General features: G+C 38.9%; 1 protein-coding gene and 1 pseudogene across 1 annotated transcript; both read right to left on the reverse strand.

Annotated features, from left to right (window-relative positions):
• Nucleotides 1-34,415: 34,415 nt before the first annotated feature.
• PABPC5 (poly(A) binding protein cytoplasmic 5) lies at nt 34,416-36,793 on the reverse strand. The gene has a single exon (XM_036305225.1). The coding sequence runs from the start codon at nt 36,401-36,403 to the stop codon at nt 35,255-35,257; it is 1,149 nt and encodes a 382-aa protein (XP_036161118.1). The 5' UTR covers nt 36,404-36,793; the 3' UTR covers nt 34,416-35,254.
• Nucleotides 36,794-71,393: 34,600 nt separating this feature from the next.
• The window catches only part of LOC118653910, a 1,300-nt pseudogene continuing 604 nt past the window's right edge, over nt 71,394-72,089 (reverse strand).

The raw sequence follows: 72,089 nt of genomic DNA on the forward strand, positions 1-72,089 counted from the left end.
GCAGTTCATATTTCTTTTATTACCTGTATTATTGCTGGCTTGTCCTATAGCCTGTACATATTGAGGGTATGTCTCCCCTTTGAGAGCTGCAGCTATAGCTACACCCTGTATAAATGCTGGACTTACATCAGCACACTGTTTTATAAAATCATTTATAGTTCCTGTTCTGAGAATCGGCCTTAATAAAGCCTGACAGGTATTATTAGCATTTTCAAAAGCCAGTTGTTTGATTAGGATATCGGCTGCCTCTTTGTTATTGATTACTCTCTTGACTGCCTGCATGAGGCGAGAAAGGAAATCCTGATATGGTTCCTCGACCTTCTGTTGAACCTCTGTAAGGGTGGTTGTTTTTCCTGCTGTATAAGGTAGGGATTTCCAGGCACTTACTGCACAACTGGTTACTTTGGTAAGTGCCTCTGTGGGCATATTCATTTGCCCCTGAGCCGTGTTAAAATCACCTTCTCCTAATATCATGTCTAGGGTTATTCCTTTTCTGGTTTTTTCGCTCGTGGCTACAGCTTTCTTAGCAAGATCTTCATATTCAGTTTTCCATAATAAGTAATCGCCTCCTGAGAGACAGGATTTACAAACCTGTGACCAATCATAAGGAGTCATCCATTTACTGGCTAGGGTTTCTACCAAGGTTTGTGTGTAAGGAGCTAGAGGTCCATATTCAGAGCAGGCCAATTTTAATTCTTTAAGTGCTTTGTAAGGTATAGGCTCCAAGGTGGGGTTTCTATTCCCACCAGACTCATTCTCATATGTAACTGGGAAGCAGAGTGAGAATTCAAGATCTCCATTAGCTTCAGCTTCTCTTATCGCCCTTTGAAATTTAGACATGGAGCTCATAGGAGCCACAGGACCTGGTTTAGGCTTCCTTTCTAATTTGGGGAGCCTGTTTTGAATGGGAGGGCCATTCTCCTCTCTACTGACTGGAAAGGACCAATGGTCATGTTTATGATATTTATTCTCCTCCCGATCAGTAGGCATAGCTAAATTGCTTTTAGATTGAGCTGAAGACAATGATGATGTATCCTCTCTGGGTGGGGCCGAGGGACTATTTAAATTTTGAGAAAGTTCAACCGTTTTTGCCTCTGGTTCCAAGGTGTCACAGATTGAATCCCAGAGGGAAAAGAAACATGGCAGGACCTTCTCAGATCCATGGTGTTTCTTTAATTGCTTTCTTACTTCAACCCAAGTTTTTAAATTAACAGTTCCATCCTCTGGAAGCCATTGACATACTTCTTCTATAAAACTTTCTATCTGACTGGGAGTAACCTTAACTCCAATTCTGCTAGTAAGCATATGCGTTAAAAGATTAATACAGAGTCTTTTTTCTTTAGACTCAGTATGACCCATCTTGTCAATCTAAGTTCTGTACTAACTACCCGCTTACCCTACTTATCCTCTATAGGGGGGGTCTGAAGCACCCTACGGTGCAGTCCTATCCGTCTCAAGTACGGGGGGACTTACCTAAGGGAACCCTGTTCGGGCACCAGATGCCGGGGTCCAACCCCAGCAGGTCCAGGGGTCCCCAAAGGTGTGGACGGAGTCGGCGAAGAAGGAATGACACGGAGACAGCGTTCAGTTGATCAGCAGCCTAGCCAGGATCTCCAGCCAGGATCTCCAGCCAGGATCTCCAGCCAAGTTCTGGTCTGGATCTCCAGCGAAGTTCTGCTGTTTATTGTCTTGTTACATCCGTATTTATACCAATTGATTTTAATCCTGACAATTTCTATTACAAAGGTTAGGGCGTTTCTTATCTCCATTCCAGGGAGTAAAGATTATGTAGCTTAAGCATGATTGTTTGTAGTTAAAGTGATTAACTACCCACCTGGCATTTAGTTAAGGAGTTTCATACCCTCCCTAACTTCAGGGAAAAATCCCTACCTGGGGAAACAACCTTTCTCTGAGAGGTGACCTTGGTTAAAACACACAGCGCTAAGGGGAGCAAACATATTAAGAACAGTATGCTATATATGCCAGGTACCTTGAAACATATGCTGTGCAGATGTTTCTATCCTGCAGCGACTGTGTCAAGCAGCAAGGATGGACCGGCTTCCGGCAAAAACCTATCCTCCTCAGACTACTAGAAAAAATTCAAGACGAAGGAACACTTCCAAGCTCATTCTATGAAACCAGCATCACTCTAATACCAAAACCAGATAAAGACAACACAGTGAAAGAGAATTACAAGCCAATATCCCTCATGAACATAGATGCCAAAATCCTCAACAAAATCTTAGCAAATTGGATCCAGCAGTACATCAGAAAGATCATACACCATGACCAAGTAGGATTTATTCCAGGGATGCAAGGATGGCGCAATATCTGCAAATCAATAAATGTGATACATCACATAAACAAATTGAGAGCTAAAAATCACATAATTATATCAATTGATGCAGAAAAAGCATTTGACAAAATCCAACACCCATTTTTGAGAAAAACTCTCAGCAAGGTGGGAGTAGAAGGATCATACCTCAACATAATAAAAGCCATATATGACAGGCCCACAGCCCACATCATACTCAATGGACAAAAACTAACACCATTTGGAGAACCAAGATGGCGGCATAGGTTAACACCGGAGTTTGCTGCTTTGAACAACTACTTCAAAAGTGAAACCAAAAAACGGAAGGGACATCACCCAGAACCACAGGAACGCTGGCTGAGTGGAAGTCCTACAACTAGGAGGAAAGAGAAACGCATACGGACACTCAGAGGAGGCGCAGTGCTGAAGTCAAATTCTGAGGTGCGGAGTGCGCGGGCTGGCGGCGGAGGGCGCGGTTGGCGTTTTCAATCGGGAGGGAGTCGCAGACTCTGAGCTCCAGATCCGGGCGAGTCTTTAGGGACCCAGACTCAAACGGGACTGTCTGGCTTCGGTCAGAGCGAGTGCAGCTTTCTCTCTGAGCCTTGCAGCGGGTGCTGGGACTCAGAGAGGCAGAGCCCCTGGGGACAGGACTGAGAGCTGCCATAACTGCTCTCTCCGGCCCACCCTGTTGATCCTGTGCGACCCGCACCGCCCAAGCCCTGCACACAGGCATTTGCCGGATAGCCTCAGGCAAAGGCTAGATTAGCACCTCCCTAGAGGACAGAAGTTCTCTCACTGCTGACACAGCTGATTCTCATAGCCACTTGGCCTGGAGGTCAAACCCTCCCTGGAATTAGCTACAACAATCAAGATTTAACTATAAGACTGCGAACAAAGACCACTAGGGGGTGCACCAAGGAAGCATAACAAAATGCGGAGACAAAGAAACAGGACAAAATTGTCAATGGAAGATATAGAGTTCAGAACCACACTTTTACGGTCTCTCAAGAACTGTTTAGAAGCCGCCGATAAACTTAATGAGATCTACAAGAAAACTAATAAGACCCTCGATCTTATATTGGGGAACCAACTAGAAATTAAGCTTACACGGACTGAAATAACGAATATTATACAGACTCCCGACAGCAGACCAGAGGAGCGCAAGAATCAAGTCAATGATTTGAAATGCGAGGAAGCAAAAAACACCCAACTGGAAAAGCAAAATGAAAAAAGAATCCAAAAATGCGAGGATAGTGTAAGGAGCCTCTGGGACAGCTTCAAGCGTACCAACATCAGAATTATAGGGGTGCCAGAAGATGAGAGAGAGCAAGATATTGAAAACCTATTTGAAGAAATAATGACAGAAAACTTCCCCCACCTGGTGAAAGAAATGGACTTACAGGTCCAAGAAGCACGGAGAACCCCAAACAAAAGGAATCCAAAGAGGACCACACCAAGACACATCATAATTAAAATGCCAAGAGCAAAAGATAAAGAGAGACTCTTAAAAACAGCAAGAGAAAGAAACTCAGTTACCTACAAGGGAATACCCATACGACTGTCAGCTGATTTCTCAACAGAAACTTTGCAGGCCAGAAGGGAGTGGCAAGAAATATTCAAAGTGATGAATACCAAGAACCTACAACCAAGATTACTTAATCCAGCAAAGCTATCATTCAGAATTGAAGGTCAGATAAAGAGCTTCACAGATAAGGAAAAGCTAAAGGAGTTCATCACCACCAAACCAGGATTATATGAAATGCTGAAAGGTATCCTTTAAGAAGAGGAAGAGGAAGAAAAAGGTAAAGATACAAATTATGAACAACAAATATGCATCTATCAACAAGTGAATCTAAGAATCAAGTGAATAAATAATCTGATGAACAGAATGAACTGTTGATTATAATAGAATCAGGGACATAGAAAGGGAATGGACTGACTATTCCTGGGGGGAAAAGGGGTGTGGGAGATGCGGGAAGAGACTGGACAAAAATCGTGCACCTATGGATGAGGACAGTGGGTGGGGAGTGAGGGCGGAGGGTGGGGCGGGAACTGGGAGGAGGGGAGTTATGGGGGGAAAAAAAAGAGGAACAAATGTAATAATCTGAACAATAAAGATTTAATTAAAAAAAAAAAAAAAAAAAAAAAAAAACTAACACCATTTCCCCTATGAACAGAAACAAGACAAGGATGCCCACTCTCACCACTCCTGTTCAACATAGTACTGGAAGTATAAGCCATTGCAATAAGACAGAAGAAGAAATCAAAGGCATCCAAATTGGAAAAAAGGAAGTAAAACTGTCCTTATTTACAGACGACATGATATTATACACACACAATCCTAGAGACTCCATCAAAAAGCTACTAGACTTAATACATGAATTTGGCAATGTAGCAGGATACAAAATTAACCCCAAGAAATCTGAGGCATTTCTATACCCCAATAGTGAACTTTCAGAAAGAGAGATTATAAAAACAATCCCATTTACCATCATGCCAAAAAAATTAAGCTACTTAGGAATAAACTTAACTAAAGAGGTAAAAGACCTCTACTCAGAATACTACAGGACATTGAAAAAAGAGATAGAGGAAGACATAAACAGATGGAAGAACATACTGTGTTCGTGGATTGGTAGAATCAACATCATTAAAATGTCCATACTACCCAAAGCAAGCTATAAATTCAACGCACTTCCCATTAAAATATCAACGGCATCCTTCACAGATCTAGACGAACTCTCCAATAATTCATCTGGAATAAAAAAAGAACCCAAATAGCTGCAGCAATCCTGAGAAAGAAAAAAGTAGGTGGGATCTCAATACCAGATATCAAGCTGTATTACAAAGCCACTGTTCTCAAAACTGCCTGGTACTGGCACAAGAACAGACATATAGATCAGTGGAATAGAATAGAGAGCCCAGAAATCAGCCCCAACCAATACGCTCAAGTAATATTTGACAAAGGAGGCAAGAACATACAATGGAGTCAAGGTAGTCTCTTCAATAAATGGTGTTGGGAAAATTGGACAGATATATGCAAGAAAATGAAACTAGACCACCAACTTACACCATACACAAAAATAAACTCAAAATGGATAAAGGACTTAAATATACGACAGGAAACCATAAAAATTGCAGAAGAATCCAAAGGCAACAAAATCTCAGACATATGCCGAAGCAATTTCTTCACTGATACAGCTCCTAGGGCACTTGAAACTAATGTGAAAATGAACAAATGGGACTACATCAAAATAAAAAGCATCTGCACAGCAAAAGAAACCATCAACAGAACAACAAGAAAACCCACTGTGTGGGAAAACATATTTGCCAATGTCATATCTGATAAGGGCCTAATCTCCAAAATTTATAGGGAACTCATACAACTGAACAAAAGGAAGATAAACAATCCAATCAAAAAATGGGCAAAGGACCTAAATAGACACCTTTCAAAAGAGGACATTCATAAAGCCATTGCTTTGGCATATGTCTGAGATTTTGTTGCCTTTGGATTCTTCTAGTATTTTTATGGTTTCCCGTCATACATTTAAGTCCTTTATCCATTTTGAGTTTATTTTTGTGTATGGTGTAAGTTGGTGGTCTAGTTTCATTTTTTTGCATTATGCTAAATGAAATAAGCCAGTCAATGAAGGAAAAACACCACATGATCTCACTCACTCATGGATAATAAAGACCGTTATAAACTTATGAACAAAAATAGATACAGAAGCAGAGCTGCCTCGAACAGACTGTCAAACTACAGTGGGAAAGCCGGGGAGGGTTGAGGGTCAAGGGGGGGGGGTAAGAGATCAACCAAAGGACTTGTATGCATGCATATAAGCATAACCAATGGACATAAGACACTGGGGGGTAGGGGAGGCAGGGGGATGTTAAGGGCGGGAAAAAAAGGAGACATATGTAATACTCTTTGTAATACTTCAAGCAATAAAACAATTTAAAAAAAAGAGCTTGAATGTGTTCCTCTGGAAAGTATTCCTTCCTCTTTAATTTTTTGGAATAGTTTGAGAAGGATTGCTGTTACTTCTTTAAATGTTTGTTAAAATTTTCCTGTAAATCCATCCAGTCCAGGACTTCTGTTGGCTGGAAGTTTTTAAATTTCATTAATTGTTATTGGCCTACTCTGGTTTTCTGATTCTTCCTGACTGAGTTTTGGAATATTGTATGTTTCTATGAATTTGTCCCTTTCACCCAAGTTTTCCAATTTGTCTGCAAATAGTTATTCTCAGGATTTGCTTACAATCCTTTGTACTTCTTGGTGTCCATTGTTATATTGCACTTTCATTTCTGATTTTATTTATTTGGGTCCTGTCTCTTTGTTTCTTGATGAATCTACCTAGGGGTTAATTAATCTTGTTTAGCTTTTAAAAGGACCAGTTCTTGGATTTATTAATGTCTTGTACTGTTTTGTTTTGTTTTGTTTTGTTTTTTTGTTTTAGTCTCTACATCATTTATTTCCTCTCTGAACTTTATTATTTCCTTCCTCCTACTTCCTCTGGGTTTTTCTTGCTGTTCTCTTTCTAATTCATTTAATTGTATGATTAGATAGTTTATTAATGTTTTTTTCTTGTTTCTTGAGGTAGGCCTGTATTGCTATGAACATCCCTCTGAGGACTGCTTTCATCATGTCCCATAGATTGTGTGTTCATTTTCATTTGTTCCCAGGAAGTTTTTCATTTCTTGCTTGATCTCTAGGTAACCCATTCATTTTTTTTTAAATAACATGTATAATACTTAATGCCCATGTATAATACTCCATGTATTTGAGTGTTTTTGATGTTTTTTATTGTAATTGATTTCTAACCTAATGCCATTTTGATCTGAGAAGATGCTTGGTATTATATCAATGTTCTTAAATTTATATAGACTTTTTTGTGCCTTAACATGTAGCCTAATCTTTGAGAATGTTGATGTGCACTTGAAAAGAATGTAAAGTCTGTTTATTTGGGGTGAAACATTCTGTAAATATCAGTTAGATCCATCCAATCAAGAATGTTATTTAAGGCCACTGTTTCCTTTTTTAATTATTTTATCTGGAAAATTTATCCAGTGATACCAGTAGGTTATTGAATTCTCCCATTATGAATGTATTGCTGTCAATCTTTTCTTTAAAGTCCATCAAGATTTTTTTTTATATAATTAGGTGCTTCTACATTGGGTGCATATGTGTTTATAAGGATTATATTTTTGAATTATTCCTTTTAGTATTATGAAGTGATTTTCTTTGTCTCTTATTATGGCCTTTGTTCTGAAGTCTATTTTTTCTGATGTAAGTGCTACTACCCCAGCTTTTTTTTTCCCCTTTCCATTTTCATGGAATATATTTTTCCATCCCTTCATTCTCAGTCTGTGTGTATCTTTTGTACTCAGGTGGGTCTTTTGTAGACAGCATTTATAAACAGTCATCTTGTCTTATCCATTCAGTCACCCTATGTCTTTTGACTGGAGCATTTAATCCATTTACACTTAAGGTTACTATTTATAGATATTTATTTATTGCCATTTTATTTTCTTTATGGATATGATTCTCCCTCTCTCTTTTTCTTGTTCTTAAAGCAGTCCCTTTAACATTTCTTGCATTGCTGGTTTGATGGTAATGCAATCCTTTAACCATATTTTGTTTGGAAAGTTTTTTTTTATTTCATCTTCAATTTTAAATGATAGCCTCCCTGGATGTGCATTGCAGGAATACCAGAAGGGGAAGAGGATGAGCTGTTGTAATTTGATTTAAGTCCTTGTTTTTCATTACTTTGAGTACTTCATGTCACTACCTTCTGGCCTGAAGTGTTTCTATTGCAATATCAGGTAACATTCTAATGGAAGCTACTTTGTGATTTTCTGTCTCTCTTGCTGTCTTTAACATTCTCTCTTTCCTTCAACATTTGCCATTTTAATTATGATCTGTCTAGGTGTGGGTCTCTTTGGGTTAATCTTCTTTGGGACTCTCTGTGCCTCCTGAATTTGTGTGACATTTTCCTTCACCAGGTTGGGGAAGTTTTCCGTCATTATTTCTTTAAATAGTTTCTCTGTTCCTTGCTCACACTTTTCGCCATTCTGGTATTCCTATAATGCCCATGTTATTATGCTTCATGTTGTCCGACAGCTCCCTTATGCTATCTTCCTGCTTTTTAATTTTTTTTTCTATTTGCTCCTCTAGTTGGGTATTTTTTTTTTCTACCTTGTCTTCCAAATTGCTGATTCGTCCTATGCTTCATCCAATATAGTTTTAATACCTTCCAGCGTGTTTTTCATGTCAGATATATCATTCTTCATTTCTGTCTGGTTCTTATTAGTGGCCTCTATTTTCCTTTTCATGCTGTTGTTATTTGCGCTAAGTTCCTTAAGCATCTTTATAACCATTGCTTTGAACTATATATCTGATAGGTTGCTTGCCTCCAACTCATTTAGTTATTTTTCGGGAGATTCCTTCGTTTCTCTCATTTTATTTTCTTTATCTACCAATTTTAGCTGTGTTTTTGTATTTGCTTCTATGTGTTAGATAGAGCTATGCCTCCTAGTTATTGTGGGCTGGCCTTATGTAGAAAGTGTCTTGAAGGATACAGTGGTGCAGTTTTGTTGTCCACCTGCACTAGATGCTCTAGGTATGCCCTTTGTGTGTGTTATTTGGGCTCTCCTGTTGTAATTGGGATTTGATTTTTGATGTGCCATTTGTGGAAAGGATCTCCCTTCAAATTTGTTGCCAATGAGGTTTAACCCCAATGTTGTCATGCCAGCTGTTGTACAGGTGTTTGGGGTCTGCTACTTGTGGGGCTCACTGGATTTTGCCCTGATTTTGTTGAATCTTGTCCCTTGGTGTGTCTCTCCTGGGCCTCCTCAGAGCTTCATTAGTATAGGTGAATGTGAGTCACTGTCCCTTTATGGCCCTGGACAACCTGATTGAGGTCTAATAGGTTGAATCCCCTTGTAGTCCTGTGGTCAGGGACTCTTCATCCCAGAGGCTGGGTCTACCTTCAGTTTCATGCCTTGATTGTCCCTGTTCTGAGCTGTACTCCCTTCCTCCAGGGAGCTGGTCCCACAGGTGTCAGCTGCAGGTGCTTGGGGTCCTTGCTTTTGCCTCATTGAGCAGTCTGGATGGTGTCTGCAGCAGAGACCCAAACTGCTCTTTTTGACTAGACCCAAATTTTTCTTTTTGACTAGATCAGGCAAAGAATTAAAGCCTCCAGAGACCTGCCTTTGCCTGCAGACTCATTGGATTCAGTTTGGAGTAGCCTTGAGCAATCATCCACAGGTGGGATGAGAGGTTTTCCAACAGAGTGGGACAATTGCTTCTGCCTGGAGGCTAATTGTTATTCTCAGTCTCTTAATGGGACTCAGAAACTCTACAGCAGTGGTTCTCAACCTTGGCTTCACATTAGAATCACCTGGGAATCTTTTTAAAATCCTTATTTCTGGGCCTCATCCTCTGGAAATTCTGTTTCTTTGTCATTAATGTTGTGGCCCCACCCCATAACAAAGAAACAGAATTTCCGGAGGATGAGGCCCAGAAATAAGGATTTTAAAAAGATTCCCAGGTGATTCTAATGTGCAGCCAAGGTTGAGAACCACTGCTCTACAGGGTGGGGCAAGGGATTTTCCAATAGAGTGTGTCAACTGTCTCCCCCAAGGCAAAAATGGCAGGATAGTAAAAGTTTGCCTGAGAAAGATGACCTCTGCAATGTGAGGGAATAACTCAGCACAGGAAACCGGGGTGTCTGCCTTCTGAGCCCTATCCCCATATCCTCCAACCCTGGCTTCTGCTCACATAGCTCCAGTCCACTCTTCCCTTCCTCTGCTGGAGCCCAATGTCAGTGACTGCACTTGAAATATTGTGTTAGCCCTTTAAGAGGGTGCCTGCATTTCCAGCCATCTCTCCCTGGCAGTCAGCAACCCTGCTGCTTTTCACAGCCAGATGTTATGTGGGCACCTTTCTCAGTTCTGGTGCTCTCTGCTGGGGGGTCCACCTTGGGTATTAGACCTCAGAATTCTCAGTGGAAACACCCCCCAGAGCAGAGATATCTCTCCAGAACTTCAGTTGCTGTCTGTGGGAGCCTGGCCAGCCTTTTCACGCCTCCACCCTTCCCACCAGTCCCTATGTGGTCTCCACTTTCTATCCTTGGTTATCTGGGTTCTCTCCAGCTAACACAGCATAGATATCAGTTTGCTTTCTACTGTGTAATTTTATGTCCAAGTAAGTAAATATAAAATAGTGGTTTCATTTAAATAGATTGATCGAATTGTGATGAAATTGTTTTCAATCAAGTCCTAAACATGGAATATATTGTAACACATTGGAATGAGTACAGATTATGGAACCAGAATTTCCCAGGTCCAAATCTTAGATTCTGCCATTTTCTAGCTGTGCAACCACAGGCAGTTATTTGAGCTTTCTCTTCCTCAGTTTATTCATCAAAGTATTAGGCTTATTTCTGTCTTTGGTTGGGATCCCACCAAAGCCATCCATGAGAAAATGTCTAGGGTACAGGTATTTATTTAGACAATGATTCCAGGAAACACAAAAGAGAGTAGAGAAAGTGAGAGAGGGAAGGAAGAAAAGTGAAGTAATGGTGTCCATCTTCTGAGATATCCTATATAATATGCAAATAGTCATCATGCCCTCATGCCCTCGCACCCTCATGCCGGGGCCGGGGGACCTGAGGCTGCACTCCCCACCCTGCGGGGCTTGACTGGGGTGGGGCTGGCCGGGGTCTCACGTGATTTTGAGGCACACACGGGTGGGCGGGGACTTAACTCTGGGTCCTGTGGTGCACACCAGTCTCTGACAGGAGGGAGATTTTCATATACATTTTACTAAGTTTCTTTCATATCTGACACTTCTATTATAGAGAAAGGGCAAATAGCAATATTAAAATATTTCCTCTAATTAATTTCTTTTTAATTTGCACAAATTTCATGCACCAGGCCACTAGTTGTTCATAATATGCCTGTGAAATGTCGTGCTGATGGACAGAAAGGCTGTCATTTATAGTTGTTCATGTAGTCCTATCTCTCATTGCTAAGGATTATTTTTGAGTGTGTGAGAATTAAACATCCTGCCCTGGGTCCTGCCCTGCTGGCATGCTGAGCAAGTTCCTGACCAGCAAGAGAAAGCTCTCAGGAAGAGAAAGGAAATGTACCATGTGTTTTAGGAAGGAAGTTGCCACCATCACTGCAGGTGAGCTTAGAGATGAACACAGTGGCTATGGTAAGGGGTTACACTTTTTATATCTAATGTAGAGAAACAAAGATAATAAGTCATTACATAAATGTAGCTATTACTTGTTTTGTTGTTTATTAAATCAGAATATAACTGAGAGGGTATAATATCTATATCAAAGGTCATTATAAAATTGAATGTTATGGAATCTTTCAAATACTGCTTTCCTTCCAATCTGCTTATATTTTGGGTGGGGGATATAAAGAAGGTGGCAACTATGTATCTAGGGTTAAAAAAATAAAGGGAATCTTTACCCCATTCTCATGTAATGAGATTAGACTGTGCCGACTGCAAATATTGCTCCCCCCTTTACTATATTGTGAGCAATACTCATTGTACATTTTAAGTAGTTTAAGAGTTTAAAATTATATTCAAAACATATCCTGTTTTAATTTTATTTTACTCAGATCCAATAGTGAAGAAGAAATCTAAGCCTAATGTTCCTGATTCAGGTTTGGAAGATTGTATGTTTCTAGGAATTTGTCCAAAATTTATAAAGAACTTATAAAGCTCAACAACATTAAAACAAACAATCCAATTTAAAAAAATGGGCAAAGGACCTGTATAGACACTTTTCCAAAGAGGACATACAGATGGCCAATAGACATTTGAAAAAATGCTCAACATCACGAATCATCAGAAAGATGCAAATTAAAACCACAATGAGATATCACCTAATACCTATCAGAATGGCTAACAGCAATAAATTATTAAACAAATAGTAAGTGCTGGCGAGGGTGTGGAGAAAAGGGAACCCTAATGCTCTGTTGGTGGGAATTTAGTTTGGTGCAGCCACTGGGGAAAATATTAGGGAGTTTCCTCAAACAATTAAAACAGGAACTCCCATTTGACCCAGCCATTCCACTTCTGGGAATACACTGAGTGGCCAGAATATTATGGTCGGCCAGATTATTATGACCACTCCATCAGTACTTTGTTGGGCCACCTTTTGCCTTCAATACTGAGGCGATTCTTCTTGGCACTGACTCCACGAGATGTTGAAAGGTTATGCGAGGAATCTGACACCATGCCTGATGAATAGCACTGTCCAGTTCTGTGAGAGTTGATGGTTGTGGAACCAGCTGCCTGATGGCTCTTTTAAGTTCGTCCCACAAATGCTCAATTAGATTGAGATCTGGTGATTGTGGGGGCCACCTAAGCAAGTTAAAGTCTCCCTCATGTTCTTGAAACCACTCCTGCACAATACGAGCACCGTGGCATGGCGCATTGTCTTGTTGGAAGAAGCCATCTCCATTGGGATACACCATCAACATGATAGGATGAACTTGATCAGCAATGATATTTAGGTATGTTGTGCTATTCAGACGTTTATAATGGTCTGGCCCTCTAGCAACTTCAGCACAAAATTATAGCTAATTTGCCTACAAACGTCAGGAGGTCATAATAATCTCGCCACTCAGTGTATATCTTAAGAAACCCAAAATACCAACCAGAAAGAATATATGCACCCTTATGTTTATAGCAGCATTATTTACAATAGCCAAGATTTGGAAGCAGCCTAAGTGTCCATCAATAGATGAGTAGATAAAAAAGCTGTGTTAAAAAATAAATAAATAATAAATAAAAATTGTGTTACATTTACACAATGGAGTACTACTCGGCTGTAAAAAAGAAATCCTACTATTTGCAACAGCATGGATCCAACTGGAGAGCATTATGCTAAGTGAAATAAGTGAGTCAAAAAAAGACAAGCACCATATTTCAGTTATATGTGGAATGTAATGAACAAAGTAAACTAACAAAATATGAATAGACTCATAGATAGAGAATATATTGGTAACTCTCTGAGGTGCGAGGGGTTGCAAGACTGGGTGATGAAGGTGAAGGGATTAAGCAAAACTAAACAAACAATAACAAAAAACCCTCATAGACACAGGCAACATCATGTTGATTACTAGAGGGAAAGCAGGGTGGGGAAAGGTAGAAGAGGGTAAAGGGGGGATAAATGGTGATGGAAGGAGACTTGAACACACAATACAATATACAAATGATGCATTATAAAATTGTATACCTGAAACCTATATAACTGTATTAACCAATACCCCCCAATAAATTCAATAAAAAATAAAACAAATATATTATTTATTGGATTAAATAAATTCTCTTCTATTAATAATATCCTGTGTTTTAATCCAGAATTGATGAGAGCATCCAAAGCAACAGTAAATTTAAATATTTAAAATTTTAGCACTAGCAGATGTACAGTGATTTCTCAGTGTCATGCTAATTTTTATTTTATTCATTAATATAGTTGAACATCTTTTCAAATAGCTATTGTTCATTATGATTTTCTTCTTATGAAAGTCCATTAAAATCTGTCTACTATTTTTTAATTGTTATTTTATTCATTTTTTTTTGTCTGTAGTTGTTTATTATGTATTCTGAGTCTTTGTTCATTGTTGATTACATACACTGTGAGTATCTACTACCACTCTACCACCCTGTGGCTTGTATGTGTGTTTTTTTAATGTCCTTTAATGAATATATTTTAAATTTCAATGTATGTTAATTTATCGAAATTTCCTTTGTTATAAAGATATTCCCTATCATTGTCTTTTAAAAGACTTTTCTGCTTTGCCCTGGCTGGTATAGCTCCTTTGGTTGGGCTTCTTCCTGTGCACCGAAAGGTTATGCTTTCTATTACTGGTCAGGGCACATGCCTGGGTTGCAGGTTTGATCCCCAATAGGGGGTGTGCAGGAGGCAGCTGATAGATGTTGATATTTCTTTCTCTCTCCTTTTCTCTTTCTCTAAAAATTGATTTAAAAAATATTTAAATAATAAAAGAAGCCCGGCCAGTGTTGCTCAGTGGTTGAGTATCAATCTATGAACCAGAAGATCATGGGTTCAATTCCCAGTCAAGGCACATGCCCAGGCTGCGATCTCAATCCCCGGTGTAAGGCATGCAGGAGGCAGCCGATAAAAGATTCTCTCTCATCATTGATGTATCTCTCTCTCTCTCTCTCTTCCTTTCTGAAATCAACAAAAAATATGTTAAAAAATAAAATAAAATAAAAGGTTTTGCTTTATAAAACATTTGTCTTTAAAAGGTTTTGCCTTATCAATGTAGGTACTTAATATATCTGGAAGTCATATTTGGGTATCATGTATGGTGCCCAATTATTTTTCCACATAAACATTTTTTCAGCACCATTTGTTTAATTAAAAAGTATAAGTAAATAGATAAATATGTCATATATTTTCATCAGTGCAACTCTTGCTTGTTAATCAAGTGTCATTCCATAAGTGTGTGAGAGTAATTATGACTTTCTATTCTGTTCTACTAATCTATGGGGCTCAATAATTAACTCGCCATCTCAATTATTATAACTTTGCAATAATCTTGATTACAATTTTATATAGTCTTGATATCTAACAGAGCTTGTCTCTCAGCATGTTTTGTGTGTGTGTGTGTGTGTGTGTGTGTGTGTGTGTGTGTGTGTGTGTGTTTTCTCAACATAATCCTGACTATTCTTGGACCTTTGAATTTTCATACAAATTTTAAAATGAGTTTATCAAGTTCCACACAAGAAAAACTGTTGGACATTTGTGAGTTCATTTAATCTATAAATCAATTCTGTTTATTTAATCTTCTTAAAATATTATACTTTCTAATTTATGAACATTGTATATCTCATTTATTTGGTTCTCCTTTAATAACTCACAATGAATTTTTCTAATTTTATGTTGGCTATTTTCTAGTTATTTGACATTTTATACCATATAAAGTGGTATCTTTATAAATTTCTAATTTTTGCTTTTATATAGAAAGACTATACTTTTATAATGACCTTGTATCCAGTACACATCAGAAATCTAGTTTGCATCCTTATAGTTTATTTGCATATTTATTTGGATTTCCAACCTATAAAATCATATTCTGTAAATAATAATAGTTTTATTATTTCCAGTCATTTTGTTACTTGACAGGGACAGGCCAGGAGCAGGTCTGCATCAGGCCCACTTGTAGTGTGTGGGTTCTTGACTTCCTGTAGGAAAGATTTCACAGCAGGAGTCCAGATGGGTTTGAGAGTATGTTTATTAAAGTTTGAGACAGGGAAACAAAGGAGGGAATTAGGGTAGAGGAAACAACAAAGGAGAGCCTAGGCTGCGCTCTGCTCTGGCTCTCTAGCAATGTTATAGGAAAGAAGTGAGCCAATGTTATAGGAAAGAAGGCTGCTGTTAGCTCACTAGGAAGTGAAGGTCACAGTGATAGAAGTGAGCCAAGGTAGGACTGCTTTAGCTCACTGGGAAGTCAGAGAAAAGGGGGGCCTTGGAGACAGGATCAGGGGGTGAGCCCAGGTTGAGTTACCGCTGCCCACTGCTCCCCTGGCTACAAGTTTCCTGGGGATACTTAGAAATAAAAAGTTCTTGCCAAGGAAGGGACAAGAGCATTCTGAGCAGCATTGAGTCTTTTTCCTGAGGGCTTTTTTTCCCCCCTGAGGCTTTTTATCCTTTTCTTTTTCCTGCAGACAAGAATTTTAGGGGAGGGTTTCAGTAGAATATTCATCAGCTTTCCAGGTGCATTTTTAATATGCTGATGCATTAAAATGAGTGTATAGGGGAGTTTGGGATTATTTTTAAGTCTGTTTTACTGTTTTACTTTTATCTTAGATCTGTCTGGATTTAATGGTTTTCTTGTTATTTGTTCCCTAACTTCATCTGTCCTTGGGTTTAGCTGGCACAATGGCATTAATTGGGTCTTTGTTCTCTGTTTTTCCAGGCCAGGGTGATTTAAACTATGTATTCTCTGGTAACGGAGGGGGGTAAAAACCGTTTGCTCTCAAGTGTCCTTGGTTAGGGAAGGGAAGGCCTTGCAATTCATAAACTGGCTGTAAGCTGACCAAACTGGCCTTGTTTAATTTTCTTGTCTCAGTTTCCCCATTCCACTTGCCCAGGCATTTTCTTTTCTTTTTTAAAAAAATATATTTTTATTGATTTCAGAGAGAAAGGGAGAGGGAGAGGGAGATAGAAACATCAATGATGAGAGAGACTCATTGATTGGCTGCCTTCTGCCCCACACTGGGTATCAAGCCTGAAACCTGGGCATGTGCCCTTGACCGGAATCGAACCTGGGACCCTTCAGTCCACAGGCTGACACTCTTTCCACTGAGCCAAACTGGCTAGGGCTCAGGCATTTTCCTAACTTCTTACTCTTCTACTACAACTTTACCTTTGATTTATTTATATATATAATCATTTATCGTTTTATTTATGCCTTATTGAACTTCCTAAAACATATAGTACATTGTTAAATATAAATGATTACAACATCATTTGTTTTTCTTTTTAATTAAATTTATTGGGGTGACACTGGTTAATAAAATTACATAGGTTTCAAGAGTACAATTCTGTGATATATCACCTACATATAGCATTGTGTGCCTATTGCCAAAAATCAAATCTTTCATCACCATATTTGACCCACATAAGAATATTCGTTACTTGTTTTTCTGCTGAGAAAGTTGACTCCAGATTTAAAAAAACAATGAGGGCACCTGTAAAAACATTCATGTTTACTTGGAATGAAGTGAATTCCAAATAATGAAGCTAAAGAAACAGTCTGAAATCAGTAAGTATATGTCTTATTTCATTTTTATGGCTTCTTTACTAGCTCAGAAGTGTTTTTTACTATTAACTTTAATTTTACTGTTTTGAATTAACCTTTTCTCAGTTATACTTGTAAATACTAAATGTCCTTTTCATAAAGAATTGGGCCTCTTCATATTTGTGCATTTCTATAGAATACTCTTATGTGATCTATATAGATAGCCTCTGAGATAAACAGGTATACAACTACACAGTAATTATAGCCTGCTCTGGGCTTCTTTAGCCATACAAAATGATGCAGTGTTATGGAGGAAGCTGGACTACGTAATTAGTAAGAAGAACCAGGCTTGGAAATACCTTCAGGGTGAAATGCTGGTAGTCACAAATGCTTTGCTGGTCTGGACACCAATTCAACATTAATACCATAAGATGGGGGCCAGGAAAAAAACCTTACTGTATGAGGATTTAATTTTAGGGAGGATGACACTATCTTTAGAAGGGCATATAAATTTAATTGATTTGATTACATATGCAAATTATTTGGATAGTTGCTCACTTCTCCCTATCAGAGCAATTTTAAAGTAGAACTTTCTAGCCATACTTAATGTTGAAAAACTGAAAATTATGTGATATGTGCCAAAGAAAAACATCTATAGACTCATGTTTACAAATGTAGACTTAATATTGGGGGGAAAATATATTATTGGTCATCCCAGCACTTTTGTGAATACTATTCCTCAGTGGCTAAAGGATTGTAATTATTTTCCTAAATAACCCAAGTCTTTTATCCATAGATAAGAGAAAATGTATTATAGCTTAAAATGGTTTAAGGAATTAAAAGCACTGTGACTGACTTATCCCAGGTTACAATTTAACACAAAATCTGACTTTAATTATACATTGTGTCTGTTGTCAAACATACTTGCTGATAAGAAAGAATGCCTGATCTAGAGGGCAAGATTGCATATGTTATCATGGTTACAAGTAAAAGCAACATCTAATATATTTACAACTTTGTTAATACAAAGGGAAACTTGAGGAAATGCTTTTCAAAATTGAATGAAAAAGTAGCCAATACCTTACATTCAATAAATTGATTTTCCTTATCACTAATGAAAATCTGGGAAGATAGTATAGTTTAAAAATAGACATATAGTTTAAAATAGACATAGATAAAGAAAAACTAATAAAAATAAAAACTAAATAAAAACTAAACTTTCCTTTAAATAGATGAAAAAAATTGCCAAAGTAATCTGCTCTATTTGCTAAAAATCTAACCATTTGTCTCAGTTCTTGTCATTCCTGCAATTAGATTGACATGCTTGTTTTGCTTATCTATCAAAGTTGCTTTGTTGTGTCTGACATCTACATCATCCTCATTACCAAGTATCTCTATGTTATTTGCTTTACTGGTGGAATGCCGGAAGCTGGTCCATCCTTGCTGCTTGACACAGTCGCTGCAGGGAAGAAACATCTGCACAGCATATGTTTCAAGGGACCTGGGGTATATGGCATACTGTTCTTAATATGTTTGCTCCCCTTCTTAGCGCTATGTGTTTTAACCAAGGTCACCTCTCTGAGAAATGTTGTTTCCCTAGGTGGGGATTTTTCCCTGGAGTTAGGGATTAACAGGACTAAGGATGGGAATAAATCAGTAAAACCCCTTAACTAAGTGTCAGGAGGGTAGTTAATCACTTTAACAATCATGCTTAAGCTATATAATCTTTACTTAGGATAATCTCCTTCAGTTACTTCCTTGTAGCTTAAACAGAACAATAGCGTAGTGACCTTGGAATGGAAATAACAAACGCCCTAACCTTTGGAATAGAATGGGTAGGATTAAAATCAAATGGTATAAATACAGATGTAACAGGAGAATAAAGAGAGAACCTGGCTAGAACCTGGCTAGAGAACCTGGTTATGCTGATCAACTGAATGCTGTCTCCGTGTCATTCCTTCTTCGCTGACTCCGTCCACAATTTTGGGAATCCCTGGACCTGCTGGGGCTGGACCCCAACAGTGGAATTATACAGAATATTATGTTTCCTTCTGTAATGGAGGAAAACATACAATTTCTTTTAAAAATTGTCTTTCCTGCCCTAACCGGTTTGGCTCAGTGGATAGAGAATTGGCCTGCGGACTCAAGGGTCCCAGGTTCAATTCTGGTCAAGGGCATGTACCTTGGTTGCGGGCACATCCCCAGTAGGGAGTGTGCAGGAGGCAGCTGATCGATGTTTCTCTCTCATTGATGTTTCTAACTCTCTATCCCTCTCCCTTCGTCTCTGTAAAAAATCAATAAAATATATTTTTTAAAAAAATTGGATATGAGGGCGATCTGGCTGCAACATCTGTCACCCCATTGATCGCCAGGGTTGATTCGGCTGATCTGGCTGGCTAGGCGGGTGTCCCCCTCCTCCCTCACCGATCCATGTGCATCCCTCCCGAAGCTGCGCGCTCGGTCGAAGAGGACGACCTCCCCCCCCCCCCCCCCCCACCGAGGAGAGGACCGGTCTTCTGTCAAGGGTATACGAGTAGCTGCGCTCCCCTGCTAGAACCTCCAAACAAGCTCTCAAGGTCCATTTGTAGGAGAACGTAGGGTAGTCAAGCTTCAAAGACTCCAGACACATCCAAATGAGGTGCTGCACATGGCAGTCTGCCTTCCTAAAAAAAAAAAATAATAATAAAATAAAAAAAAATAAAATAAAAAAAAATAAAAATTGTCTTTCCTTAACACTTTTATTCCATTCTAAGTATACTTTATTTGGTAAAGCATTGAAATTTTTATTTCTATTCTCTTAAGTTCTGAATTAATAAATTCTGAAGTCAGAATATACAGGGGTGGGCAAAAGTATGTTTACAGTTGTGAATGTGGGAAACAGAGTTTATTCTTGTATTGTTATTTATATGCTAGAGGCCTGGTGCATGGAATTTGTGCACGGGAGTGGGGGGTCCCTTCAGCCCAGCCTGAACACACTCCAATCCGGGACCCCTCAGGGGATGTCTGACTGCCGGTTTAGGCTGGATCCCAGGGATCGGGCCTAAATCAGCAGTCAGACATCCCTCTCACAATCCAGGAACACTGGCTCCTAACTACTCACCTGCCTGCCTGCCTGATCACCCCTAACTACCCCCCCTGCCAGCCTGGTCACTCCCAACTGCCCCCCCCCCCGGCTGGCCTGGTCACCACTAACCGCCCCCCCCAGCCCGGTTGCCCCTTACTGAACTCCCCCCCGCTGGCCTGGTCACCCCCTACTGCCCTTCCTGCTGACCTGGTTGCCCACAAATGCCCCCCTCTGCTGACCTGGTCACCCCCAACTGCCCCCCCTGCCAGCCTGGTCACTGCTTACTGCTCCCCCTTGCTAGCCTGGTCACCCCCCAACTGCAGCCCCACCAGCCTGGTTGCCCCTAACTGCCCCCCCCTGCCAACCCAGTCACCCCCAACTGCCCTCCCTGCCAGCCTGGTCACCCCACACAGCCTGCTGTTCAGTTGTTTGGTCATCCCTCACTAACCCCCTGCCAGCCTGGTCACCCCACGCAGCCTGCTGTTCGGACATCCATCCGGTTGTTTTGGTTGTCCATCAGGTTGTTTTGGTTGTGATGGCCCTGGATGTTTATATATTAAGGTTAGTTATTATATTTATTATTATTATTACTAGAGGCCCGGTGCACAAAAATTTGTGCACTCGGGCGGGGGGGGGAGGGGGGTCCCTCAGCCCAGCCTGTTCCCTCTCGCAGTCTGGGACCCCTCGGGAGATAACGACCTGCTGGCTTAGGCCTGCTCCCAGGTGGCAGAGGGCAGGCCCAATCCCTAGGTGCAGCCCCTGGTCAGGCTCAGAGCAGGGCCGATTGGGGAGATGGGGCACCGCCCCCTGTCATGCACAGAGCAGGGCAGATTGGGAGGTTGCGATGCCACCCTCAGTCATGCTCAGGGTAGGGCCGATTGGGGGGCTGGGGCACCGCCCCCTGTCACACTCAAGGCAGGGTCGATGGAGAGGTTGTGGTGCCACCCCCTGTCACGCACAGAGCAGGGCCAATCGGGGGGTTGGGGAGCTCCCCCCTGTCATGCACAGAGCAGGGCGGATCAGGGAGTTGGGGCCCCACCCTCTATCACCCACAGAGCAGGGCCGATCAGGGGGTTGGGGTGCCACCACTCTCACACTCAGGGCAGGGATGATGGGGAGGTTATGGCTCTACCCCATTGCACACAGAGCAGGGCCTGTGGGGTGGGGGGGGGTGGGGGAGCCACACCCTGTCACACACAGAGCCTCAGGGTGATCAGGGGCTTGGGGAGCTCCCCCCTATCAGGCACAGAGCAGGGCTGATCAGGGGGTTGGGGCGCCTTCCCCTGTCATGAACAGAGCAGGGCCAATAGGGAGGTTGTGGCCCTGCCCCTGTAACACACAGAGCCGCAGGGCGATCAGGGGGTTTGTGCGCTGCCACCTGTCACGCTGATCCCGGTGCTGGGAGGCCTCTCAGCTCCGCTGATCCCGGTGCTGGGAGGCATATTACCCTTTTATGCCTGGTGCATGGGTGGGGGCCAGCTGGTTTGCCCTGAAGGGTGTCCTGGATCAGGGTTGGGGTCCCCACTGGGGTGCCTGGCCAGCCTGGGTGAGGGGATGATGGCTGTTTGCAGCTGATCACACACCCTTCAGTGTGGGGGTCCCCACTGGGGTGCCTGGCCAGTCTGGGTTAGGGGCTGAGGGTTGTTTTAAGGCTGGGACTGAAGCTCCCAAATGCTCCTTTTTTTCTTTTCTTTTTTTTTTTTATTCTGGGCCAGCTTTAGCTCTGAGGCTTGGCTCCAGCTCTGAGGCCTCAGCTGCTGAAAACAGGTATCTGGTTTGTTTCGGTTCTATAATCGAAACTCTGTATCAACTCCAGCTCTGAGATCCCAGCTCTCTGAAAGCTGGTTTCTGGGGTTTTGTTTAGCTTCTATATTTGTTACAGTGTTTTTTAAACTGCAAGCTCAGAGGCCGGCAAGGCAGGCGGGGAACGTTGCAGTCATCCGTCACTGAAGCAAGCAAGCCTCATGTTCAGTTTAAGCTGCCTGGCGGCCGGCCACCATCTTGGCTGGCAGTTAATTTGCATATCTCCCTGATTAGCCAATGGGAAGGGTAGCGGTCATATGCCAATTACCATGTTTCTCTTTTATTAGATAGGATTGTTATTATTAACCTACTTTTTCCCACTTTTGTATTGAATACTATCTCTACACCTATAACTGGTTCAAGTATTTGAATTACTTTAACCAGAAAACTCTGATAATTCTCTCTCTTTCCCCAAGTACACAAATACATATAAACAAACACACACACAAACACACTATTTTGCCTAAATGATCAAATCAATAATTGGTATAATTTGGACAGCACCATAGAAGAAATTTTAAGATCAAGGAAAGCTATAAGTTATGGGTTGGCAAATAGTAACTTCATTTGACTCTCCCCTTTCTCTCTGGATATTATCCTCCATTTTTGATAATAGAAAGCAAACCATTTAATAGGCAGAAGAGAACAGGATGTGTGTTTTCAATAACTCAATTTACAAATAAGTACTGCAAACCTTCTATGATCTCAACTCTGTGGTAAATGCTAGCACTTGAATAAATTTTTAAAGTTCATCAGTTTTGTCCATTATAAAATAAATGTTCATTAAATAAAATTGGAATATCCAAAAAAGAAAAGTAAAGAAAATTCCACATTGTTTCCATTTTCAGAGACTCACGTCCACTATAAACATTTTGGTTGAATTTCTTTTCAGTATCCTTTTTGTCCTCTGTGGGAAGGTTTTATGTTGCTTTTATTGTCTGCTTCATTTGGTTACTATTATATGATATAATAATTGTTCTTTTCTGTTGTGTTACATCCTCTTATGTAATGCAATTCATTTATTAAATAAATATTTATCGTCACTAGGTATCAATCACTCTTGTAGGTACTGAAATACAGCAATGAACAGAGTTCCTGCTCACATGAGAATACAATCTAGTGGTGGGGTGGGGGACAACAATGCAAATAAACATAAAATATGTCAGGTGTTTTTAAATGCTAAGAAGAAAAATAAAGTAGATTAATTAAGAGGAATAATGAGTTCTGAAAGGGAGTGGGGTTTGCAATAGCATATAGAGGAGTGAAGAAAGCCTTTCTTATTTGGTGATATTTTAGGTGAGACCTAAGAATTGATAGAATGATCCATGCATATATCTGGATAAAGAGAGTTTCAGGCAAAGTCACAGAATAGGCACAAAGCCAATTGAGGTTTTTTTGAGAATAATGAAGTGACTGTATGGCAGGAGTGACATGAAAAAGGGGAAGAGGAGTAAGAGATTTGATCAGCAAGGTAAGGTCATGGTAGTGCTAACAGGGTGACAATGAGATTTATTGTCTTCTTGAAGGAAAGGTTTCAATCAAGAGACAAAATGTAGCAAAGTAAGAATTTATTGGCTGCAGCAAAAATATACTTAGGAAAGAAAAACAAGGAAGGGCATAGAAGAAGTAGCAGGAGAGCCTAGGCTGGGCTGCTTTGGCTCACTGAAAAGTCAGAGAAAAGGGAGCCTTGGAGACAGATTCAGGGGGTGAGCCCAGGACAAGCTGCTGTTGCTCATTGCTCCCCTGGTTGCAAGTCTCTTGGGGGCCCTTAGAGGGAAGAGGGGAAAGGGAATGATGATGATGTGCTCCCCTTGGGGAGAGCGCATGCTGGGTCCTTTATCCTGAGCATATTTATCTCTTTCTTGCAGGTAGAAATCTAGGGGAGGTCTCAGGGGAGGGTCACAATAGAATATTCATCAGCTTTCCAGGTGTGCTTTTTCAGGATCATCATCTCCACTGATTGGTCAATGCAGCTGGTCCTGAGGCAGCCATAGTGTCACCTATCTGGTTTCCCTGCTTTTCTAGGCCTGGAGCCGAAATACAACTGAGGCCTAGATGTTATCTTTAGGAAGAAAAGGTCAGGGGGTCCAAACTGCATGACTAGCAATATGCTAAGGGAGGAAATGTTACCCTGGGGGCTAAGTTACTATTTTCCCAGTTTTGGCCCTTGCTAGGCATCCAGGACTTTCTGTCCTGGGGAGTTTCTGTACTTGGACCATCATCCTTGCTCTATTCATGTCTGTCTAACTGCCTATAACAGTAGAACTTTGAAATTCATTGTGTCTGAGATGAACTGCCACTAGACATTGCAAGCAAGAAAGTTACATGATTTGGCTTATATTTGTAAGAAATCATCATGCCAGTTATATAGAGACTAGAGTATAGAAAGAAAGGGTGAGAGTAAGATTTGTTAGGAAACTGCTGAAATAATCTAAGTGAGGGATGATGGTGGTTTGGACTATGCTGTTGGCAATAAAGGTGATAAGATTTTGAGTATATTTTGAGGGCTTAACCTTCATAATACTCCAACAGACTGGATGCGGGGTATGTGGCCAAAGAAAGGGGTCAAGAGTAACTCCAAGGTTTTGGCCTAAAAACTGCAAAAAAGGAACTGCCATTTACTGAAATGGAGAAGATGCAAGGAGGGGCAGATTTACAGGGTGAAGAAATAAGAGTTCAGTTATTGTAAAATCTTTGTAATTATATTTTTAAATATTTTTTAATTAATGGCATTCTATGTTTTAGTTATAAACTATTGAAAGGAATTTTAGAGACAGGACAGGCAGGTTTAGGGAATAAGGGGTATCCATGGGAGAGGAATGCATATGTGAAGGACAGAAATAGCTCCAAGCCACCAAAATGCTTATCATACTCACAGAGGATAGGAAAAAGTTATAAGCTACCAGGAAGAGGGGAACATATTTTCACAGAGGATAGAGGGACATGCAATATAAGGGGGAGAGGAGAAGGGGGCACCACGTGGGCTTTGAGCTTAGAAACTGATACTACGTAGCAGAATGAGCGATGAGGAAAGTACAGAGATCCTAAATGAAGGAAGGGTCCAATTAGAAAAGGTCATGTTCAGAAAAGAGCTACAGCCTTTATAAACCCAGAGACAAAGAAACTCAAAGAATTAGGATTTTTAATTGTTTTCCCATTAGAGACGAGAGAGAGAGAGAGAGAGAGAGAGAGAGAGAGAGAGAGAGAGAGAAAGAGAGAGAGACTTTTCTTTTTGAGGACCCCTCCCAAGAAGAGTTTGTATATGTTTACAATAAATTTCCACATTTTTATTAAAGAACCCTTTAGTCTGCGAATTTATTTTTCAACTTCATTGGACAAGGACCCACAAAAGAATCTGCACCCAGAACCCTACGTTTCACTATTTAGAAAATATAAATAATAAAATAGAATAAGACAAAATCACCTATAATTTTATAACCAATAAATTATTCACTCAATGGTTTAACTGTACAGTCTTAATACACATACACATTCATACAATATATACATATTTACAGTGTGTCTGCATATAACATTTTTCTTACTAAAATAGGAACTTTTTTTAATAATCTGATAATTTTAGAAACTGAAATCTAGCATTTGTTTAGAAAATTTCCCCCATCCAGAAATTTAGAAACAGTCATTATATTGTGTTCTACTACTTTTATGCTTTGATTGCTATCATGTGTGTTGTACTTTTTTAACTTTATTTCAGTTATATTTTGAATGATATCAGCTAATAAGGGTTTATTATTATTATTATTATTATTATTATTATTACTTATCCTAGAAAGCTAACTTTAGTAAATACTTTCTAGTCCAGTCTCTCGATCAGTATTTCTAGATCAGTGGTTGGAAAACTCCAACTTGCAGGCCAAATCAGGGCTGCTAATTGGTTTTGTATGAACTACAATCCAAAAAAGGTTTTTGAAGATGAATGTATTTTCAATTTATTTGATGACTGAGGAAACCAACTGAACCCTAATTAAGTGAAATGTAACACCCCCAAATTCTTTTTGTTAGAATTGTATTACAAAAAAAAAAAAGATGCTCTCTTATTATCATTGTCATTACTACATTTTGAATTTTCTGAATTTTGGAACGTGTGGCTATTTGGTTTTTTCTTGTTATGTAAGTACCTGAATAATATCCTTAATGTTATCTCTTGCCCCACAAATGTTAAAATAATTATCTTGTCCTTTACAGAAAAAGCTTATTGACTTCTGTTCTAGATCTTTATGTTTGCATAAGAATAATCTGCAGAATATGAGAAAACTATAGATTTCTGTTGTTCACTCAATCTCACCACTGGTCCACTAATTTTAATTCAGCAAGCCAAGGAATAGTCATAGGAATCTTAATTTTAACAAACTCCCCAGGTGATTCTGATACATTCTGGACCACATTTTGAGAGAGGCAGAATGCCAACTATTCACACTGAGCAAGCTTCAATACTGCCTTTTAACTCCATGTGGGCCAATAAGTACTTCACACCAAAATGCTGGTAAATATCAATTCATTATAAATATCTCACTTGAATCAATTGCTTATAGCTCTTTCTACCTGTCATCATTTGCACAAACACCTTTTACTTGAAACAGAGCCTTGCTTGAGAATCAAAGCATTGTTTTTGTCTAGGAGGTCTGTGGTTCTTAATTTAAACCCAAGGTTATGAGATATATCATTATTCCTGGTTTCCATTCAGTTGTTCTTATCTTCCATGTATTCCCTCTTTATTTTTTATTGTGTGTATATATATGTAGGCATGCACATATCCATCCATCCATCCATCCATCCATCCATCCATCCATCCAATTTCCCTATAAAAATACAAGATTTCAACTTCACTAGTATTAGTAGTCTCCCATTCTCATCCTCATCCTCATGCAAACTTTGAATTTTTGTTTTGGATAATCTACCATTTGTGTCATAGTAAATTTAGAAATTTCCCAATACACCATAGAAAGAGCAAATGTGGAGACATCTGAGTAAAAATCTACAAAACATAAGGAACTTGGAATTTAAAACATTATAGCACATTTTAGAATCATTGTTGTTAATTTAGAAACTATGGCTGGAAGACCTTAATAAGAATTCCAAGGAGTCCTAAAACTTTCAGGTTGTATATGTGAAATTAAGAAAGAAAAATAATTCATCTGAAACAACTTTAAGCAATAAAGCCTGATTCTTCTTTGCCCCCACTCCCCCCAATAATACCAATTCATGTACCACTGCTCTGTTCAGTGATTTTCTGCAAAGACCATATTTTTTGTTTCAATGTTGAGTCTTTTTAAAATATATTTTTAATTGATTTCAGAGAGGAAGAGAGAGAGAAACATCAATGATGAGAGAGAATCATTGATCGGCTGACTCCTGCATGCCTCCTAATGGGGATTGAGCCCACAACCCAGGCATGTGCCCAGACTGGGAATTGAACTTCGACCTCCTGGTTCACAGGTCAAGGCTCAACCACTGAGCCACAATAGCTTGGCAAAGACTGATTCTTCTTCTTCTTCTTCTTCTTCTTTTTTTTTTTTTTTTTTTTTTTGGATGAGGTCTTCTTTTTTAATTTTTTTTATTGATTAGGGTATTACATATGTGTCCTTATCCTTCCATTACCCCCCCAATCATGTCCTCACCCCCCTGTTGTCTGTGTCCATTTGTTAGGCTTATATGCATGCATACAAGTCCTTTGGTTGATCTTTCCCCCTTACCCCCATCCTCCCCTACCATCCCTCTGAGGTTTGATGGTCTGATCAATGTTTCTCTGTCTCTGGATCTGTTTGTGTTCATCAGTTTATGGTGTTCATTATATTCCATAAATAAGTGAGATCATGTGATATTTATCTTTCTCTGACTGGCTTATTTCACTTAGCATAATGCTCTCCAGTTCCATCCATGCTTTTGCAAATGGTAAGAATTCCTTCTTTTTTATTGCAGCATAGTATTCCATTGTGTAGATGTACCACCATAGCTAAGATCTGGAAACAGCCTAAGTCTGATTCTTCTTAATGAAGTTCCCATGGTGTGCTGCAAGTTCATAGTCCTAAAGGCCAAATCCTTCTTCTTTTCTCCACCTTCTCTACATTCTCTTTGTTCTTTTGGGCCTATACTGATAGTGCACCAGAGAAATGTAGCACTCCTCCCTAAAAGGTGTGAACGATTTCCATGACTTCTTTCACCCTTATGTTTCAAAAACCTATTTTTACGTATTTTTGTGGGAGTTCTTTTTTTGGGGGTGACAGTGCATTAACTAGTATTCATTCTTTTTTTTTTTTTTTGCATTTCAAAATAAGTGTATTCAATTTATCTGAAATCCCACTCTCTTTTACTGATAAATTCTTTATATATATATATATATTTTTTTTTTTAATTGATTTTTTACAGAGAGGAAGGGAGAGAGATAGAGAGCTAGAAACATCGATGAGAGAGAAACATCGATCAGCTGCCTCCTGCACATCTCCTACTGGGGATATGTCCGCAACCCAGGTACATGCCCTTGACCGGAATCAAACCTGGGACCTCTCAGTCCGCAGGCCGACTCTCCATCCACTGAGCCAAACCGGTTTCGGCTGATAAATTCTTAATACTGAGTGCAATCATTTAATATGCTATTCTTAGTAATTCAATGAGCCTTAATTTTGTTTTTTTAGGGACAGATTTCATATTTCAAATATTTAAGAACATTTTCAATTCACCCATAAACTTGATAGATAGGCTTTGCACATTAAACAAGATAAACTGTTCTATTAATCAATATACTAAAAATGTATGATCCAATATCAATTAAGACACAATTCTCACAGCCTTAAATTCTTGGCTCAGAGATTAGAGATAAAATATCAAGCAAGTAATTATTTGTATGAGAAATACAGTTTAAATAATCTGGATGACAAAACTTGCTGTTGATGAAAGGTTGTCTCATTGTATTCTGGTTTAAATATCACCTATAATTATAATATATTTGTCTTTGAGCTTTAAAATAATTACATGTATACATCTCTCACAACATAAAGATAAAAAATAGTGAAAATTGCCCAGTGGTTTAAGAAAATCATTCTGCCTGAGGTAAAACTCTTTTGGAGACTAAAGTAAGAAGCATATTTAGTTCATTCTTGTTTTCCATTCTTTCAGTTTGTTTTACTTACATCAAAATATAATAGAAGTTTCAAAAATTTTTATCTTCTACATACTTTTACTCTTTGCATGAAAGAGTTCACATTTTTTGTATGTCTCCATTGAAACAACTAAAGGTTGCCACTTCAGAAAAGTTGTGCAGTTTCTCTTAGTATTATCTCTTGTTATTCTTGAAATGTTGCTTTCATATCTCAAAATTTGTCCCACATTAGCAATATATATTTCTAGAATATACATAGTCTACCCAGTCTTTGGAATCCAGATGCACCAGCCCATGTATACATTATGAAACCACAATTCCAAGCAGACCCCATAGCTTTGTTGTTGGTTTAATCGGCATCACTCTGATATTCACATTTTGAAAAAGAGTATCTTCAGCTAGATACATTCATCCATATATAAGCAGTAGACATTTCCCACCATCTACTTTGACTGAACATGCATGTCCTGAAACTTCATCTTAACAAAATGATACAATATCATATACATGCACATCTAACAGGAAATTTTGAGATGATGTTTAGACAAACTACATAAATCAGAAATACCTTAAATAAACTTGAGTGTTCTGTAGGAATGGAGTTGAGATTAGGTCATGGAGATAAAAAGTAGAGAAGAGCAGATTAGCACCAATAATTAATTTAGAAATTCACTTACAAATTAAATATTCCTGAGGTTTAGTATTACTGTATTAGTCAAATCAGTTAAGAATAACCATACAGCCCTAACCGGTTTGGCTCAGTGGATAGAGCGTCGGCCTGAGGACTGAAAGGTCCCAGGTTCAATTTCAGTCAAGGGCATGTACCTTGGTTGTGGGCACATCCCCAGTAGGGAGTGTGCAGGAGGCAGCTGGTCGATGTTTGTCTCTCATCGATGTTTCTAACTCTCTATCCCTCTCCCTTCGTCTCTGTAAAAACTCAATAAAATATATTAAAAAAAAGAATAACCATACAAAGTTAATGAAAACTATTCATTAATTTGTTAGATATCTACTTTACCTTAAAGTAGATATCGAACAAGGCAGAATTTTAGTGTCTTCACAGTATTAAATTACATTTATAACGTTTAAATTACTCTTTATTTCTCTACACTCTTTCTTTGAATTATTCTTGAGCTAGTTCACAAATACCCTGATTTTTCAAAATTCCCTTATGAACAAGGAAAGACATTCTTCCTCTTGACTTGCATTGCTTTGTTACCTTCATTACCACAAATGTAATAAAGTTGCATTTCATCACAAAAAGTAAAATATTTGCTCCTTTATTTAAGGACATTAATGTAGAATATATTTTTTGTCCAAGAAAACCTATTACAAATATATTTTTGGACTTCCCAAATCACTGAAAAAGAAAAGCTTAGACATTCCTCTATATATTTGTTCTATTAAGGGATTCATTCTGCCCTAAATTCTCAGAGAGGTGACTTAAAAAAAGAGTTGTTTGTCATTCAGTTTAAATTAGCTTAAAGGTACTTTTTAAATGCCCCAAATGTTTAAAAAGTCCTTGATTTCTCAAAAGCACAATTTACCCTTTTGAAAGTTTGAATTCAATCTCAAAAGGATGTAAAATTATTTATCCTATATAATAGAAGGCTTATTTTTTATTCAAAAGTTGCCAACATCTGGTGTTTCACTTACTATTAGTTTTAAAACAAAGAAACTAATTTACTCTGATGATTGAGACTCATGGAATACAGTATCAACACTCAACCTTTTTCTTGCAGTCTCTCTAAGTGTATATATATATATATATATATATATATATATATATATATGTATATATATATTCTCCAAACTTTTGATGAGAGATTTAGTGAGAACTCTGATACCTTTTTATGCCAAGTGGGAGAACTTTTAAAATTGATTGGCTTATGAGGGTGAAAGTACTTGGAGTACTTGGCGTTCATTTTTAAAATTCCATAGGGAATCGATTCTCAATATTTGTACGTTTAAGTTAGCAGGCCTTTCCCTTAGATTTCCAATGGTAACTAGATTACTTCAAGCTATTGACCATGATCCCCTGGAGTCAAACGAGATACATTAATTCTCTTGAGGCTCCAAGGAATCATTTGTAAATAAACCCTGATATATGTGATTCATTTCACATACACAAGTATTAGTCTCTCAGGGATTACTGTGATCACTTGGTTCAATGTAGGATCAAAATCTTGTGGAGTAGTCTTGATCTTGAAGCAACATCTCATTAGTTTATTTTAAAAAGTTACTCTACAAATAGATTTTTATTGATGTAAATTGTTAGAAGCTTTGTCTAAAACAGGCCCATTAATCAAGTGTATAATGAAATAAAAAGAATATGAGAAATGTGAAAGCATTGATAATACTTTAACAGTATAAGCATGAGCCTATGTCACCAGTAACACTATGTTAGATGCAATAATCTGTGGACCCATTCACTTTTCAATTACTTCTTCATAGGATGAGATTTAATAAAAATGGCTTGTTCTTTAATAACTCATTTCTCTTATCAAATACTGAGAAGAGAATTGGAAAACAAGCAAATGGAAAGATATGATCGCTAGATTATTAATTCATTTACTCAACAAGTAATCATAGAATGTTAGCTATATTCCAGATATTGTCATGGTGCTGGGGACATTTGTATCATCTATATGCAGTCATTTGTTAATACATTTCTAACTATTCCCTTCAATTAGGCCATTTATTTATAGGTAAGATGGTACTCACTCCATTCCTAAATATTCCTTTAAAAATAAGTATTCTTACTTTTTCTCACTGGGCTAAAAATATCCCTTACACATGTGACATTTTTCTCCCCTTAATCATAAATAGAATCTGAAAGGCACCAGTATTATGATACTCCCTGGACAGAAAAACCTCCCCTAAATAACATTTACTATGATGGCTTGTAATAAGAAAGCAATGTTTTTAATTTTCTTCTCCCTGGGTACATTTGAAATTTGTACAAGTCATTGTTTTCAAAAGAAAAAAAAGTAAAAATAAAAAAGGGGTAATAAACAAAAGCAAACAAACAATAAAAAAACCTTGTATTGAATAGTCCATTCTTAAGTTGATCATTGATAGTATAGTTTTATTAATTTTTACTAATTACTTTGTCTGGGAAATGAACAATAACCTACTTTTAACGCTTTGTCATTGACTTAAGCTTTTCAGTAGTTTGCTCCCCTCTAGAAGCTTTAATTATTAGGAGTCCATTAAATGTAGACAAAAATAAAAATTACAAGTTTGAAAAGCTTCCCAGGTGTTTCTGCTCAAATAGAGATTGTCTTTCCTTTATATTTCTCCCCTCTTTTCACCAACTGAATTTACAGAGTTCTTTTGATTGTCTACAGCAATGGTTCTCAACCTTGGCTGCACATTAGAATCACCTGGGAATCTTTTTAAAATCCTGATTTCTGGGCCTCATCCTCCTGAAATTCTGTTACTTTGTTACTAATGTTGTGGCCCCACCCCATAACAAAGAAACAGAATTTCCAGAGGATGAGGCCCAGAAATCAGGATTTTAAAAAGATTCCCAGGTGATTCTAATTGTGCAGCCAAGGTTGAGAACCACTTGGTCTACAGGGTCCTAACATGAATATTTTATCTGTAATTAAGTATGTTTTAAGTACTCCTTTTCTTTATACTGGCTAACTTTTAGAAAATAGCAATAATTTGAATACTTAATTTCCCAAAATGTATTAAATGCTAATACTTGAAGATTTTTTGCTTTCTAGAAATTTTAGTGATTTATATTGAATCAAAATATTTATAAATGTTTTAGATTAACAATAAGACTTCAGGTCTATAAATTGAAATAAAAACTGGTAATGGGGAAAGAGGAATAGAGAGAGTACATATGGTAAATCATCACCACTGTAAATATTTTAAATTATATTTGGAGTTGCATCATTTTCATAAATTCTGATTACAATGATATAGAGCAACTAGGCTCATAAACTATGAAAAATTATATACCATTATTTTAGTTTCTTTTTGTCAATTTAAATGAAAACTATACTTGAATGTTTTTCAAAATTATGATACATATATCAATATGATGTGCATTTTTATTTTTCTAGATTTAAGCTTTTACATGCTATTGATACTTTTTAACCTCATGTAACTCAAAAATATTTTTAAGCAAGGATGGTCTTCACAGCATTGTTTACAAATGTAGAATATGTTGAAAAGCATACGAATTATATTCAATAATGAACTACTTAGATAAGTTTTAGTACATCCACATAATGGAATACTAAGCAGTAACTAAAATGATGATACAGATCAATATTTATTAACATGAAAAGATAATTATGCTTAAAAATTTAACAAAGCATGTAATGGTACTTGCAATATGTTTTCTTTTTTGCTTACAACACAGTGAATGTATAAATAGAAAAAAAGACATGGCAGGAAATGCACATACTGAAAATATTAATAGTGGTCACCTCTGAACTATGGGAATTTTACTTCTTTATAAATTTTTGCATTGTGTACATTATTTTACAATTAGCATGTATTATGTTTACAATTTTAAAAAGTGATTTCCACTTGAAAATATTTGATAATGAATATATATATAATTTATAGATAATTATATAGCAACAGCTTATCCTCATTATTTTGTGGGCAAATTGCTAACAAAAGTGTTAATAAATTATATATTTATATTGAATTATGTATGAAAACAAAGGTTTTTATGCAGAGAAATAAAAAACGACTGAGAATAGAAACAAAACATCTTATGGCTGGATCTGTGGTATGAATGAATCATATTTTTAAAAGTTATTATTTAACATTTACATAAATTAGGTATTTATTTATATACTTTCAAAATGGATTTCAACTAGCATATATTAAGAGAAAGGAAGTTCAAAGAAAATAGAAAAGTAAGTGTAATATGGATGGAAGGTAGATGGATGGGAAGAAGAGGGAATAGCTAGTGAAATGCAGAAAATGTATAACCTAAAAATTACAGGCTAAATACTGTAACTATAACAAAGAATAGAACATTCTGTAACAACTTTCAAGCAACAAGACCGAAAGAGAAACATAGTGCATTAATAGCTCTCATATGATAGATGAAGGCATATGATTTAATCAGGAGTAACAACTTTTTCCTTCATTTGAAACATCTGTGAATATTTTCACATGGATATATTAAATAATTACAAGAGAATGACAAGTTTAATACATGTTTTTCAAGGTAGTTTTTCAATATCATTATATGGATTATTTACCTTTTATATTGACAATAAGAGATGAAGTTAAAATCTTAAACTTATCTAAAGGCAATTCAATGCAGTTATTCATCTTGTTAATTTAACATTATTCAAGTATACATACAAAGGAATTTAGAAAAGTGAGTAGCAAGAATGCTCTTTAGATTGTTGTCAAATTTCAGATCTTTCAGGAAAGGTTTTTAAAGATGAAACTAATAATTTAAAAAATTAATGCCTAAAGTATTAATTTCCTAAGGTACTGATTGATAAAAACACCAATATGCTTATTTCTCTGAGTATGAAGTTAATAAAAAAAAAACTCCCAACACTTAGTCACAGTCACCATTCAGTTTGTGGTATGCCCAAAATGTATTTTAAAATGAAAATAATATAAATAAAGGAAAGAAAAAAGGTCACATCTTTTTCAAAGAATATTCATATTAATTAATAATTTAAAGTCAAATTATGCACAAATGATAACTGGACCACATACATTTCCCCCTGTGCTATTGATTTGTCAAAAAGCAAGTTAGAAGTTTGTACTGTGATAGAATCAGAAGTGTGGAGCATTTTGAGAATATTTTCATAGAAGAAATCAAATTTAGTAGTAATATTGAAATAGGAAGAAAATATACTCAATCAGTTACTTCACCTTGACTCATTTAGGAAAACAAATGTGTGGAGAAGTAAACTTTATTCTCCATAATCCTAAGAATATTACATCAAAAATTAGTACAAAATGACAGTTTTACAATTAGAAATTATGTTCTTCACTAAAATGAACAAGATTTTCTAGTCTCACTTTTTTTTTTTAAAAAAAAAGAAAATACTCACTTAAAAAAAACCTGTGAATTGGCATAAAATAACCTTTTATCACAAAATAGCCCAAACTAAGTAGGCACCAGCTTAAGGCTGAAACAAATTGAACATTCTTATTTTCACCACCTGCGCCTGGCTTGGCCCAGGGTCACATGCAGCGGTTTGGAGCCCACCATGCGACCATTCATCTCACCCACTGCTTTGGTAGCCTCTTCAAAAGAGGAGAAACAGACTACACCAAACCCTTTGCCTTGCCCCACTTCCACCATCACTTTGGCTCGGCTAATTGATCCAAAGGAAGAAAATTCCTCCCTTAGTTTTTCATCATCGATGGTCTCATCCAAGTTCTTAATATAGACAGGCACCCCCGGAGGCCGACTTTTTTCTTTGACTTTCAGCCTTTCAAATCTTCGCCTTAATTCAGCCAGACGTTCAATTTTCTTCTGTGCTCGCCCTACATATAGGGCTTTCCCATCGATGGACCTTCCATGCAGGTCTAGCACAGCCTTCTGAGCAGCCTCGTGTGTCTCATATCTTACAAATCCAAAGCCTTTAGATTTCCCACTGGCATCTCTTATTACCTTAACACTCTCGGTTGGCCCATATTCACTGAAAATTTCCTTCAGTTTTTCATCATCTACTTCATCGCCGAAGTTTTTAACGAAAACATTGGTGAAAGTTGCTCTATCCCTGGTCCTAACTTCAGCTGCCCGCTCTTCTGGAAATTTGAATCGGCCAACATACACCTGGCGGTTGTTGAGCCGCACACCATTCATGTGCCAGATGGCTCTATTGGCAGCTGCTAGGCTGTCAAAGTGCACATAGGCATAACCCTTAGAGCCGTTGTCATCGCATACAACTTTGCAAGAGAGAATGTTCCCAAAAGCAGAAAACAAATAAAAAAGAGCCCTGTTGTCTATGGATTTGTCCAGGTTTTTGATGAATATATTTCCAACTCCAGACTTTCTTAAGCGGTCGTCTGGCTGAGACCACATGAGGCGGAATGGTTTGCCATTAATCAGATCAAAATTCATGGTGTTCAGGGCCCACTCAGCATCTGCAGGAAAGCGGAAGTTAACATAGCCATAGCCCAGAGGGCTGCGGGTCTCTGGGTCACGGCAGATTCTGGTGAAGCGCAGAGGGCCAGCAGGCCTGAACTTTTTATAAAGCATGTCCTCGGTGACATCTGGGTCCAAGTCACCCACATACAGGGCAGCCTTGAGGTACTTCTTTTTCTTGCCAGCAGGATTGGGCTCCCCACTCCCCATCTCTCTGAGCACAGGGAGGAGGCTCTCTTGGGAGAGAAAAGTCTGCTTTCTCTAAGCTATGGGCCAAGCAGCTGTTCACGAACAGAAAAAGCCAAGGCGAAGGAAGCTAAAAGCAGACTCAGTAACACTGTTGAGGCTGAGAAAATGAAGTTCAGAAACACCTGGTCAGCGGGCTCAGAACAAACGCATCAGACAAAAAGGCATCCCAGTAAGGAGTCTGTTCTAACTAAGGGACATACAGTTTCCACCCTTTCAGATTTAAAATCAGTTTCAAAAGCCAGCGGTAGGAAAAGATTTCCCTTTCCCTGTTAAATTATAAGAAATCATCAAGCAGCTGGGTGGCTCCCCACATCTAGCATTGCAGATCCAGGCCTCGCAACCTGTTTTCTGCATAAATATAGGCCTCGAGCTCCTGTTGGCTTAAAATTACATCAACAAGAGCAGGGCCGAATGTGTATTCCTCCGCCCGGGGCTGCCTGGCCAGTCTCAGGCAGGCTCGCAGCTAACTAAGGCCGCTACACACACTCAGCGTCAGCGAAAGGGCAGACTGGGCACTTGGTGCTCTGGGCCGGCCGGCAGGCTGCAGGCGGCGGATCAGACAGAAAGACAGACAGACAGACACGCGCGGAGTACCGGGACCGCCCAGATACCCAAGATGCCCACTGGGTACGGACCGAGTGACGCGCGGTGGTTTCGGCAGTCTGAGACTTGCGGCAGGTCCGGAGGGACTGACTGGCAGAAGCGCACTGGGTCAGCTCAGACGCAAGGCGGTTCCGGACAGATGTGGGGCGGAGTCAGAAGAGAAGGGCAGATGCGTGGCGGGCGGGCAGAGCACGGACCCATGGACAGAGATTGCTTTCTCAGGACAGACCGACCCAGGGACTAAAAGCCTGTAGCTGTGGTTGGGCGGGGCTCGAGAAAACCCGGAACCCTGCTAAGTAACTTCCCACTTCTCTGTGTTAACATTGTAAAGAAAGAGAAAAAGAAAAGAAGAAATTAAAATGGTTTTTAGATTTCTTATTTTTGGAATTTCATATATTTATTATTTTAAAATATTATATTTGGGCTGCTAATCCAAAAATCAGAGGAGATGATGACATAAGTGGAAAGAACTGTAATAATTTTTTTTAAAAAAACGAATTCCCTAAATTATTTCTGTTTAGGAAATAGGATATAGGTTACATACTTTTCCTAAGTGCTTTGGGAAGTCAGGATTGACAGCTGTACTGGCCACCCGTCCAGTGCTAAATGATCACAGGGTTGAATAAAACACAGGACCATGTTGTGTTTGGCCTTTATCCTTACTCCATTAAACTCCAGCATAATGGTAGCATTATCCCTAGGTAGTAGGCAGTGTTCTTTTCACTGCTCCAGCAATACAAAGGTTTTAATTATTGGAAAGCCATAAAATGGCTTTAATGGTACTTATTGCCAAAAAACGTTAAAGATATGCTACTTCCATAAGCACAAATTATAAAATCTTAGTTAGAGATAAAAAGCTGCAGAATCAATATGAAATATATAATTGATGTTCACAAATGAAGCAAACACATAACGATATAGGCACATTACATAATTAATTACTAATTTCAACATGAGTTGTCAACTTTAAGCCATTGCAGGGAATAATGCTGTAAGATAGGAATCAACTCAGAGGTTTCCCAAGATCTTTTTAGAGTGTCTGAGAAACTGTTTTGGAGAGGAATGTTGCCATGTTTTGGGAAAATTGCAATGTCTATAACACATAACTCATGCAGCCCATTCACAACCCCTCCACTGAAAATGAAAATCTAGGCAATACATATGTAAGTACTATTAGGCTAGAAAAGATTCTGGGATGCGGTGGGGGAAGAATGCAAGAGAAGGATATCACCCAAAAGGACATGGTCTTAAGAAATTCTTAGAATAACAAGCTAAATTCATGTGCTGCTTCATTTTATACATTTTAGATTTTCTGTTAGACTCTATTATTAATTGAAGATGATACTTTACTCTCATTATTTACTCAAATATTTAGTGTTTTTCTTAATTGAGCTCTTTTTTTAATCCTCCCCTGAGGATATATTTTTATTGATTTGAGAGAGAGAGAGAGAGAGAGAGAGAGAGAGAGAGAGAGAGAGAGAGAGAGAAACATATGTGAGGGAGAAACATCAATTGGTTGCCTCCTGTAGGCACCCGGAACCCAAAACCTAGGTATGTGCCCTGACAGGAAATCCAACCGACCACCTACCGGTGCTTGGGAGAATAGTCAAACCAACTGAGCAACCCAGCCAGTGCAAATTTAGCTCTTTTAATTGGGTTCTTGCTTACCTAGGCCATGAAAAATATTTGAGAAAAGGCAAATACAAACAAAATATTATGGAGATAGACTGATAAAAACTAGTCTTACAATACGACCACAATGACATATAGAAACACTTGCGAATCTCTGCTTATTGTATTTTGAACATAATTTTATAAATATCTTTCCTGATAAGCTGAATTAAAACTAGACTTTTAAATTAGCTTTTGACCATTTTTATTTTTCTCATTTAAAAATCCTACTTTACTGAAAATGCTATATTATAAAACAACACAAATACAATAGAATAATTCCCACAATATTCTTACTGAACCAAATATAAATGTTCATATTCTAATTAATTTGTACAATTTTCTCTAAGGTTATAAATAGAATTGGGTTATTAAAAGTAATTATTTTCAAAACAACCTCCTCTCTACACTTAGCAGTCTTTTGAGGGTCATTGTAGTATAACACTTTAAACTATAGTGAACTTTTTATTATATCAAAAATAAAAAATAGACCTGCTTTGAAATTAATTTTAGTAGTATTCCTTCTGCTAAGCAGAAATTTGTGGGAAAAAGGAAAGCATTTTCACCTGTAATTTGTTTAATCATGTTAATATTAAGATTGAGAAGACTCTCTGAAATAAACTCAGGTATAGAATATTTCTCTTGTCACTTTTATTACATATTAAAGGCAACTTTATAGTCTATGTAAAATATCAAATACATTAAAATTCCAAACCCTGCCCACCCGGCGTGGCTTGTTGGTTGAACGTCAACCTATGAAACAGGAGGTCAAGGTTTGATTCCTTAAAATCATGATTTTAAGGAAGAAGGGAGAGGGAGAGAGAGCTAGAAACATCAATGATGAGAATATATATATATATATATATATATATATATATATATATATACCCCCACTGAGATTCCTGAGTCAGTTGGTTGAAGCATGTCTAAGTCTTTCTAAATCTAAGAAATATTTTCCATGAGGAAAGAACCAAGGACAGCTGGCATTCTAAGTGCATCTCATCAAACATTGTTATTTACAGTTGATAGTAATGTATCGGCTTTAGTGGAAGCAGAGGAGAGTTGTGAACTTATTTTTCAGCTTGTCTTAACAGGCACTTAATCCTGTGGTTCCAATTAAGTGTCTCAGCTGTACAAGTTGCTGGGACTTCACAATGAAAGTAAATTTGCTACTCTCTTGAATGAAGTCTGGGATGGTGGAACAAAATATTATAAACACTTTATTACCTATAACTTGACTCATATATTTTTAGACAAAGAGAGGAAAATTGCAAGAAAACAATTTGACATTATGAATGTAGTATAACCAGGCATTTCTACAGTAAGATTTGGAGACATTAGCATTCTTTTCCTCTAGTTCCAAAAATTTTATCTTGAGCCATGAGCGGTTAATGCTGTGGGTGATCATCCTAAAGGTACTGTGTAATTAATTATCAAAGAAATATTAAATTGTGTTTATTAGAATATACTTGTAAAGTGAGAAGGTAATGAAAACTGGAAAAGTTTCAACAGAGTTTACAATAGAATAGGACTAATGCTAAATTATTAATAAACAAAAAAAAGTTATTCTTCAATATTTAACCCAAATTTCAGTATTGTTATTTTTTGATTTTTTAAAGAGTAAAAAATATTTTATTTTAATTTTGGGGGTGAGGTAGTATAGGTGCTTTATTTGTTCAAGTCTATAGCTGTAATCCATACATTTACATTCCTACAGGATTTGTTGGAAATTGAGAAAAGGAAAATACTTTTATAAAAACAGTTTAACATTTTTTTCATTTGTCTCATGTACTAAATCCATGTTGAATTAAAAAGGCACACTTCCAACTGTGAATAAATCTGAGTGTTAAAAAAAATAAAGTAATATGACAACTTTATATATTTAGGTTTACTTAGGTGTCTCCTTAGGGTGCTCTTGAATTAGATCCTATTAGTTTATCATAAATCCATAGACTACTTATAGTCAATTCATTTGACCTGGAACAAAACAATTAAATAATTTTTAAAAAATAAAAATTTTATGCCTTATTTTAATTTCAAATTTTTATTGTGGTAAGATATATATATATAAAATTGACCTTCTTAACGATTTTGAAGTGTACAATTCAGCACATTAAGTACATTTACATGTCATACAACCAACATCATTATTTATCTCTAGAACTCTTTTTAATTTGCCAAACTGAAACCCTCTATCTATTAATATATGTATATTTTCAGATGACACTGAAAATATGTTAAGCCATTTATTTATTTTTGGGCTTTAAGGCTGCTTTTAGTTATCTTCACGACACACAATACTATCATAAGCATCTTAATTTACATAATTTTATATACAGGTTGTCTCCAAAATGTATATACACTTTAAATGATTATAAAGTCAGTGTTTATTAATACTGAAAATAACTCAAAATTAAGTGAGTTAATATGCTAACGATATGCTAAGTGTTGAAGTGTGTACACATTTTTGAGGGATACCTATATTATTGCTCTTATTTCTATTAGCTAGATTCTCAGAAGTGGAGATTGAATACTTAAATAGTATGTGTATTGTTAAATGTAAATATATACAGGAGAATTATTTCAAAAATGCTTCAGCAATCTACTTATTTTACCAACATGAAAATTTAAAAGAAATGGATAATTACTAGCAAAATAGGAATTACCAAAATTGATTCAAAGGAAAAGTGGAAGAACAATTGCCATAAAACAGATTAAAAAGGAACTACCCCTATTCTATTAAAGAAAAGACTGGTAATTTTTATAATTACATAATCTTTAAGAACATTCATGTAGGGCTAACACTATTCAAACTACTCTCAAACATAAATGGCTTCCTAAGTCACATTTATAAAATTATCTCCAATAGAAAATTCTCATAAGCTAGGCTCACCTTTTCAAACAAGAATAAATGAATGGTCAGTCCATTTACTTATATAACACGGATATATACTAGTATGTTGAATCAGTTGTGTGTAATGTGGGTGTGGGAAAAGTCAGGGGCAGGAGCAAGGTTAAGTATTACATAATAAGGATTTAGAAGGGGGTATGTGATGGTAAGGTAATTACAGACTTCTGGTTTACAATGTCAAAACAAATACTGTACAACATTTTCCAGATATTGATCATCACATCTTGCACTGTTTTCTTTCCTTCTGGACTGTGTGTGTTACATGCTTTTGAGTTGGCTCCAACTCCTGGTGACTCTATGAATGAGAAATGTCCACGATGTCCTGTTGCCAACAGCCCTGTAGGCTCATGCCTAGGGCTTCTTTTATGGAATAAATCCATCTCATATTTGGTCTTCCTCTTTCCTTGAGGCCTTACAGTTTACCCAGCATTATTATTTTTGCCAAAAAATCCTGCCTTGTCATGATGAACTCAAAGTAGGACAGCTTCATTTTTGTCATTTTTGCCTCCAGTGAAATTTCAGGCTTAATTTGTTCTAGGACCCACTTGTTCACATTCTTCTGGACTCTTTGTAGAGAAGAGTTCTCCACAGATAAGAAAACCTTTACCTTTAAATAAGCAAATAATTGAGGAAAATCCTTAGCTTACCTTTACTGACATATAACTTTAAATGTAAAATGATACAATGATACATTATCTTTCAATCTGTATCAATGGGAGGATCATGGAGTTATTTTCTCATAAAACATCCCACGTCCCTAAATTCATGTCTTGCAGCTAATAGCACAATAAGTATTCACACAATTCTGTGAAAGTTTTGCCAACTTATACCTTGCTCCTGATTACATAAATACTCTTGTGTATTTCTTGAATATTCATGATAACCTTCATCCTATATAATAAAAGCCTAATTATGCTGTGTGTCTGGTCAACCGGTCGGCCATTCAACCAATCAAAGGGTAATATGCTAATGATATGCTAAGGCCGCTCAACCACTCGCTGTGACGTGCTCTGACCACCAGGAGGCAGACAGTTGACCTGTCAACCAGTCGCTATGACATGCACTGACCACCAGGGGGCAGATGCTCCAACCTGTAGGTTAGCTTGCTGCTGGGGTCCAGCTGATCCAGACTGAGCAAGATGGGCTGAACACACCCTGGAGCCCTCCCGCAGTCCCTCCCCAGCTGGCCAACCTCCCACATCTCTCTCCAGCCTTGATCGTGCACCGGTGGGGTCCCTCGACCTGGCCTGTGCCCTCTGGAAATCTCGGATCCCTCGGGGGATATTGGAGAGCTGGTTTTGGCCTGATCACACAGGCCAAGCAGAGGGGACCCCACTGGTGCACGAATTTGTTCACCGGGCCTCTCATAACAGATAATAGGAACTGTGTGCCCATTTTATTTCAAAATTATTATCTTCATGATTTGATACATGTAGCAGTAGTTATATCAAGTGGACATTAGATTTACAGGGTGAAATATCTACATTTTCCATTTAGTCTTTAAAGTCCTTAGTAGTTCTTTAACACAATTTAATTAATTTATTTATGTGCTTATCCTATCAAATAAAGAGAGAATATGCAAATTAACCATCAAACAGTCACAAAGATGGCGGTGCCCACAGTGGAGATGGGGTATCCATAACACAAGTTGGCTGCACCCATAGCAGAGGCTGAGTTCCCGTAACGAGCCTTAAAGAGCTATCAGTAGAGACCTGAGCCTGTGTGGCACTGGGCCGGGGCAGGGGACCTGAGGCTGCACCCCCTGCCCAGTGGGGCTTGACAGGGGACCTCAGGCCACACCCCATGCCCCAACACCAGGCCGGAGGACCTCAGGCCATGCCCCCCAACACAGCACCAGGCCAGGGACCTGAGGTTGTGCCCCCCACCTGGCGAGGCTTGACAGAGGATCTCAGACCATGCCCCCCACCTGGCGGTGCTAGACGAGGAACCTCAAGGCATGTCCCCCTCCCTGGCCAGGGCTGGGTGACTTCAGGGCATGTCCCCTGCCCTGGCACCGGGCCAGGAGACCTCAGGTCACCTCCCCTGCCTGGTTGGGCATGATGGGGAACCTCAGACCATACCCCCCATCCCAGCGTCAGGACAGGGGACCTGAGGCTGTGCTGGGGGACCTGAGGCTGTGCCCCCTACCTGGTGGGGTTTGATGGGGGACCTGAGGCTGCACCTCCCGCCTGGTGCTGGCCAGGGGACCTGAGGCTGCCCCCCCCAACCCAGCAGGGCTTGACAAGGGTGGGGCCAGCCATCTCTGGATCTCACCCAATAGGGTGAGGCCAGCTGGGTATGGGTCTTGTGCAATTTTGAGGCACTGTGGGTGGGTGGGGACTTGACTCTAGGTCCCGCCACATGCCCCAGACTCTGACAGGAGGAAGATTTTCATATACATGTTACTAATTTTCTTTCATCTCTGACACTTCTATTATAAAGGGCAAATAGCAATATTAAAATATTTTCTCTAATTAATCCCCTTTATATGTGCACCACTAGTTTATTTATAAAAAGGTTCTGTTACAGTTAACATATAATATTATATTAGTTTCAGGTGTACAATGTAGAGATTTGTCATTTATATAGTTTACAATGTGATCACCACAGTAGGTCTAGTAAAACATCTGTTACCCTACAAAGTTATTATATTATTGACTGTACCTCCTATGCTGTGCATTACATGCCCATCTCTTATTTATTTTATAACTGGAACTATATACCTATTATTCTCTTTCACCTTTTATACCCTTTCCTTCACCCCACTTCCTTCTGGCAACCATAAGTTTGTTCTCTGTATCTATGAGTCTGTTTTATATTTTTGTTTGTTTGTTTTATTTTATTATTTTTAGAATCTACAAGTAAGCAAAACAATAAGGTATTTGTTTTTCTCTGACTTATTTCACTTAGTATAATATCTTCTAGGTCCATCCATATTGCAAATGGTAATATTTCATTCTTTATGTTGCTGAGTATTCCACTGTGATATATATATATATCATTATCCGCATTATTATGACCACCTGACGTTTGTAGACAAATTAGCTATAATTTCACACTGAAGTTGCTAGAGGGCCAGACCATTATAAATAGGGAAGCAGGTTGTTTACCACCACAGTAGAAGTGATTTTTTTCTGAAGATATGGGTAAACAATGTGATTTAACAGCCTTTGAATGTAAGATATATATACTGAGTGGCCAGATTATTATGACCACCCCATCAGTACTTCGTTGGGCCACCTTTAGCCTTCAATACTGCTGCAGTTCTTCTTGGCATTGACTCCACGAGATGTTGAAAGGTAATGAGAAGAATTTGACACCATACCTGATGAATAGCACTGTCCAGGTCTGTGAGAGTTGATGGTTGTGGAACCAGTTGCCTGATGGCTCTTTTAACTTCGTCACACAAATGCTCAATTGGATTGAGATCTGGTGATTGTGGAGGCCACCTAAGAAAGGTAAAGTCTCCCTCATGTTCATGAAAGCACTCCTGCACAATACGAGCACCGTGGCATGGCACATTGTCTTGTTGGAAGAAGCCATCTCCACTGGGATACACCATCAACATGACAGGATGAACTTGATCAGCAACGATACTTAGGTATGTTGTGCTATTCAAACGTTGTTCCACACTAATCATGCCAGGAAAACATGCCCCAAACCATAACACTGCCCCCACCTGCTTAAAGGGTTGTACTCATGCATGTGGGGTGCATGCTTTCATGCTGTTTCCACCAAATTCTCACTCTGCCATCTGCATGATGCAACAGGAAATGTGATTCATTGGACCACATGACTTTTATCCAATGCTTGATTGTCCAATCCTTGTGTTCCTGTGTGAATTGGAGACATTTTATCTTGGTAACTGCAGACAGCAAAGGTGTTTGAACAGGCCTTCGGCTTCCATATCCCATATGATGCAGTGTATGGCTAATTTGCCTACAAATGTCAGGTGGTTAAAATAATAAATTATCCTATCTAATAATAGAGAAACATGGTAATTAACTGTAACTTTGCTACCTTTCCCATTGGCTAATCAGGGTGATATGCAAATTAACTGCCAACCAAGATGGCGGCCGGGAGCCAGGCACCTGAAGCGAACAGGAGGCTTGCTTGCTACAGTGATGGAGGAAGCCAAGGTTCTCCGCCTGCCACTGCCGGCCTCTGAGCTTGCACTCTAAGAAACAATGTTGCAATTATAGAACCTAAACAAACCCCAGAAACCTGCTTTCAGCTGTCAGAGCTGGAGCAAGCAGGACTGCAACAGTGTTACAATTATAGAACCCAAACAAACCCAGATACCTGCTTTCAGCAGCCAAGGTCTCAGAGCTGGAGCTGAGCCTCAGAGCTAAAGGTGGCTCTCAGCTCCATTGACAGCCATAGAAGGTAAATAAACCCCAAAATAAAAAATAAAAATAAAAAAAGGAGAGGTTGGGAGCTTCAGTCACCCACCAGCCTGAAAATGGCCCTCAGCCCCTCACCCATACTGGCCAGGCACCCCAGTGGGGACGCCCACCCTGTAGGGGGTGTGACCAGCTGCAAACAGCCATCATCCCCTCATCCAGGCTGGCCAGGCACAAAAGCGGGACCCCCACCCTGATCCGGGACACCCTTCAGGGCAAGCCAGTCGGCCCCCACCTGTGCACCAGGCCTCTATCCTATACAGTAAAAGGGTAATATGTAAACTGACCCTAACAGCAGAAAGACTGGGAATGACTGGTCACTATGACACTCACTGACCACCAAGGGGAAGACTCTCAATGCAGGAGCTGCCTTCTGGTGGTCAGGTCGCTCTCACATGGGAGGAGCTCTGCTCAGCCACAAGCCAGGCTGATGGCTGCCAGTACAGCGGTGGTGGTGGGAGCCCCTCCTGCCTCCTCAGCAGCGCTAAGGATGTCCAACTGCAGTTTAGGCCTGCTCCCTGCTGGCAAGTGGACATCCCCTGAGGGCTGCCGGGCTGCCAGAGGGATGTCTGATTGCCATCTTAGGCCCAATCCCCCGGGGAGCGGGCCTAAGCCAGCAGGTGGTCATCCCCTGAGGGGTCCCAGACTGCGAGAAGGCACAGGCCGGGCTGAGGAACCACCCCTCCACCCCGAGTGCACAAATTTTTGTGCACTGGGCCTCTAGTCCTATCTAATAAAAGACAAAAGGGTAATTAACTGTACCTCTGCTATGCTTCCATTGGCTAATCAGGGTGATATGCAAATTATCTGCCAACAAAGATGGCGTCGGGCAGCCACGCAGCTGAAACGAACATGAGGTTTGCTTGCTCCAGTGATGGAGGAAGCCAAGGTTCCCTGCCTGCCGGGACCCAACTCTGAGCCCAAAAGCAACAATGTTTCAATTATAGAAGCTAAACAAACCCCAGATATCTGCTTTCAGCCGGCTGCAGCCTCAGAGCTGGGAGCGCCAGTGACGGCAACAATGTTTCAATTATAGAAGGTAAATAAATCCCAGAATAAAAAAGAAAAGAAAAAAAGGAGAAGCTGGGAGCTTCATCCGCTGGCCAGCCTAAAAACAGCCATCAGCCCCTCATCCAGCCTGGCCAGGCACCCCAGTGGGGACCCCCAACCTGAAGTGCCGCCTGGCACTTAGTTAAGAGGTTTTATTCCCTCCCTAACTTCAGGGGAAAATCCCTGGGGAAACAACCTTTCTCAGAGACCTTGGTTAAAACACATAGTGCCAAGAAGGTGAGCAAACATATTAAGAACAGTATGCCATATATGCCGGGTCCCTTGAAACAGCAAGGATGGACTGGTTCCCGGCAGAATTGAAGGATACAAATTAGTATGCAGAAACTGATCACATTTTATATATTAACTAGAGGCCCAGTGCACAAAGTTCCCTAAACCAGCAGTTGGACATCCCTCTCACATTCCAGGACTGCTGACTCCCAACCGCTCACCTGCCTTCTGGCCTGGGCATCCCTAACCGCTTCTGCCTGCCAGCCTGATCACCCCCTAACCACTCCCCTGCCAGCCTGGTCGCCCCTAACTGCCCTCCCCTGCCAGCCAGGTCCCCCCCAACTGCCCTCCCCTGTTGGTCTGGTCATCCCTAACTGCCCTCCCCTGTTGGCCTGATCACCCACAACTGCCTTCGGCTGCCAGGCATCTTGTGATGACATGGGGGCAGCCATGTTGTGACCACATCAGCATGACCATCTTGTGACCACACAGTGGCAGCCATCTTGTTATGACATGGGGCAGCCATCTGTGACCACATGGGGCCAGCTATCTTGTGACCACATGGGGATGGCCATCATGTGACCACATGGAGGCACCTATCTTGTGACCACATGGGTACAGCCATCTTGTGACCACATGGGGTGGCCATCTTGTTACCACATGGGGGCAGCTATCTGGTGACCACATGGGGATGGCATTCTTGTGATTACATGGGGTCCCATCTTGTGTGAGGGCATGATGGTCAATTTGCATATTACCTCTTTATTATATAGGATGTCATTTGGAAATATCTTCTCCCATTCAGGAGGTTGTCTTTTCATTTTGTTGAAGGTTTCCTTTTGCTTTGTAGAAACATTTTACTACGATGTCATGCTTTTTGTTCATCTTTGCTTTTGCTGCCATTGGCTAAGAAGACATCAAAAAACATATTTGTGAGACCAATGTCAAAGTATTGATAACCTATATTTTCTTCTAGGTGTAGTTTTATAGTTCCAGGCCTTGCATTTAAGTCCTTAAACCATTTGAGTTCATTTTTATATATGGTGTAAGGGAGTGGTCCAGTTTCATTTTTTTCTAATGTATCTGTCAAGTTTTCCCAGTAGCACTTATTGAAAAGATTGTCCTGATAATTTATTAATATATAAAATTTAATCAGTTTCTGCCTATAAATTTGTATCCTTCAAATTAACTGAATTCATTTATTAGTTCTAATTGTTTTTGGGTGGAGTCCTTAGTGTTTTCTATATATAACTAGAGGCCTGATGCATGGGATTCATGCACTGGTGGGGGGTGTAGCCTGTGGGTATCAGCCTTCTGTGGGAGCAGCCACTCATCTCAGTCAGCCAAGCAGCTGTGGACCTGCCCTCTGAGCAGCTGCTCTTGCTGTGGGAGCACCACTCATCTCAGTCAGCCGAGCAGCACTCCTACTGTGGAAGCACACTGACCATCAGGGGGCATCTCCTGCATTGAGCGTCTGGCCCCTGATGGTCAGTGCACATCATAGTGACTGGTTGACTGGTCGTTCTGATCGTTCCGCCATTCAGTTGCTGGGCTTTTATTATATAAGCTATGTCACTTGCAAATAGTGACTTTATTTCTTTCTTTCTAATCTGGATGCTTTTTATTTATTTTTCTTGTCTGATTCCTGTGGCTAGGACTTACAATACCATGCTTTTAAAAATGGTGAAATTGGGAGTCTTTGTCTTATCCCTATCTTAGAGGAAAATATTTAAACTTTCCCATGAGTATGATGTTAACTGTTGGTTTCTCATATATAGCCTTTATTATGTTGAGGTATGTTGTCCCTATAACCTCTTTGTTGAGAGTTTTCTTTTAAATAATAAATAGATATAGAATTTTCCAAATGCTTTTTCTGCATCTATTGAGATGATCATGTGATTTTTATTTTTTTTTAATGTTATGTTTCTCATTGATTGATTTGTAGATATTGAACCATCGTTACATACCTGGAATAAATCACACTTGATCATGTTGTGTGATCATTTTCATGTATTGTCGAATTTAATTTGCTGATGTTCTGTGATAATTTTTGCAACTATGTACATCAGGAATATTAGCCTTTGATTTTATTCATTTTTAAAATTTATTTTTGTAGAGTCTTTGGTTTTGGTTTCAGGGTAATGCTGACCCTGGAGAACGTGTTTGAAAACATTCCTTCCTCTTCTATTTTTTTGAAATAGTTTGAGAACAATAAGTATACAATTTTCATTAAATGTTTGGTAGACTTCATCAGTGAAGCCTGGACTTTTGTTTTTGTTAAATCAATGCTTCAATTTTTTTACTAGTAATAAATCTATTCAAATTTTCTATTTCTAATGGTTCAATTTTAGAAAGTTGTATGCTTCCAGGAATTTTTATTTTATTTCTTCTAGGCTGTCCAATTGGTCTGCATATAATTGTTCTTTGTATTCTCTTATGATCCTTTGTATTTATGTTGTGGTGTCAGTGTAACATCTCTTTCATTTCTGATTGTGTTTATTTGTGCTCTTTTTTTCCCTTTATGAGTCTGGCTAAAATTTTATCAATTTTGTTTATCTTTTAAAAGAAACAGCTGTCAATTTCATTTATCTTTTCTATTTTTTAATGTATTTTATTTGTTTATTTCCACTCTGATCTTTATCATTTCTTATACTTAGTTTTGGTTTTATTTATTGTTTTTTCTAGATCTTTTGAGTTTAAAGACTGTTTATTTCAGATATGTTTGTTTGTTTGTAGAGATAGGCCCCTATTGAACTGCTTTTGCTGCATCCCATATATTTTTGGACATTGTGTTTATTTTGAATTTGTCTCAGGTAGTTTTTAATTTTCTCTTTTACTCATTAGTTTTTCAGCAGCATGTTGTTTCCTCTTCACATTGTTTTTTGTTTTGTTTTGTTTTGTTTTTTTACAGTTATCTACATGTTATTGATTTATAGTTTTATACCATTCTGGTTGAAAAAGGTGCTTGATATGATTTACATCTTCTTGAATTTATTGAAACTTGTTTTGTTAATATGATCTATCCTGGAGAATGTTCTATATGCATTTGAAAAGAATGTGTGATCTTTAGTTTTTAGATGAAATGTTCTGCATATATCTATTAAGTTCATAAGTCTAATATGACATTCTTATTTATTTTCTGGTAGGAATGCTATGTTCATTGATGTAAATTGTGTAATAAAGTCCCCTACTATTATTCTTAACTATCAATTTTTACCTTAATGTCTGTTAATATTTGCTTTATATTTTTAAGGTGTTCCTATGTTGGGTATATAGATATTTACACATGTTTTATTTTCTTCTTGGATTGATCTCTTTACCATTATATATGGACCTTCTATACCTATTTTTATGGTCTTGTTTTAAGTTTATTTTGTCAGATATGAGTGTTACTACACCAGCTATCTTTTTGTTTCTGTTTTCACTAAGTACCTTTTACATCCCTTCACTTTTAGTCTGCTTGTCTTTTTATATGAAGTGAATTTCTTTTAGGCAGCGAAAGATATATTTTTATTATCCATTCAGCCACCTTTTGTCTTTTGATTGGAGCCTTTAGTTCATTTACATTTGAAGGAATTATTGCTAGATATGTACTTATTGCAACTTTGTTAATTGATATTTAATTATTTGTTTAATTATTTTGTTTCTTTTTAAAAAATATATATTTTATTGATTTTTTACAGAGAGGAAGGGAGAGGGATAGAGAGTTAGAAACATTGGTAAGAGAGGAGCATCGATCAGCTGGCTTCTGCACACCCCACACTCGGGATGTGCTCTCAACCAAGGTACATGCCCTTGACTGGAATTGAACCTGGGACCCTTCAGTTCCCAGGCTGATGTTCCATCCAGTGAGCCAAACTGGCTAGGGCTTATCTTCTGTTTCTTATTCTTTTTATCTTTTCTCCTGAGGTTTGCTGATTTTTTTTAGTGTTTTGCTTTAATTTCATTCTCATTTTTTGTTTTGTGGATACCATGAGGTTCATATATTTTTATCTAAATCTATAAAATTTAATTTTAAAATGATAGATGTTTAAGTTTGAATGCATTTTTAAACACTACCTTTTTACTTCCCCCTCCATAATTTATGTTTTTTTACATCATACTTAAGATCATTTTGTCTTGTGCAACCCCTAACTTCTTATTGTAGTTATAATTGGTTTTGCTATTTTTTTAACCTTTATACTAGCTTTTCCAGTGGCTGATCACCTATGGTATATTTGCTTTTATGAGTAAAAATTTTTTTTCTTTCATATATTTTCTTTATTTATGTTTTTGGCCTGTTGTTTTGCATTTGACTAACCCTTTTACATTTCTTGTAAAACAAATTTACTGGTTATAAGTTCCTTTAGTTTTTAGTTGTCTGGAAAATTCTCTCTCTCTCTCCCCTGCAAATGTAAATGATAACCTTGCTAGGCAGAGTACTCTAGATTATAGGTTCTTTGCTTTCAACATTATAAATATATTCAGCCACTTTCTTCTGGTCTGCAAAGTTTCTGCTGAAAACTTTATGGGTTTTACCTTATCTGTAACTAGTTGTTTTTCTCTTGTTGCCTTCAACAATCTCTCTTTACCTTAAATGCTGCCATTTTAATTATAATATGTCTTGATGTGGATCTCTTTTGGTTCAGCTTGTTTGGGACTCTCTGTGATTCCTGGACATAGATGTCTGTTTCCTTCCTCGGGGTATGAGTATTTTTAGTAATTATTTCAAATAAGTTTTCTGTCACATTCTCAATCTCTTGTCCTTCTGGGACTCCCATAATGTCAATATTAGTATGCTTGGTGTTTTATGAGAAGTCCCTTACATTATTATTTTGTTTACTTTTTTCAATTCCTTTTTTCTTTTTGCTGTTCTGACTGTGTGATTTCTACTATTCTCTCTTCCAAGTCACTAATTCATTCTTATGTATTGTCTAATCTATTCTTTATTCCTCCACAGTGTTCCTGTATTCTTCTACCAATTTCAGTGTGCATCTTTATAACCATTACTTTAAATTATTTACTAGGCAAATTATTTATATCTGCTTAATTCGTGGTTTTTTTTTCTGTGCTTTGTAAAATTGTTATTTCGTTTGGAACATATTTCTTATTTTCCTCAGTTCGTTTGATTTTCTGTTGTTGTTTTTTATTCTATGAATTAGATAAAGCAATTACCTCTCCTGAACTTGACGGAAAATCTTTGTGTAGGAGAGGCCTCTGTGTAGGCTGTGTTTGTCAAATGTATTTCGGAGGCTGAGTGGATCTGAAGTGGTTATGTGAGGTGCTAGGTGTGCCCTGAAGGGACAGCTGGCTGGACCTGGGGCAGGTGTGGGTTGGGATTTCCATGAATTTGTGATTCTCGGGACATCCTGGAAGGCCAGCTTACTGAGGTTGTAGCATATTCTGGCCAAGGTGACCAGGGTCACACTGTGGCAGCCTTGCAGGTTGGATAGAGCATTGGGACTGAGGTCCCACTTGCACCAGGTCGAAGGACAATGTAAAGAATAACATTCACTGACACCTCTAATCTCAGTAAATTCTCAAAGATCCCAGATAATTTTCATGGTTCCCCACCCTTCTCTATGTGGTATCTCTTGTTTGCTGTGCAGAAGCTATTCAATCAGCCCTCAGTTGTTCTCAAGAGGAATTACTCTATATCTAGATACATATTTAGATTGCTGGTAGAAGAGGGTAAGTTTAAATCTTCCTATGTTGCCATCTTGAACTGACATCAGCCATGATTTTAAATACACTCTTAAAGATAAGATTCATTCAGTATAGAATGTTTTTCTTTTTTGGGGAGGTGGAGTGTCATAACAGAAATAGTAATAACTTTATAAAAAGTTATGGTTCTTTCTACCATTATTTTACTAAAATTATACATTTATTTTCTTATTTTCAAATTAATTTCTGTGTAATATTAGAGAGCCTAAAAAACAAGACTAGAATCTGATAACATAAAAATTTGCAGAAACTGCAAAGTTTAAAATAAGCTAATCCATTTAATCTGAAGAGGAAATACACATTCTAATTACTTTGCTTTTTCTTTAATGAATCATCAGTAATGCCTACTTTTTGAAGCATAGTGTAATAAAAATAATTATTCATTAACTTGGAGATATACTTAAGCTCTAGCACATTTTCATTAGAAATTAAGTCCACTTTTGAATATTTAAATTTAGAGTGAAGAGATAAACCTACAACAAAATTTTAAAGGTTATAAGAAATTCTGAGATTGTTACTATTAACTCAGGTATTCTGTTACTCCAATTCTTTTCCCTTATTTCATTTCATAATATATTTGTCTTAATATTATGCTTTGGCTACTGAAATATTCTCAACACTGATTTTCTACTAAGACTAAAAGCCATTCACTAACAATGAGGAGACATTTATCTTGGTTAATTTATTTACCTATTTGTGGCTCCAATAATATTGAAACGACTTTTATAATGTTTGGATATGTTATTCATCAACTTAAGTGAACTATTTGTTTCAATTTGATTGCTAGACATTTTGTATTTGCTTCAACTCTTCCCCTTCCCTGCAATTACATTTTTTTACATACCTGTTTCAAGATGATATCCAACTTTTATGACATTTGATATCTGATGGTATTGATACACATTTTAAAGTCCATTTGTATTTCATTCATTTACTTAAATAAAATGTATTTATTGAGGATCCCCTATGTGTCAGTCAATTACTTTGGCTCTGGGAATGGAATGTTAAAAAAGACTGACATGGTCCCTGATATACATAATAGTCCTTACATTATAGAAGTGAAAATATCATAGACAAATAATTAATTAATTAATTAATTAACATTTGTGACAGGATCCATATAGGAAATAAACTGGGTGATGTGATAGCAGTTAATAGTGGATCACAGACTAGGGCAGCCTATATTAAAATAAAAGGAGTCTTTTTTAAAAAAATACATTTTCATTGATTTTAGAGAGGAAAGGAGAGGGATAGAAACATCAATGATGAGAGAGAATCATTGATAGGCTGTCTCCTGCATGCCCCCTACTGGGGATCAAGCCCGCAACCCAGGCATGTGCCCTTGGCCAGAATCGAACCTGGGACCCTTCAGTCCACAGGCCAATGCTCTATCCAGTGAGCCAAACCAGCTAGGGCTAAAAGGAGTCTTAATAAATATTCTCAAGTGGACATATGTTTTAAAAACTTATAAAATATTTATGATGTTAGGTGTATCAAGAAATTATTTCATCAAATGAGGTCCATAGGTTCCAGATAATAAGTAGTTTCAGCTTCCCAGAATAGCAGCTGACTGGGAAAGGATGTGATCATATTGGAAATAATGTTTAAAATTGATTATATTTTGAGTATAATTTACTAGCCTTGGAAATTATAAGTCAAACATTAAATACGGTACTTTTTCTAGACTTGTCCAAAAACTGAGTCCTTAAAAATGTTGTTGAGAAGGTAAAAGAAAATAATAATTTTATGAATAATTGCAACAAGGTAGTAGAAATAAAAATATTTAAAATAACTATGTGTACTTATTCATATTCATAGGTGCCCTTTTAAATTTCATTTTTAATTACAGTTTGCATTCAACACTTTTTGTAATAGTTTCAGTTGTATAGCACAGCAAACAGATATTCTTACAGAAACAATGTGTTTCTGGCAGAATAAATAGTTATTACAATATTGTTAACTATATTCTGTATGCAGTACCTTACATTTCCATGAATATTTTGTAACTGCCAGTCAGTACTTCTTAATCTACACTAATAAAAGTCAAACATGCAAATTGACTGTACCTTCGCTATGCCTGAAGCCACGCCCACCAGCCAATCAGAGCAACTATATGCAAATTAACCCAACCAAGATGGCGGCTGGCAGCTACGGAACTGGAGCAAGCAGGAGGCTTGGTTGGCCTAATGATGGAGGAAGCCAAGCTTCCCAGCTGCCGCGGACAGCTCTGAGCTTCACTCAAAGCAACAAATTTTCAATTATAGATGGTAAATAAACCCCAGATACCTGCTTCAGCCAGCTGTGTCCACGAAGCTGGAGCAAGCAGGAGGCTTCCCTTCTGCCTGCCCTGGCCGGCTCTGAGCTCCTCCCAATGCTACAAAGTTTCAATTATAGAAGGTAAATAAATCCCAGAATAAAAAATAAAAAGAAAAAAAAGAGGCTGGGAGCTTCTGTCCCCGGCGGGGTGGGGGGCTTGGCCAGCCTGAAAATGGCCCTCAGCCCCTCACCCAGACTGGCCAGGCACCCCAGTGGGGACCCCCAACCTTAAAGGGGGTGTGGCCAGCCTGCAAACAGCCATCAGCCCCTCACCCAGGCTGACCAAACCTCCATGGGGTGAGGGTCCCCACTGGGGGGGGGCTTGACCAGCCTTCAAACAGCCATCAGCTCCTCAACCAGGCTGGCCAGTCACCCCAGTGGGGACCCCCGTCTTGAAGGGGGTGTGGCCAGCTTGAAAACAGCTGTCAGCCCCTCACCCAGGCTGGCCAAGCACCCCAGTGCGGACCCTCACTCCATGGGGGCATGGCCGGCCTGCAAACCACCACAGGCCCCTCACCCAGGCCACCCCACACCCCAAGGGAACCCCCACCCTGATCCGGGACACCCTTTAGGAAAAACCAGCCAGCCCCCACCCATACACCAGGTCTCTATCTACACTAAAAAAGAAAAAGATGCTTATTGACTGTACCTTTGCCAATCAGAAGAGTATGCAAATTAACCCAACAAAGATGGCCATTAAATTTGCATTCTGCAGGTGGGGCGGGCAGCGCCAGATGCTGCCTGCAGGATCCGGGCCACAGATCGGGGACCGGGGAGGTGGGGCGGGTGGTGCCAGAAGCCACCCGTGGCATCTGGGCTGCAGATCAGGAACCAGGGAGGTGGGGCAGGCAGCACCAGATGCCACCCGGGGAAGGCGGAGTGGGCGATTGACCCGGCCATAAGCCTGAGGCCTGGGCAGGGGTGGAGCCAGTTATCACACAGGACTGGGAGTCCCCTGCCGAGGCCTAATGCCTGGCCAGAGACCTGAGGCCTGGGCAGGGGTGGAGCCTGTAATCGGAATGAGTTGAGGGTCCCCTGCCCAGGTTTACAGTTCCTAGGCCTGGGCATGGGTGGAACCTGCTATCTGAGCAGGCTAGGGGTCCCCTGCCCAGGCCTAAGGCCCCAGCAGGAGGTCTTAGACCAGGGAAGGTGATATAATTTATATGCATATATGAATATCTCGTGGATATAGACAATGGTGTGGTGAAGGCCTGGGGTGGGGCAGGAGCCAGCTAGAGGGAGCAAAGGGGGAAAATGGAAGACATCTGTAATTCTCTCAACAATAAAAAGAATTTTTTAAAAATACACTACTAAAAACACTTAAATGCCAACAAATTGAATAACTTAGACAGACATAACAAATAAATTCCTAGAAACAATCTACCAAGACTAAATAGTGAAAAAAAAAATAGAAAATATGACCAGACCAATAATGAATAAGGATATTGAATCACAAATCAAAAATCTCTCAACAAGAATAGCTCAGAACCAGATGATTTCACAGTAAAGTCTACTAAATATTTAAAAAGAGTTAATAAAAGAATCCTTCTCAAACTCTTCCAAAACATTGAAGAGCAGGGACAATATGAAATTCACTTCATGAGGTTAGTATGACTCTGATACCAAAACAACATAATACAGTAGAAGAAAAGAAAACTATAGACCAAAATCCTTGGTGAGAATAGATGCGAAATTTAAAAAAAAAAATACTAGCAAACCGAATTCAACAGCACATTGAAAGGATTATACACCATGATAAAATGGAATTTATTCCTGGGGTACAAGGGTAGTTCAATATATTATTAAATGTGATGCACCAAATCAATTGAATGGAAGATAAAAATCATATGATCATCTCTGTAGATGAAGGAAAGTTATTGAACAACCTTCAACATCCTTTCTTGATATAATCTAACATCAAGGTGGGCATAAAAGTAACATAGTCCAACATAATAAAGGCCATATTTGACATGCATACAACTGACATAATATCCCATGATTAAAGATTGAACACTTTTCGTCTAAGGCCAACATCAAGACAAAGATGCTCCATCTGCAATGCCTATTAAACATAGTACAGTGGGGCCTTGACTTATGAGTGTCCCAACTAACGACTTTTTTGAGATACTAGCCATCTCTTGGCCGATTTTTTGCTTTGAGTTGCGAGCTAAAATTCGGGTTACGAGCCAGCTGCAGATACCCCACCACTAGTTGGCGCAGCGAACGTCACAGTGAATGCCACAACATCAACCCAGCATCATGTGTCTCACTTGTTCACTTTAAGATTTGACATATGAGTAATTTGAGTTACGAGCTCCGTCACGGAATGAATTAAACTCGTAAGTCAAGGCCCCACTGTATTGGAAGTCCTACCCAAACAATTAGGCAAGAAAAATATATAAAAGGGATCAAAATGGAAATAAATAAATTAAATTATCTGTTTGCAGATGATATGATCTTTTTTTTAATGATATGTTTTTATTAATTTTCGAGAAAGTGGAAAGGAGAGGAAGAGAAAGAGAAACACTGATGAGACAGAAACATGGATTGGCTGCCTCCTGAATTACCCCTACAGGAGATTGAGCCCACAACCCAAGCATGTGCTCTGACTGGGAATCTAAGCAGTGACCTCTCAGTGTACGAGATGACACTCGACCAACTGAGCCACCCTGGCCAGGGCGACATAATCTTTTACAGAGAGAAAATCCTAAAATATCTACCTCAAACTGATAGATCTAATAATAAAGTTGCAGGATACAATATCTATATACAAATACCAGTTTTGCTTTTATACACTAACAATGAATATTGGAAAGAGAAGTTAAGAAAACAACCCCATTTACTATATTATCAAAAATGGGAATAAATATAACTAAAACATTGAAGGAAACACAGATTAAAAATATTGAAGAAGACACAAAGAAATGGAAACATAGTCAGTGTTCATGTACAGGAAGAATTAATATTGTTGAAATGTCAATAATAAACAAAACAACCTACAGAATCAATGCAATCCTTATCAAAATTACAATGTCACTTTTTACATAAATAGAAAAATGAAATCCTAAAATTTGTATGGATCCACAAAAGATTCCAAATACCTAAAGCAATCCTGAGAAAGAAAAAGCTGGAGGAAATATACTTCTTGTTGTCAAAGTATATCACAAAGAGATATTAATCAAACAGTATGACACTGGCATAAAATATATAAATTAATTGAACAGAAACACATGCTCAGAAATAAACTCATTCATATATGTTAACTGATATTTTCTAAGGCAGCCAAACATACTCAATGGGAAATACTATCCTATATAATAAAGAGGTGATATGCAAATTGACCATCACTCCAACACACAAGATGGCCACCCCCATGTGGTCAAAGATGGCCACCCCCATGTGGACACAAGATGGCCACCATAAGATGGCCAGCAGGGGAGGGCAGTTGTGGGCAATCAGGCCTGCAGGGGAGGGCAGTTGGGGTCCCAGATTGGAGAGGGTGCAGGCTGGACTGAGGGACACTCCCCAGTACATGAATTTTGTGCACCAGGCCTCTAGTCTTCAATAAATGGTGCAGGGAAAACTGAATAATCACATGAAAATAATGAAATTAGACCCCTATGTTGTTACACAACTCACAGAAATCAGTAGGAAATAAATTAAAACTTAATTATAAGATCTGAAAACATAAAGCTCCTAGAAAGAAAATATAATAAAAGCTCCTTGACCTATGTCTTGGCAATCATATTTTGGATATGACACACAAAAAGAACAAAAAGTAGAAACAAAAATGAAAAAGTGGGACTAAATCAAAATAAAAAGTTTCTGCATAGCAAAGGAAAAATATCTTCAGAATAAAGAGGCAACCTAAAGAAAGGGATAAAATATCTGCAAACTATATATCTAATATGGGCTTAATATCCATAATATGTAAAAAACTTATAAAACACAATAGCAACAAAACAAATAATCTGATTACAAAAGCGTCATGGGGCCTGAATAAACATTTTCTCAAAGAAGATATACAGGTACATGAAAAGATGTTCACCATCTAATCATTAGATAAATACAAATCAAAACTACAATGAAATATCTCATACCTATTAGAATGGTTCAAAAAAGACAAGAGAAAGCAAATGTTGGCGATAATGTGCAGAAAAGTGAATAATTATAAATTGGTACATCCATTATAGAAAATAGTACAGAAATTCCTCAAAAAATTAAAAATAGAACTACCATATGATTCAGTAACTTTTCTTTGGGTATATATCCAAAGAAATTGAAATCAGGATCTTATAGAGCTATCTGTGCTCTCATGTTCATTGCAGTATATTCACAAAGTTGAGACATGAAAACAACTGACAACCTGAGTGTCCATTAATAGATAAATGGATAAAGAAAATTATCTCTATCTCTATCTCTATCTCTATCTCTATCTCTATCTCTATCTCTATCTCTATCTCTATCTCTATCTCTATCTCTATCTATCTCTATTTGTATCTCTATCTGTATCTCTATCTACATTCTATCTATCTAAGTCATCCATAAAAATGCAGGAAATCCTGCCATTTTCAATGGCATGGATCAAACTCGAGGACATTATGTTAAGTGAAATATGTTGAAGAAAGACAAATACCATATAATCTCACGCGTGGAATCTAAAAAATCTGAACTCATTGAAATAGAGAAGAATTGTGGTTGCCAAGTGCTGAAGCATGGGGCAAATGAGGTTGGTCAAAGGGTCCAAACTTCCAGTTATAAAGTAAATGATTTCTGGAAATTGAATGTAGTGACTAGTGTTATCAATACTCTATTGCAAATTTGAAAGTTGTTGAGAGTAGATCTTAAATCAGGGGTCCTCAAACTACGGCCCGCGGGCCACATGCAAATACAAATATTGTATTTGTTCCTGTTTTGTTTTTTTACTTCAAAATAAGATATGTGCAGTGTCCATAGGAATTTGTTCATCGTTTTTTTTTTTTTTTAAACTATATCCGGCCCTCCAATGGTCTGAGGGACAGTGAACTGGCCCCCTGTTTAAAAAGCTTGAATGAAAGGGAACATTGTCTTAAATGTTCTCACCACAGTAATTATGTGAGGTGATGAAGGTGCTAATTAATCTTACTGTGGTAATCATTTTGTGATATATACATCCATAAAATAATCACATTATATACCTTATACATACTCAATGTCATATGTCAATTATATGTCAATAAAGCTAGGGGGAGGCATATCACTGCTAATCTCTATCCACCAAATTAGTGCTGATGGATGTGGACACCCACCTAGATCCAGGTTAGGTTTGCCATAAATCTGTGAGCACTGCAATCAATAGTTAGATGCTCTTGCAAGGGACACTCAGTAGCTGAGACATCCCCCATTCTTGACCTCATTCCTATACTCAAAGTAAAAATTTAGAAATCAAATCAAGAAGCACTATGTCAACAACTTAACAGTCATTATTTCAGTTTGGATAATAGATTGTTGATGATTTGACCGTTCCTTCCTTGCTTTTCCCTATTTCTGACTTTTCTAAAATGAATGCATGTTATTTTAAAAGAAAAATAGTATTTGATAAAAATTTAACAATCATTTTTTGGTAAGTCAGTAAACAAACAAAAATTTAGAGAACCAGACAACAGCATGGTGGTTATCAGAGGGAAGAGGAATGGGTGGCAGTAAAGGGTAAAGGGGTTCAAATATATGGTGACAGAAGGTGATTTGACTCTGGGTGATGGGTACACGATGCAACATACAGATCATGTTTCATAGAATTGTACACTTGAAACCTATATAATCTTATTAACAACTTTCACCACAATAAATTTAATTAAAATTTTATAAAAGCTTAGCAAAAATGTATCATAAGAGAAATACCTCAATTTGATAAAATACATTTATACAAAACCTACATTTAATACATTTAATCATTTCAGCTGCAATTTGATGGGGGAAATGGACACACACCATTCCCACCTCTATTCAGTGTTATACTAGTAGTCCTATTTAGTATACCATGACAGGGAAAAGAAGCCATGCAGTAAGTATTAAAAAGGAAAAATAGTATCTTCATGTTTGTAAATATACAGAAATTCTGAAATAGTACACACACTGAATATTAGTCTTAATAAGGAAATATTTTATACTAGGGTCCCAGTGCAGGAATTTGTGGGCTGTGAGATGCAGTGGGCACAAAGGCGGGTCTCTGCCCGTCCTCCGGGCCTCGTCCTGGCCCCTCCTGCTGGGCTCCAGGTCCCCTGTCTGCCAGCAGCTCCGCCCCCACTGCCACCACTCCCATGCAATGATGGTGCAGGCCCCACTCGCACCTGCTGACTTCTCAGAACAATTGCGGCAGGCACCAGCAGCCTGTGCAAGCAGGGCCAGTGCCATCAGAGGGTGCAAGCGGATGCTGCCACCCCAATTGCCCCTCAGGAGCAGGGAGGTGGAGAAGCCCTCAGGGGTGATCAGGACCAGCACTGGGCACCGGCAGTAGGTGCAAGCAGTGGCTCCGGTGTTGGTTGTGGGTGCAAGCTGGGCTGGTGCCAGCAGCAGGTGCGAGTGGCAGCTGCAGGCCCCAGTTGTCTCTCAGGAGCACTGGGAGGTGGAGAAGCCCTGAGGGGTGATTTGGGTCAGCAGCTGCAGCTCACACCTGTTGACAGCTCCAGTGATTGAGGCCTGCGCTAGGCGCCAGCAGAGGGTGCCAGCTCCAGCGCCAGCAGCAGGTGCAAGTACTGGATGGGACTGTGGCATGTGGGAGCAAAGAATTTTCAGTAACTACCAGAGGCTCGCCCTGATGATAGCGACCAGTGCCCCACCTTGGTCTGGCACTCCCGCTCATCTGCTTCACCATCCTGCTGCATCTGACGCCTGCTATGTTTGGAGTGTGCCCCTTGGTGGTCAGCACACGTCATAGCCACTGGTTGTTCAGTTGTTTCCCATTCAGTCTATTTGCATATTAGGGATATATCATACAAAATAAAAATACAAAATTTCATTTCATTTTTGCACACATAGAAACATAACAGAAAATGAAGTTATAAAATGGTGGAGATTATATCATCAAAAATATCAAATACCCAGAAGTCTAAATCTAATGATATGCAAAACATCTAGAATTATAACATATTGTATGCGATTTGTATGTCAATAAGGCTGTTATAAAGAAACAAAAGTAGTGCAACCAAGATTATGTATATAGTTTTTTTAAATATATATTTTTTACTGTTGATGGTATTACAGATATCTCCCATTCCCTCCCACCTTTTATGAAGAATATTCAGCCCTAGCTGGTTTAGCTCAGTGGATAGACATTAACCTGCAGACTGAAGGGCCCCAGGTTTGATTCAGGTCAAGGGCACATGCCCAGGTGGCAGGCTCAATCCCTGTAGGGGGCATGCAGGAGGCAGCCCATCAATGATTCTCTCTCATCATTGATGTTTCTATCTCTCTCTCCTTCTCGCTTCCTTTCTGAAATCAATAAAAATATATTTAAAAAGAAAAGAATATTCACACTTGACCACTAAGTAGAGAGTGGAATTCTTTTTTCTTTGCATCTCATTTACCTGAGAAGAGATTTTTGCTACATTTATCTATATGCACTCTCAGTCCACCCTTAGGGAGGTGGAGTGACTCTTATGATTAGTAAATGTAAGAATGATAACTGAGCATATCAGCTTAGATTAGACTAAAACGTGACCCTGATCATGGAAAAAACTAGTTCTTTCCTACCACTCAATGTCATCATACATAAAAATGATTCTGTTTTAGTAAATGTATCATCTTTCTAACATTAAGTCCTCTTTCAGTAGTGGCACTTGACCACAGGTATAATTCATGTCTGCCAAGGTAACTTCTATCAGTAATAAAAAATTTTGTCCTAGTCTGCTTATTCTTTTTAAAATTAGAATTGTTTTTTTTTTTATTTAGGCAGGGATTAAGGTTGTTACTAATTGGAATTAAACATATACTGGGATAAATGTACTAAATGTATTAATGTAACAAATGCATTAAATGTATTAAATGTATAACTGTATAAAATGTACAGTTAAAGAGACTCATTAAATTTATAATTACTTTCTACTCCAGTAATTAATGAAAAGTAGATGCTTAATATTTGATAGCACTACTAAAATAACCAGAGCAAAAATTAACAACTTATTTATGCATAGAACTTTGAGAAATATTTCAACTTTTATCAATATCTAGAAATCCAAACTCAATATATAGAGCATTAAAACTTACAACTAAATAGCATTTCAAGCACTGTTTTCTAATAGTTTATGGAAATGAATAACTTTTAAAAAGTGATCAAGTTGATGGACCAATCAGAGTAAGACAAGTGTCATGTGATGTCACTTATATGTGGAATCTAATGAACAAAATAAACTAATAAAGTGGAGACAGTCTCATGGATACAGAGAACAGACTGATAGATGTCAGAGGGTGCCGTAGACCAATTCCAGAATGTCATAATTTCAAGAGTTTCATCAAAAAGTTGATGAGACTTGGGGACTCAACAGGGTTGAATCACACATGTAGTCACCTGTTGGGAATGGCTAAAGGAATTTCCCCAAACCTGAATAGGAAATTGAATGTGGCTGCCAGACAGCTAAAAGGCATCTTAATCTACATATTGTTGCCTCCTACTGGCCAAACACCTGAACAGCCGTGGGCTATTCCCCAAACTGACAATGTTTTGTACCCTTTGAAACCTTACCCTTTGAAGTGTATTATCTCCACCTTGCCTTAGGACAAATTGTGTTAATAAAAGCAAGGGTCCTAGACAAGGAGGTAGTCTTCAGTTCCTTTAGCTGAAGGTCCTCTGGCCCACAATGCCTTTCAAAATTATATCTCGTCTCTGGACTCTTTATTAGTCCCTGGATTCCTATGTCATCTACGCACAGCCTTTTCCAGATTCCTGAACGCTTCTTTTTTAAAATATATTTTATTGATTTTTTTTTTTTTTTTACAGAGAGGAAGGGAGAGGGATAGAGAGTTAGAAACATCCATGAGAGAGAAACATCGATCAGCTGCCTCCTGCACACTCCCTACTGAGGATGTGCCTGCAACCAAGGTACATGCCTTTGACGGGAATCGAACCTGGGACCCTTGAGTCTGCAAGCTGACGCTCTATCCACTGAGCCAAACCAGTTAGGGCATTGAACCCTTCTTGATGCTGGGACAAGAACCCCAGCAAGAGGGGAGGGGTTTGGGGCCTGCGTGAAAATGGTGAAACAATTAAGTAAAGAAAGAAAAAAAAACCCATAGGCACAGACAGTGGTATGGTGATTGTCAGAGGGAAGGGGAGTGGAGGAGATAAAAGCGAGTAAAGAGGAGATAAATGGTGATAGAGACTTGACTTGGGGTAATAATCACACCATATAATAAACAGATGATGTATTGTAGAATTATATACCAATATAACCCCAATAAATTCAATTGAAAATAAGTAATGTAAATAAACAAATAAACTAGGAAGCTGATCTGACATCTGATTCTATAATCAAATAACAGAAAATATTGGTTTTCAATTATTCTGGGCTGAAGGAAGAAAGTTGAGCACAAGGGTCAGAGAGTGATTCAATTTGTTAAAAGTACAAAGCAACAAAAATCCAATAGGATTGTGAAAGTGTTTCTTGAAACACAGAGTTAAAATTGCAGATTCATAATTATTAATATCAAGAAATATATTATAGGGATTTGAACACAGCGGCCAACAGGACAGCAGGGAGGGAGGGAGTGTGACAGAGTAAAGGAGTGAGAAGTTAATGTGCGGACCTGTGTGGTGGGTGTATGTGTGGATCACTGAGGGACGAAATATATCTCAAGAGTCCCAGGGACTGCAGACTGGGCTCTCCTAGATGGGGAGCCCATGCTACCACTGCGGGCATTCCCAGGCTGGTGCAGCTTTAGTGTATAACGCACACCACCTTGTTGAGGGAGCAATAGAGGCCAGTAGTGTTGCCACACCAGTATCCAGACCGACATCGGACACCAACCTTGGACGTGTGCAAGGGAGCCACTTGCCAGCCCTAACCCCTGTGGAACCACTACCATGCCCCAGGCAGTGTACAACATGGTACTGCACCACGGGTCCCAGCCATCTTCAGTGAGCACACAGTGGAGAGACCTCCTGAGCTGCACCTCCTTGCTGGAGCCCAAACGCAGTGTCCCAGGATCCTGGGCTTCAGGTCCCCATGTTGTGAGTGCAAGCCAGGGTATACCACACTTCACTCTATCTCTGGTCCCAGTACAGAGCCGCAGCCCAGTGCATGCCTCACCCCCATCACAGACAGCCTTCGGGACTGCACCAACTCCAATCCCTGGGACAGAGAGAGCCGTCGCCCAGCACACTGGTGAGACCTGGTGTGCCCAGCCACAGATCACTGGACTGCACTGTAAGTGTGCTGCCAGAGGGACCTAGGGCACCATCCTGCCTTGGGTCTGGGGCTGCACAGTGAATTGCATGCCAGAGGGCTCTGGGTCCCCACAAGGAGTCCCAGAGGAACTGTACACACAAACCCCCAACCCCAAGAATCTTAAAGGACAACTGAGGGACCAGAACCATGGGAAAAGGGGGTACAACTCAGAGCAGAGACAATAAATGTGTGAAACTTAAGGCAGACCATGCCCCTATGCTAGCAAGTCCCGGATCATTGGACCACAAAGGTCTTTAACCCCTCAGACCTCAAGCAGGAAGCCCAGGGCCAGAAAGAGACAGCAAAAATGGAGGGAAAAAGAAACAACCCCAAAGGAATGAAAAGGAAGGATTACCAGGAAAGGAACTAAATGAAATGTAGGCAAGAAATATGTCAGAGAAAGAATTAACAGTAAGGGTCATAAACTTCCTAAACCTGCTGTATGAGAAGATCAACAACATATGTAAGAATAAAGAGGAAATGAAAAATGACATAGCTACAATAAGGAGCACAATGGAAGGTTTCAACAATAGACTAAAAGAAACAGAAGACAGAATCAGTGAGTTAGAAGACAGGGTAGAAAAACACCCAATGAGAACAGCAATTGGAGAAAAAATTAGAAAGCAGGAGGAGAGCTAAAGAAAGTTTTGGGACAACATGAAATGAAGCAACATCCATATAATAAGTGTGCGAGGAGAACAAAAAGAGGAACAATAATTAGAAAACATATTTGAAGTAATAATGACAGAAAAGTTCCCTGATTTGGGGAAGAAAATAGTCACACAAGCACAGAAAGTGTCAAACATGATGAACCTAAAAAGACACACACCAAGACACATCATTATTACAATGGCAAATGTTAATGACAAAGAGAGAATAAGAAAGTTACATACGAGATATCACCTATTAGGTTATTAAATGATTTATCAACAGAAACACATCAGGCCAGAAAGGAATGGAAGGAAGTATACAAAGTGATGTAAAGCAAGGGACTGAATCCAAAAATACTCTATCCAACAAGGGTATCATTCAAAATTGTGGGGGAAATCAGGAGCTTCACAGGCAAAAATAGGCTAAGGGAGTTTATTACTACTAAGCCAGCAATGCAAAAAATTCTAAAGATACTGTTGTAAAAAGAAGAAGTAGAAAGGGAAGAAGAAACACAGGCATAGAGAACAAAAATGGTTAAAAACAAGTACTTATTAATAATAACTTTAAAAGTAAATGGATTAAATGCTTCAATCAAAAGACATCATTTGGCTGAATTGATAAGAAAACATGACCCATATATATGCTGTTTACAAGAGACCCAACTGAGAACAGAGATCCCTCACAGACTGAAAATGAAGAGATGGGAAAAATGTTTTCAGACAAATGGAAATGAAAAACAAAGCTTGAGTAGCAATACTTATATCTGGCAAAATAGACCTCAAAGTGAAGACCACACCAAGAGATAAGGAAGGCCACTTCATAATACTAAAGGGGTCAATACAACAAGAATATATAACTCTGGTAAATATATGTGCCCTAATACAGGAGCATCAAAATATATGTATATATATAAAAAAAAACTACTGGAAGATATCAATGGTGAGATCCACAGCAATACAATAATAACTGGGGACTTTAACACCTCATTTACATCACTGGATAAATCTTCTAGACAAAAAATCAAAAAAGAAACATCAATCCTAAACTACTCACTAGATCAGATGGAACTAATTGACATCTTCAGAACATTTCACCCCAAAACTACAGAATATACATTCATCTCAAGTGCACACAGGACATTTTCAAAGATAGACCACATATTGGGACACAGGCAAACTCATCAAATTCAAGAAGATTGAAATCATACCAATCATCTTCTCAGATTACAATGGCAAAAATTAGAAATCAATGAAATGGACATATTACTGGAAAAATACAATCTTCCAAAACTCAATTAGAAAAATGTTTTAAAAATCTGAATAGGCTGATAACTATGGAGAAAATTGAAGCAATGAATAAAAAACAAAAACAAACAAAAAAACTTCCAGCAAACAAAAGCCTTGGACTGGACAGCTTCACAGGGGAGTTTTATCAAGCATCCCAAGAAGAACTAAAACCTACCCTCCTCAGACTATTCCAAAAAATTCAAGTGGAAGGAACACTTCCAAACTCTTTCTATGAAGCCAGCATTACCCTAATCCAAAAATCAGATAAAGACACTACAAAGAAAGAGAATTACAGGCCAGTATCCCTGATGAACATATATGCTAAAATCCTCAACAAAATTCTAGCAAATTGGATCCAACATTACATCAGAAAGTTCATACACTATGACCAAGTGGGATTTATTCTGGGGATGCAAGGATGGTACAATATCCACAAGTCAATAAACGGGATACATCATATAAACAAATTGAGAAACAAAAATCACATAATCATAAGAATTGATGCAAAAAAAGCAATGTGAGTGTACATAATGCTGGAAAATTATACTCTGGAAAATTGTTGAAATGGTAAATTTTATGTTATACATATTTTGCCAGAATTACTCAGCCATAAAAAAGCATGAAATCTTACCATTTGCAACAGCATTGATTGAATAAGAGAGTATTATACTTAGTGAAATAAGTGAGTCAATGACAGACAAATGTCATATTATTTCACTTATATGTGGAACCTAAAGAACAAAATAAATAAACAAACAAAACAGAAACAGACTCATAGATACAGAGAAAAGATGGTGGCTGCCAGAGGGGAGAGGGTTGGAAGACTGGGTGGAAAGGTGAAGGGACTGAGAAGGTCAAGTTGGTAGTTATAGAATAGTTAAATGGATGTAAAGTACAGCATAAGGAATATAATCAATAATCTAAATATATATAAAAAGCCAGGGGCCGTCACATCCGAAACAACTGAATGGACAAATGAAAAGGCTGAGTGGGGCGAAAGGGTCAGCAAGGGGGTTAGTGAGGGACAACCAAATGACTGAACCACAGGCTGCGTGGGGCGACCATGCCAGCAGGGGGGCCATGAGGACAAACTAAGCCCGTGGGGGTAGCAGGTGGAGGCAACCAGTAAGGGGCCACCATGCTGGCAGGGTGGGGGCAGTTAGGGGCAACCAGAGCAGCCGGTGGGGGCATTTGGGGGCAACCAGGTTGGCAGGGGGGGCAGTTGGGTGAGACCCGGCCTGCGGGGTGGGGGGGCAGTTAAGTGTGATCAGGTCGACAGGCAGAGGCAGTTAGGGGTGAATAGGCTGGCAGAGGGCCAGTTAAGGGTGATCAGGCCGGCAGGCAGGTGAGCAGTTAGGAGCCAGCGGTCCTGGATTGTGAGAGGAATGTCTGGCTGCTGGACATCCCCTGAGGGGTCCCGGATTGGAGAGGGTGCAGGCTGGGCTGAGGGCCCCCCCATGCAAGAATTTTATGCACTGGGCCTCTAGTATTGTAATAACTGTATACAGTGCCATGTAGGTGCTGTAAATATCAGGGGAAATACTTTGTAAAGTATATGAATGTTTAACCACTATGCTGTACACCTGAAACTAATACAAAATAATATTGAATGTATACAATGATTGAAAAATTATTAGACTTAATAAATGAATTTGGCAATGTATCAGGATACAAAATTAATGCCAAGAAATCTATGGTATTTCTATACACCAATAATGAACTTACAGAAAGAGAGACTAAAAGAGCAATCCCATTTACTATCACACCAAAAAATTTAAGATACCTAGGAATAAACTTGACTAAGGAGGTAAAAAAAACCTATATGCGGAAAACTACAGGACACTGAAAATGGAGATAGGGGAAGACATAAACAGATGGAAGAACATACCGTGTTCATGGATTGGTAGAATCAACATCATCGAGATGTCCATACTACCCAAAGCAATCTGTAGATTCAATGCAATCCCCATTAAAATACCAATGGCATATTTCACAGACCTAGATAGAACTATCCAAAAATTTATCTGGAATAAAAAAAGACCCCAAATAGCTGCAGCAATCCTGAGAAAGATGAACAAAGTAGGAGGGACCTCAATGCCAGATATCAAGCTGTATTACAAAGACACTGGTCTCAAAACTGCCTGGTACTGGCACAAGAACAGACATATAGATGAATGAAACAGAACAGAGAATCCAGAAATTGACCCAAACCATTATGCTCAATTAATATTTTACAAAAGAGGCAAGAACATGCAATGGAATCAAGACAGCCTCTTAAATAAATGGTGTTGGGAAAATTGGACAGATACATGCAAAAAAAAATGAAACTAGACCACCAACTTATACCATACCCAAAAATAAACTCAAAATGAATAAAGGACTTAAACATATGACATGAAACCATAAAAATACTAGAGGAATTCACAGGCGGCAAAATCTCAGACATATCCTGAAGCAATTTCTTCACTGATGCAGCTCCTAGGACAATGGAAACTAAAGAGAAAATAAACAAATGGGACTACATCAAAATAAAAAGTTTTTGCACAGCAAAAGAAACCATCAACAAAACAAGAAAGGCCACTGCATGAGAGAACATATTTGCCAATGTTATCTCCGCCAAGGGTTTAATCTCCAATATTTACAAGGAACTCATAGAACTTAACAAAAGGAAGATAAACAACCCAATAAAAAAATGGGCAATGGACCTAAATAGATACTTTTCAAAAGAAGACATAAGGAAGGTCAAGAGACATATGAAAACATGCTCAAAGTCACTAATAATCCAAGAGATGCAAGTCAAAACGAAATGCGGCACCATCTCACATCTGTGAGAATGACTATCATCAACAAATCAACAAAGACAAGTGCTGGAGAGGATGTGGAGAAAAAGGAACCCTAGTTCACTGCTGGTGGGAATGCAGACTGCTGCAGCCACTGTGGAGAACAGTATGGAATTTCCTCAAAAAACTTAAAATGGGACTCCCATTTGACCCAGTGATCCTACTTCTAGAATATACTCTGAGAAACTAGAAACACCAATCAGAAAGGATATATGCACTCCTTTGTTCATAGCAGCACAATTTACAATAGCTAAGATATGGAAACAGCCTAAGTGCCCATCAGTAGATGAGTGGATTAAAAAACTGTGCTAAATCTACACAGTGGAATACTGTGCTGCGGTAAAATAGAAGGAATTCTTACCATTTTTAGACTTTTGTATGAGCCCCTATTCCAAAAGGTGGCAGCTTATTCACATTGTGGCAAAGACACCTACACGAGCAACATAAGTGGGTAAAGTCAGGGCCAAACCGGGCCATTTCCTCATCCAATCTTTCTGAGGTGCGTGGACAGAACCAAGTCTCAATTCTTTGCAGGACACTTCCGGAGTTATTTTCAGCCTAAAGGACAGTAGTCTGTCTCCATTCTTGTTCTTTGGAATTTTTTTCATCATTGGATAAAAGGATAAGTACATTGGGGAAATCCTCTGGAGATACAATATTCCAGTTGCACCCATGTGATGACAACAGCACCCCTCAGAGGGAGGGAGCCAACAGATGGGGAGCAGGGAATTCTGAAAATCAAAGCGATGACAGAGATGCTAAGCCTTTCCTTCACTCATCTGACACCACTCCTCAGGTGGCCTGCAGGCCGAACATCTTCTGGACCTTTACCACTTGATGTCCTGGCAGGCTGCCCTGGGCCCTGCTAGGTGGTGTGCAGGGCCTCCTGGGCCCAGGGGTGTCACCCCCTCCCCTCAGCCACTCCTGGTACAGCTCCTGCACATGGGCACTGGTCTCCGGGGGCCCATCAGGATGGCAGCATAGATGTCTTCCATCTGCCGCAGCAGTGCCCTATCTGCATGCCAGTCCTCTGCCTGAGCCTGACCCCTGCTGCTTAGGAATCCTCAGCACAGACCAGGACCTCCACAAAGTGTCAAGGGAAATTGTCCCTCCACAGCTTCAGGACCACTTCTGGATGTTCTGAAAGCCGTAAGCAGCCTCAAAGCATAGCAGAACCTCTCTGTCCCTTTCAAGGGTGACCTCCTGGAAGTCTTTGTTCCTCAGGGTGCAGTAGGTGAGCACCCCCATGTCCTCATTGAACAGCTCCTTGGCCAAGTGCCTGAAGATATGCTCCAGGTACTCTTCGGAGCTGGCACCCTTGTGGAGCCTCACCTCCTCCTCCTTCATGTCTCCAAACAGAGTGTCCACAGCAGCGTCACTTGAGATGAGGTCACTTTGCTCCATTATCTGGACAATTTCACCTGAGGTTAACATGCAGTCAGCACCCTGGGAACTATGTAAAGCTGTGGGAACACCTTCTCCAGTTTCTTGTCATAACACAGGGCCACAATGACATGGAAAATCTTGTCTGGGGACAGGTTCTGCTGTCTGGCGAAGTAAT

Source organism: Myotis myotis, unplaced genomic scaffold, assembly GCF_014108235.1.
Source record: "Myotis myotis isolate mMyoMyo1 unplaced genomic scaffold, mMyoMyo1.p scaffold_m19_p_4, whole genome shotgun sequence".
Taxonomy (NCBI): Eukaryota; Metazoa; Chordata; class Mammalia; order Chiroptera; family Vespertilionidae; genus Myotis; species Myotis myotis.

What these genes read in the sequence shown, in the direction of transcription:
- PABPC5 (XM_036305225.1), bottom strand. Translation starts at nt 36,403, where the DNA reads ATGGGGAGTGGGGAGCCCAATCCTGCTGGCAAGAAAAAGAAGTACCTC.